The 72089-nt window shown below is 41.7% G+C and overlaps 1 gene segment (V, D, J or C); it reads left to right on the top strand.

The window, feature by feature from the left end:
• Positions 1–34185: 34185 nt before the first annotated feature.
• On the top strand, positions 34186–62211 carry LOC104847239 (immunoglobulin kappa variable 4-1-like; the record flags this gene model as incomplete). The annotated part of the segment is given in 2 exon segments: positions 34186–34406; positions 53068–62211. Coding segments are annotated over 2 exon segments (291 nt in total), but the record flags the coding sequence as incomplete, so codon positions are not given.
• Positions 62212–72089: the final 9878 nt, after the last annotated feature.

Below are 72089 nucleotides of genomic sequence, written 5' to 3'. Positions count from 1 at the left end.
ACTGTGGACCTAACCCAGTATTAAACTGGGGTCCTTCATACTTAAAAATTTCCCTTACAAGACGAAATATTCCTCTCTTACTTTTTCCTTCCATGGATCCTGTTTTCCAACAAAGCTTTCCTGGTCAATGTCAATGAAGGTGTTTTCTTGCTCTAAGCTGTCATTTGACTGCCCTTCTCTCCTCTCCATTTCCGTCAGTGACACTCATTCTTTCAAAGGTGAGACTCTAACTCATTAACCCTTTTACTCTAGAAACATGTGACAGCTTTCCCATGTTCTTTTTTCATTAGTTCTCAATTCCTCTTTACATTAATCCCTTGGGTGGGCAAGTTTAATTTAGTGACTGAAGGAAATCATGGTTCTTTCCTGTTGTTAGCTGCCACCTTGTGACTCCATGACTCATGACAATTCAATGAACAATATTATTGTTGTGATCCACAGGGTTTTCACTGGCTGATTTCTCAGAAGTAGAAGACCAGGCCTTTCTTCCTAGTTTGTACTAATCTGCAAGATGTGTAGAGGAAGTGTGGTAAATGAGGTCTGTAGGTCCCTGGTCCGGTTTACGCTGACAACCCAAATAGTGTTCCCACTCAGTGTAGATGAGAACCTGACTGGCCCTGCAGCTAGGGAGACTTTCTTTCCTCAGAGACAGCAGAGATTCTGGCACCTACTCAGCAGGATCTGCCCTCTGGAACCTAAAACGTCGGACACACGAGGATAATCCAGAAATGCTGTGTAATCAGGGAGAGAAGGAAGATCAAACCAATGGTCTATAACTGGGACAAGGGGGCAGGCCTGGTTGGCTTGTAGCATTTATTTCATATCTCATTTCAAAATGTAGGCCTATCTGAATAGGAGGATCACTCTGAAGAGAAAACTCCATGTCTGGGAGATGAGGCTTCTGGGGCAGATAGAGGAAGTGTGTGTGTTCAGGACTGTGGAGGAAGGAAGCAGCTGGTGCAGTGAAGAATCACAGACCTCCAGCCCTGGGAGGAGGCTCCTGTTCCAGGCTGAAGCAGTGTGAGAGGGTAGCCATAATGTTGCTAACAGCAATAACCTGCCTCATCGTCAGCCTGGAAGCTGCTGATGGTGAGAGTGAAGTCTGCCCGAGACCTACCGCCAGGACACCCGTCAGGGATCTCGGATGCCTAGTGGGATGCAAAGGAGATAAACAGCTTAGGAGCCTGTGCTGCTTCCTGCCGATACCAGGCTAAAATGCTGCTAACACTTTGGCTGGACTTGTACTGATGGTGACCTTTCCTCCTGGAGACACAGTCAAGGAGACTGGAGTCTGTGTTACCATGATGTCCCCACTGACACTGCGATCAGAGAGGACAATTAGTATACATACATGCACACACTTTTTCCTAGGCACATTAAAATACACCATTTTAAATGTGCGTTTCAGTGGAATACGTGTCACACATCATTAACCCATTATTTACCACTACGTCCTGAAATCATTTTTCAGCTCTACAAAGAAACTTCTCTAAAGGGATTGAAGCACTTTTCATTTCTCACCAGAGACCCAGAGCAAAGGAACATGAGGACAGGAGCCTGGAACACCATCTTGCTGCCTTCACCTGCCTGATAAAGATCAGCTCACATTGCAAAGTCCCCATTTATAAAATATGAGCAGCCAGACTTGGCCTGGAGGGTTTATGCAAAGCCATCATTGAATATGGAAGCAAAGTACATGGGCAATTTGTGGTGAAACTAAGCAATGTAAATCAAGATCCAATAACGAGAAAACACAAAGTAGTCAACTTAGAAGCTCTAATATCAACTAAGAACCTCTAAAACTACAAACATGAGATTCTCCTAAGAAGAGTTTCTATTTGAAATAACAGAAAAAAGAAAATGAAATGGGTTCAATGATGGGCTAGTTTTCTGAGATCTACAATCCAGGTGAAATAATACAAAATGCTAGAAAGATATAAAAGAAAAAACAGATGACAATGGAGAACTTTTGGATCACTTTTTGATAAAAATTTATGACCAGAAAATGTCTGAATTCTAAAGCCACGTTGTATCCTGAAGGACAGTTTAAGGTCACTACATACACTAAAGATTTAATTCTAGCGTATGTAAGATCCAAGGAAATGGAAGACAGGCCCAGAAATTACCTGTGTGAGGAGTCCTGAGGGACCTTATGTTGTGCTAGAGCCAAGGGAGGAGGACTATAATCCCTAAGTCAGAGTGTGAAGCAAAGAAAGTGAACCTATCCTTCCCACAGCTCCTAGAAAATGATCAAAGGGCTTTAGGGCCATTGTGGAAATGGACAGGAAAAAATAAGCAAGATTTCCTTGGGAAGTTGTGTCTGAAAGTCAACTTTCCAAGGAGTTTTATTCCAGGCGTGTATGCCCTAGGTGATTTTGAAACTCTCCAACCTTGAAATTTGTTTCAGAAAGCCCAATAGATAGGTCCAACAAGTGGAAGCTGCTCTGGAAGAGGGCACACCCATCATAAATCCTCAGGACACCTCACAAATAATTTTTCAAAGACTGATACCACCAAGAAGTCAGAGATCCTTAACAGCCAAGAAAATAAGATAACTCGGATATGAATATGAGGGTAATACAACTGAAATAACAGGGAACAAAAGGCATTCTCTTCATGCTTCAGATTTGGGAGCTGTGTGAGTTTATCTAAAGAAATAAATGATAAACTTTATATAGCATGCAAGGCACAAAAACTAAAAGCAGGGTACTACAGATCTGAAAAAAAATTTCCAGAAATTAGATACAGAATTCATGTCTGTCAGTTTGTCATACTGTGGGGGCTTGCCTATTGCTGTGATGCTGGTAGCTATGCTGTCGATATACAAATACGAGGAGGGTCACCACAGTGGACAGATTTCAGCTGAGCTTCCAGACTAAGACAAACTAGGAAGAAGGACCTGGTGGTCTGCTTCTGAAAGAATTAGCCAGTGAAAGCCTTATTAATAGCAGCAGAACAATGTCTGTTACAGTGCCAGAAGATGAGCCCCTCAGGCTGGAAGGCACTCAAAAGACGACTGGGGAAGAGCTGCCTCCTGAGAGCTGACCTTAATAACACGCATGGAGTCAACCTTTCGGGACGTTGGTGTGGCGATGTGGCATGACTGAAAATGAGAAGAAACAGCTGAAAACATCCAATAATAATTGAAATGTGGAACGTATGAAGTACGAGTCTTAGAAAATGAGAAATTGTCAAAAATGAAATAGAATGCATAAAGATCAATATCCTAGGCATTAGTCAGCTGAAATGGACTGGTATTGGTCATTTTGAGTCGGAAAATCGTATGGTCTACTATGCCGGGAATGACAACTTCAAGGCAATGGCGTTGCACTCTTCATCAAGAAGAACATTTCAAAATTCATCCTGATGTACAAGGCTGACAGTGACAGAATAATATCTACAGCCCCACAAGTAAGATCAGTTAATACAAGTATTATTCAAATTTACCCACCAACCACTAAGGCCAAAGATGAAGAAACAGAAGATTTTTACCAAGTTCTGGGGTCTGAAATTGATTGAATATGCAATCAGGATGGTGATTGGAATGACAAAGTTGGAAATAAAGAAGGATCAGTATATGGAAAATATGGCCTTGGTGGCAGAAAGAATTGTGGAGATCGCATAATTTGGGGAGTATGAAGAGATACGGCCTTGGTTTGGTGACTACATAGAAGTCTTTCAATAAGTGAAACAGGACATAACTGGAGGGGGATGTGAAACCAGCAGAGTTTTTAAAAATGATGTTTCATGCTGACAGAAATGATGCTAAAGTGAGGGGAACATGGATAACTCAGAAAAGAGAGGTGAGAAATGCCAAGATGCCCTTGGAGGGATGGGGATATAGGAGCAGAGGGCCTGGCCTCAGATAGGAGGGCTGTCTGCTCATCTACAGTAATAGGAAGGAAGGAAGGAAGGCAGCACATGAGGTGTAGACGCCTGTGGATCAGAAGATGCAAAGATGCATGAGAGGAGCTAGTGGAAGCTCTTTCAAGACACAGGAAATGAGGTCATTTGCTGAAATGTGGGATGAGAAGTAGGTGTTAAAACCTGAAGAGAAAAGAAAAGAGAAAGAGTTGAGATTGAACCAACCAAGTAAAGGAAGGAACAGAGTGAGGCAGGATTAAGGGCTGTCCTGAGGTAGTGTGCATAAATTTACAATGAGAGAATCAGAATAATTATGTGTTTTTCTCCAGCCACATTAGGAACATGGATGCAGGTGTGGAGGGTGGAATTTTTTCCAGGGTTTAGGTTTTGCAAAATGAATGTGATGAAATAAGGGAGGGGCCATGGCGTTCTTGGTTTGGGTGAGGGCGTTATTATAAAGGAGAAGCTTGGAATTTACAGTGGGTATCAATTAAATTGAAAAAAAAAAAATTTTTTTTTTTATGAGTTGAATATCACCTTAGTGGCAGCTAACAACAAGAAGTAGGGAAATGGGAATATGAGGGGTCCAGAGAAAGCCAAAACAAATTTGTTAAAAACTTCTTCTAAGAAAAAGGTAAAATTCTGTCTTATAAAATACAAAAAAGAAAAAGGAGACACTCCATTTTTTAAGTTTTCTTATAATTGAAGGACCTTATTTTCTGTTACTCAGTTTTATACTAGGAATTTTTTTTTTTTTTAACTTATTTAGGATAATATAAATTGCATTGCTTTTATACAAAAGGCAAGCAGGGATGTAGTTAGTATTTTTTCGTTCCTGAGATGTTTTCTCTGACATAAACTTGAGTGGGGAAACAGGGACAGGAATGCCCAGGGGATAGTGGCTCTAGCCTTTGGCCTAGAGAGGAGGTGCTGTTCCTGGGCAGCAGTAAAGGCCTTTGGGAGTCAGGGTTGGTACAGGTTAGAGAGGGTCGGATGGGACTGCAAATGGCCGCCTAGTGACGCCCAGAGTGAAGGCTAAGAGCAGATTTAAAGGAAGCAAACAGGAAGGGCTGGAGGCCTGCTCTCTTTTGGAGCCAGAGAAGGCTTAGTTGCCGATTTTCTGACTACTTCATGACAACTTTTTTGCGTGATCAAAACAAATAAACAACAGCAAGCTCTGTGAGAGTTCCTAGTAAGTGAGACCTTCCCCCACCTCTGCCCTGGTAAGAGGTTTATATCTGGGGTCACATAGTTATGAGAAGATATCTTGATTCTCGAACACAGCAGATTGTTCTACTATCTTTGATCTGCTGGTGAGGATGATGATGAGTGAAGTTGGCCTCAGACCACTACCACTGAAGCGGGCAGGCACCCCATCAACGCGGGTGGAAGTGAAGTCAGTGAGGGCCTTTGGGGTCTGTCCAGGTTAAGTGGCCTCTCAGGTCAGTGTAGAGAAGACTCTGACTGGCCCTTCAGCTGATGGAAGCTCTTCCAGAGAAACTTGAGAAGCCTGTGTCACCGCCATCTGCTGGCAGGAACCTGCAATGACAGGCACACGGATTGATGCAGAGATTCTGTGCAATCAGCGATACAAGAAACAATGAAGCCAAAATAGTCCAACTGTGATAGGTGGACAGGTCTCTGTTGCTGTAGCATTTATTTCAGGTCAATCCATTTCTTCGAGGCTCTTTCTCTTTTTTGCTGACCCTCTGCTTTATGACACATGATCTCCTGCAGGGACTGGTCCCTCCTGATAATATATCCAAAGTAAGAGCGATGAAGTCTCACCTTCAAGGCTGAAGACTTCCAGGCCCACCGAGGCCATCCATAACTGGAAGGAAACTCTTGAAGAGTTGTCATTCAGTCACAACTTTACAAGGAAATCCTGCTTGTTTTTTTATCTCTCCATTTCCACAAACGATTCTAGAGCCCTCTTATCAAGTCCTACCCACTGTGGGCATGATAGGTCCCACTTTCTCTTTGGTTCACACTTCCTTTGTGATGTAGCCCTCCTGGACCCTAGCTCGATATAGGTTCCCTGAGGGCTTGCAATACGAGTAATTCGAGTAGTTGGGAGCCTGTCTTCCATTTCTCTGGCCCTTCCATAGCCCTGGAATCCAATCACAAGTGCTTCCAGTGTCTTTTAGGTATCCTTTTTTTCAGGATACAAGTATCATCGGAGCTCAGACATTTTCTAGCTATAAATTTTATCAAACATTGAGGCAAAAATTTCTCATATTTTTCCCTTTTCTTGTGTTTTTTTTTTTCCAGCATTTTTTATTGTTTCAGAAAACTGTTGATTTGAGGAAACTAGTCAACATTTATATAACCTAAAATGATTTAAAATTTTTTTAAGTTAAAATTGAAGCTATTCATTAGGTTATAGGTGTTTCAAGCAGTTGTGAAGGGCTGCTAACCTGAAGATTGACAGTTTGAACACACGGAGTGGCACCCTGGAAGAAAAGCCTGTCAGTCTGCTTCTATAAAGAACACAGACAAGAAAACCCTATGGAGCAGCTCTACTTAGTAACACATGTGGTTGTCATGAGTTGGAATCCGTTGGACTGCAAGTTTTTTTTTTTTTTTTTTTTTAGATATTAGAGCTTCTATGACCCTGTTTTATCTTTTCTACTCATAAAATTATACTATATGTGATATATTTGGCCCTTGAAGTAAATTGGCTAGTTTCACAACCGATCGCCCATGTAATTTGCTTTCAAGTTACTGACTGCTTTGCATAGGCCCCTCCAACACCAGGCTGGCTGCTCAGATACTATAAACAAGGCCTTTGCTATGGGAGCTGATCTGCATCAGGCAGGAGGGGCAGCACGATGGTGCCATAAACTCTAGTCCTCATGTCCCTGTTGCTCTGGGCCTCTGGTGAGAAATGAAAAGTGTTTCAATCTCTCTAGAGTAGTATCTTTCTAGCGTTGAAAAATGACTTTAACATATAGTGGGAAATGAGAGTTATTTGCAAAATGGAAACAATTATTTGCTGATTTATAATATGACTAGATGCTTTGGCATAAATGGTATATTTTAATGTATGTGTGAAAAAGTGTCCGTAAAAATGTATACATGGTAACTGTCCCCTCTGATTGCAGGTGCCAGTGGGGACATTGTGCTGACCCAGTCTCCAACCTCTCTGGCTAAGTCTCAAGGAGAAACAGTCACCATCAACGGCAAGGCCAGCCAGAGTGTGAGCAGCTACTTGAACTGGTACCAGCAGAAGCCAGGACAGGCTCCTAAGCTGCTGATCTATGCTGCATCAAGCCGGGCATCTGGGGTCCCTGACCGGTTCAGTGGCAGTGGGTCAGGGACAGACTTCACTTTCACCATCAGCAACTTCCAGCCTGAAGACGCCGCAGTTTATTACTGTCAGCAAGATTATAGTTATCAAGCTCCCACAGTGTTTTAGCCTCGAACAAAAACCTCCTCCCAAGGGCTAAAGGCCAGTGAGTCTTCAGTGCACCAGCTGCTTCCTTTCTGCTCAGCCCTGAAAGTGCACGCCTCCTCTCTCTGCCTCAAAGACCACATTTCCTGAATAATTCCTTGGAGCATGTGCAGGTTTCAGGAGAAAATTAAGGGATGTGGCTTCTTCTGGATCTCCTTTTGTGGGAAATTATAGAAAAAAGAAAGCTCTAAAAATCTCTCATAGGCTTTGTCAGGAGTTTTCATATCACAGGAACTTGCTTGTTTCACAAGGATAGATCACATGACTGATTTGGGGAAACATCCAGTGTGTTTTACCCCCTGAAAGATCAGTTAATTCTCTCTTCCCTGTGCTTCCTTACCTCTGAAATATTCTCATTTTAATTCTTAGATTTCCTGGACTTTTTTCTTTGTTATCAATCACCCCTCACAACTCTGGACCTAACCCAGTATTAAACTGGGGCCCTTCATACTTAAAATCTCCCTTACAGGACGAAATATTCCTATCTTACTTTTTCCTTCCATGGATCCTGTTTTCAAGCAAAGCTTTCCCGGTCAATGTCAATGAAGGTGTTTTCTTGCTCTAAGCTGCCATTTGACTGCCCTTTTCTCCACTCCATTTCCGTCAGTGACACTCATTCTTTCAAAGGTGAGACTCTAACTCATTAACCCTTTTACTCTAGAAACATGTGACAGCTTTCCCATGTTCTTTTTCATTAGTTGTCAATTCCTCTTTACATTAATCCCTTGGGTGCCCAAATTTAATTTAGTGACTGAAGGAAATCACGGTCCTTTCCTGTTGTTAGCTGCCATCTTGTGACTCCATGACTCATGACAATTCAATGAACAATATTATTGTTGTGATCCACACAGGGTTTTCACTGGCTGATTTCTCAGAAGTAGGTGACCAGGCTTTCTTTCTACTCTGTATTAATCTGCAAGTGCTACAGAAACCTGTCCAGCATCACAAGATGTGTAGAGGAAGTGTGGTAAACGAGGCCTGTAGGTCCCTGCTCCAGTTTATGCTAAAAACCCAAATAGTGTTCCCACTCAGGGTAGATGAGAACCTGACTGGCCCTGCAGCTAGGGAGACTTTCTTTCCTCAGAGACAGCAGAGATTCTGGCACCTACTCAGCAGGATCTGCTCCCTCTGGAACCTAAAATGTCAGGTACACGAGGATAATCTAGAGATGCTCTGTAATCAGGGAGAGAAGGAAGATGAAACCAATGGTCTCTAACTGGGACAAGTGAACAGGCCTGGATGGCTTGTAACATTTATTTCATATCCCAGTTCAAAATGTAGGCCTATCTGAATAGGAGGATCACTATGAAGAGAAAACTCCATGTCTAGGAGATGAGCCTTCTGGAGCAGATAGAGGAAGTGTGCATGTTCAGGACTGTGGAGGAAAGAAGCAGCTGGTGCAGTGAAGACTCACAGACCTCCAGCCCTGGGAGGAAGCTTGTGTTCCAGGCTGAAGCACTGTGAGAGGGTAGCCATAATTTTGCTCACAGCAATAACCTGCCTCATCGTCAGCCTGGAAGCTACTGATGGTGAGAGTGAAGTCTGCCCCAGACCCACTGCCACGACGCCAGTCAGGTATCTCGGATGCCTACTGGGATGCAAAAGAGATAAGCAGCTAAGGAGCCTGTGCTGCTTCCTGCCGGTACCAGGCTAAAATGCTGCTCACAGTCTGACTGGACTTGTACTGATGGTGACCTTTCCTCCTGGAGACACAGTCAAGGAGACAGGAGTCTGTGTTACCATGATGTCCCCACTGACACCTGTGATCAGAGAGGACAATTACTATACATACATATACACACTTTTTCCTAGGCACATTAAAATACACCGTATTAAATGTGCATTTCAGTGGAATACATGTCACACATCATTAACCCATTATTTACCACTGCGTCCTGAAATCATTTTTCAGCTCTACAAAGAAACTTCTCTAAAGGGATCGAAGCACTTTTCAACTCTCACCAGAGACCCAGAGCAACAGGAATAGGAGGACAGGAGCCTGTAACACCATCTTGCTGCCTTCACTTGCCTGTTAAAGATCAGCTCACATTGCAAAGTCCCCATTTATAAAATATGAGCAGCCAGACTTGGCCTGGAGGGTTTATGCAAAGCCATCATTGAATATGGAAGCAAAGTACATGGGCAATTTGTTGTGAAACTAAGCAATGTAAATCAAGATCCAATAACGAGAAAACACAAAGTAGTCAACTTAGAAGCTCTAATATCAACTAAGAACCTCTAAAACTACAAACATGAGATTCTCCTCAAAAGTGTTTCTATTTGAAATAAGGAAAAAAAAAAAAAAATGAAATGGGTTCAATGATGTGCTAGTTTCTTGAGATCTACAATCCAGGTGAAATAATACAAAATGCTAGAAAGATATAAAAGAAAGAACAGACGACAATGGAGAACTTTTGGATCACTTTTTGATAAAAATTTATGACCCGAAAATGTCTGATTTCTAAAGCCACGTTGTATCCTGAGGGACAGTTTAAGGTCACTACATACACTAAAGATTTTATTCTAGTGTATGTAAGATCCAAGGAAATGGAAGACAGGCCCAGAAATTACCTGTGTGGGGAGTCCTGAGGGACCTTATGTTGTGCTAGAGCCAAGGGAGGAGGACTATAACCCCAAAGTCAGTGTGAAGCAAAGAAAGTGAACCTATCCTTCCCACAGCTCCTAGAAAACGATCAAAGGGCTTTAGGGCCATTGTGGAAATGGACAGGAAAAAATAAGCAAGATTTCCTTGGGAAGTTGTGTCTGAAAGTCAACTTTCCAAGGAGTTTCACTCCAGGCGTGTATGGCCTAGGTGATTTTGAAACTCTCCAACCTTGAAATTTGTTTCAGAAAGCCCAATAGATAGGTCCAACAAGTGGAAGCTGCTCTGGAAGAGGGCACACCCATCATAAATCCTCAGGACACCTCACAAATAATTTTTCAAAGACTGATACCACCAAGAAGTCAGAGATCCTTAACAGCCAAGAAAATAAGATAACTCGGATATGAATATGAGGGTAATACAACTGAAATAACAGGGAACAAAAGGCATTCTCTTCATGCTTCAGATTTGGGAGCTGTGTGAGTTTATCTAAAGAAATAAATGATAAACTTTATATAGCATGCAAGGCACAAAAACTAAAAGCAGGGTACTACAGATATGAAAAAAAATTTCCAGAAATTAGATACAGAATTCATGTCTGTCAGTTTGTCATACTGTGGGGGCTTGCGTATTGCTGTGATGCTGGTAGCTATGCTGCTGATATACAAATACGAGGAGGGTCACCACAGTGGACAGATTTCCGCTAAGCTTCCAGACTAAGACAAACTAGGAAGAAGGACCTGGTGGTCTCCTTCTGAAAGAATCAGCCAGTGAAAGCCTTATTAATAGCAGCAGAACAATGTCTGTTACAGTGCCAGAAGATGAGCCCCTCAGGCTGGAAGGCACTCAAAAGACGACTGGGGAAGAGCTGCCTCCTGAGGGTTGACCTTAATGACACTCATGGAGTCAACCTTTCGGGACATTGGTGTGGTGGTGTGGCATGACTGAAAATGAGAAGAAACAGCTGAACATCCATTAATGATGGAAATGTGGAATGTATGAAGTACGACTCTTAGAAAATGAGAGATTGTCAAAAGTGAAATAGAATGCATAAAGATCAATACCCTAGGCATTAGTCAGCTGAAATGGACTGGTATTGTCATTTTGAGTCGGAAAATCGTATGGCCTACTATGCCGGGAATGACAACCTGAAGGGAATGGCATTGCGCTTTTCATCAAGAAGAATATTTCAAAATCTATCCTGAAGTACAAGGCTGACAGTGACAGAATAACATCTACAGGCCTACCAGTAAGACCAGTTAATGCGAGTAATATTCAAATTTACCCACCAAACACTAAGGCCAGAGACGAAGACATAAAAGATTTTTACCAAGTTCTGTGGACTGAAATTGATTGAATATGCAATCAGGATGGTGTTTGGAATGAGAAAGTTGGAAATAAAGAAGGATCAGTATATGGAAAATATGGCCTTGGTGATAGAAAGCACTGCAGAGATTGCAAAATTTGGGGAGTATGAAAAGAGACAGCCTCGGTGTGGTGACTACATAGAAGCCTTTCAATGAGTGAAACAGGACATAGCTGGAGGGGATGTGAAATCAGCAGAGTTTTTAAAAATGATGTTTCATGCTGACAGAAATGAAGCTAATGTGAGGGGAACACGGATAACTCAGAAAAGAGAGGTGAGAAATGCCAGAATGCCCTTGGAGGGACACGGTATAGGAGCAGAGGGCCTGGCCTCAGGTAGGAGGACTGTCTGCTCATCTACAGTAACAGGAAGGAAGGAAGGAAGGCAGCACATGGGGGTGTAGACGCCTGTGGATCAGAAGATGCATGAGAGGAGCTAGTGGAAGCTTGTCCAAGACTCGGGAAATAAGGTCATTTGCTGAAAGGTAGGACGAGAAGTAGGTGTTGAAACTTGAAGAGAAAAGAAAAGACAAAGGGTGGAGACTGAATGAACCAGGTAAATGAAGAATGATTGTGAGGCAGGATTAAGGCTTCTCCTGAGGTAGTGTGCATAAATTTACAATGAAAGAATGAGAATAATTACGTGTTTTTCTCCAGCCACATTATGAACATGGATGCAGGTGTGTGGAGGGTGGAGTTTTTTCCAGGGCTTAGGTTTTGCAAGATGAATGTGATGAAATAAGGGAGAGGCCGTGGCGTCCTTGGTTTGGGTGAGGGCATTTTTATAAAGGAGAAGCTTGGAATATGAACTCAATGGCAGCTAGCAACAAGAAACAGGAAAATGGGAATATGAGGGGTGCAGAGAAAGCCAAAATAGATTTGTTAAAAACTTCTTTTAAGAAAAAGGTAAAATTCTGTCTTATACAAAAAAAAAAGGAGACACTCTGTTTTTTAATTTTTCTTATGATTGAAGGACTTTATTTTCTGTTCCTCAGTTTTATACTAGGAATTTTTTTTTTTTAATGTATTTGGGATAATATAACTTGCATTGCTTTTATACAAAAGGCAAGCAGGGATCTAGTATTTTTCATTCCTGAGATGTTTTCTCTGACATAAACTTGAGTGGGGAAATAGGGACAGGAATGCTCCAGGGATAGTGGCTCTAGCCTTTGGCTTAGAGAGGAGGTGCTGTTCCAGGACAGCAATAAAGGCCTTTGGGAGTCAGGGTTGACTCAGGTTAGAGAGTGTCAGATGGCACTGCAAATGCCCTCCTAGTGACGCCCAGGGTGAGAGCTGAAAGCAGATTTGAAGGACGTGAGCAGGAAGGGCAGGAGGCTTGCTCTCTTTTGGAGCCAGAGAAGGCCCAGGTGCCGATTTTCTGACTACTTCATGCCAACTTTTTTGTGTGATCAAAACAAATAAGCCAGAGCAATCTCTGTGACAGTGTCTAGTAAGTGGGACCCTTCCCCTACTTCTGCCCTGGTAAGAGGTTTATATCTGGGGTCACATTATTTTGAGAGGATATCTTGATTTTGGAACGCAGTAATTTGTTGTACTATCTTTGATCCGATGGTGCTGATAGCAAGAGCGAAGTTGGCCTCAGATCCACTGCCAGTGAAGCGGGTGGACACACTCTCAACGTTGGTGGAAGTGTGGTAAATGAGGACCCTAGGAGTCTTCCCAGTTAAGTGGTGTCTCAGGTCATTGCAGAGAAGACTCTGACTGGTCCTTCAGCTGATGGAGACTCTCTCCCTGGGAGACAGCCAGGGGTTCTGGTGCCTGTGTCTTCGCCATCTGCTGGCAGAAACCTGTAATGACAGGCACAGGGGTATGATGCAGAGATGCTGGGCAATCAGGGATAGAAGAAACAACCAAACCAAAAGAATCTATATCTGCGATTGGTGGACGGGACTGTGTTGCTGTAGCACTTATTTCATATCTTATTTTAAAATTGTAGATGGAAATGGAAGGATTACTCTGGAGAGAAAACTCTGTCTCTAAGTTTGCAAATATCCTCTCCCCTGGAACAGAGCAGAGCAGGAGCCTGAGGTTCTGGGTGGTGTCACCATTCTGCAGCTTCTCTCTCGTGTGATGTTGCTCAGGTTCCTCCCTCCAGAAAAGGCTCCACTATGAGGCTCAGGTCAGCAGGGCTGAGCCCAGGTGGGGTGCAGGCAAGGAGACCTTTACTCCAAGACCAGGGCGTATGATGGTAACATCTTAGAGCCCAGGGTTGTGGTAGAAAATCTTATAGGGCACTCTCTTCTAACTTCCTTTTTAAATATGGCAGTCATGGACACCTTTCACCTTGTGTTCTCTGTCCAAAACTAAGGTTTTTCTAGAGATGTGGAGCAAATGTTTCATGCTAGAACTCTTACAGAGAAAGTTAGCAGTTCAAATCCACCCATGAGGCCTTGGAAGAAAGGACTGACAGTCTTCTTTTACAAGATTAAAAACTGTTTGCAGTCGAGGAGATTCTGACTTATGGTGACCCCACTTGTGTCCTAGTAATGCTGTGACCACAGTGTTTTCAAAGGCTGATTCTTCAGAAGTAGATTCCCAGGGATTTTGTTTGTTTGTTTGTTTGCTTTTTTCTGTTTTTGAGGTGACTTTTGATAGCCTAGGAGCTAAGGATGTTAACCGTTGAATATATGTTTTATTAATTAATTCTTTTTTTGGTTGTTTCATGTGTGAGGGTAAACTTTGTCCTTCTCTTTGCATCTAGCCTACAAGGGGAAGTCTTTCTTCCACTGACTTTTAAAATTTTGGTAATTCCATTTCTAATTTCTAGATATTCAATTGGTTGTTTTCAGATCTGAAGTGTCCCTGTTTTAGTTTCCTGTAGTTCATCACTTATTTCTTTAAAAAAAAAAACTCCTATAATGCCCAAATCTGAAGTGTGAATAGAACTCCTTTTTTTTTTGTTACTTCTATTGTATCACATTTGTATTCATAACCTGTTGTTGTTGGTGTTAAGTTAGGTTCCATCAAATCTGTTCCAGCTCATAGTGACCATAAGTACAACAGAACAAAACACTCCCTGGTCCTACGCCATTCTCAAAATCTTTACTATCTTCAAGCCCTTTTTTGAAGCCATTGTGTCAATCCATCTCATTTAGGGTGCTCACTCCTCTATGCCAAGAAATTTGCAAGACAGTTACCTGACCTACCGACTGGAAGAGGTCCACATTTATGCCTATTCGCAAGAAAGTTGATCCAGCAGAATGAGGAAATTATCAAACAATATCGTTAATATCACACACAAGCAAAATGTTGCTGAAGATCATTCAAAAGCAGCTGCGGCAGTAGTGTATCGACAGGTAACAGCCAGAAACTCAGGCTGGATTCAGAAGAGGATGTGGAACCAGGGATGTCAGTGCTGAGGTCAGGTGGGCCCTGGCTGAAAGGAGAGAACACCAGAAAGATGTTTACCTGTGTTTTATTGACTGTGCAAAAGCACTTGACTGTGTGGATAATGACAAGTATGGATAACACTGCGAAGAATGAGAATTCCAGAACACTTAATTGCGGTCATCAGGAACCTGTACATAGATCAAGAGGCAGTTGTTAGGACAGAACAATGGGATACTGAGTGGTTTAAAGTCAGGAAAGTTGTGTGTCAGGGTTGTGTTCTTTCACCATACCTATTCAATCTGTATGCTGAGCAATAATCTGAGAAGCTGAACTATATGAAGAAAAACATGGCCTCAGGGCTGGAGGAACACTCATTAACAACGTGTGTTACGCAGATGACTCAACCTTGCTTGCTGAAAGTGAAGAGGGCTTCAAGCACTTACTGATGAAGATCAAAGACCACAGCCTTCAGTATGGATTACACCTCAACATGAAGAAAACAAAAATCCTCACAACTAGACCAATAAGCCACGTCATGATAAACAGAGAGAAGACTGAAGTTGTCAAGGATTTCATTTTACTTGGATCCCCAATCAACACCCACGGAAGCAGCTGTCAAGAAATCAAAAGATGTGTTGCATTGCGCGACTCTGCTGCAAAGGACCTCTTTAAAGTGTTGAAAACAAAGATATCGCCTTGAAGACAAAGGTGCGCCTGACCCAAACCGTGGTATTTTCAATTGCATTACATGCATCTGAAAGCTGGACATGAAAAAGGAAGAAGGAAGACCAAAGAAGAATTGATGCCTTTGATTTGTGGCGTTGCTGAAGAATATTGAATAGTTCATGGACTACCAAAAAAAAAAAAAGAACGAAAAAAACTGTCTTGGGAGAAGTACAACTAGAATGCCCCTCAGAAGCAAGGATGGTGAGACTGTGTCTTACATACTTTGGACATGTTGTCAGGAGGGATCAGTCCCTGGACAAGGACATCATGGTTGGTAAAAGTACAGGGTCAGTGGGAAAGAGGAAGGCCCTCAACAAGATGGATTGACACAGCGGCTTCAACAATGGGCTCAAGCATAACAATGATTATAAGGATGGCGCAGGATTGGGCGCTGTTTTCGCTCTGTGCTACATAGGGTCACTATAAGTTGCAACTGACTTGACGGCACCTAACGACAACAACTACATTCATTGGCCAGCTTTTGCATGCATATGAGGTGATTGAAAATACCATGGCTTGGTCAGGTTAATGTTCGTCCTCCTAGTGATCAAAAAAAAAAAATTATCGTCCAGTTCATTTCGACTCACAGAACAGGGTAGAACTGCCCCATAGGGTTTCCACAGAACTCCTGGTAGATTCAAACTGCCGACCTTTTGGTTAGCAGCCATAGCTCCTAGTGACATTTTTGCTTTTCAACACTTTAAAGAGGTCTTTTGCAGCTAATTTGTCCAAATCAATACGTTCTTTGATTTCGTGACTGCTGCTTCCACGAGCATTGATTGCAGATTCAATTAAAACGAAATCCTTGACTATTCAATAGTTTCTCCATTTAATATAATGTTCCTTACTGGTGCAGTTGTGAAGATTTTTGTTTTCTTTATGTGAGTTGTAGTCCATTCTGAAAGCTGTAGTTTTTGATCTTCATCAGTAAGTGCTTCAAATCCTCTGTGCTTTTAGCAAGCAAGGCTATACTAGTTATGTTTTGTCCTTGGATGTCAAGAGTCTCTGACTTCTTGGTGATGTTGGCCCTTGAAAAATTATTTGTGAGGCTTCCTGAAGATTTATGATGGGCGTGCCCTCTTCCAGAGGGGCTTCCATTTGTTGGCCCTACCAGTTGGACTACCTTAAAACAACTTCAAGATTGAAGAGTTCCAGGCACACCAAGGCCATGCATACCTGGAATGAAACTCCTTCAAGTGTTCGTGTTTAATCACAACTTCAAAATGAAATCCTGTATTTTTTTTTTCCTGTGGGTTTTAGTGGGTACCTCCACAATGAATCTAGAGCATTATTATCAGTTCCTAGCCATGGTGGGCATGATAGATTCTACTTTCTCTTTGGTTCACGCTTACTTTGAGATTGGAGCTCTCCTGGACCCTTTACTTAATAGGGTCCCTGAAGACTCTTCACAAGGGTAAATTCTGAACCTGTTTTCCATTTCTCTGGCATAGTCCTGGCATTCCAGGCATAGCCCTGGAATCCCATCTCAAGTGTTTGCAGTGCCTTTCAAGTATCCTTCAGGATAAAAGTATCTTTAGAGCTCATTTTCTAAGTATAATTTTTTATGAAAAATTGAGGCAGAAATTTTCCGTATTCTTCCATTTCTCTTGCCATTTTTTTTCAGGATTTTTTGTTATTTCTCAAAACTGTTGACTTGAGGAAACTAGTCTATCATTTGTGGGATCTTAACCCGTTTAAAGCTGTTTCTGAGTTAGAACAGAAACCATTCTTTAGATCACAGTGCGTTAAGCAGTTTGTGATGGGCTGCCAACCTGAAGGTTAGCAGTTGGAACCCAACTAGTGGTACCATAGAAGAAAAGTCTGACGGTCTGCTTCTGTAAAGAACACAGGCAAGAAAACCCTATGGAGCAATTCTATGATGTACCACTTGGGGTCTCCGAAAGTTGGAATACAATGAGTTGCAACAGGATTTTTTATTTGTGTAAGTTGATATTAGAGCTTCTAAGTCACTACTGGGTCTTTTCTAGTCATAGAATTACACTTCCTGTGATAATATTTTTGGCTCTTAATGTCTATTGGTTGGTTTTACAAATCACTGCCATGAAATTTGCATTCACTTCACTGAATGCTTTGCATAGGCCCCTCCACACCCGGACTGGCTGCTCAGGGATTATAAATAGGGCCTTTGCAATGTGACCTTATCTGCATCAGACAGGCAGGGGCAGCAAGATGGAGCCACAGGCTCTAGTCCTCATGTCCCTGTTGCTCGGGGCCTCTGGTGAGAAATTAAAAGTTCTTTAATCCCTCTAAAATAGTTTCTTTGTAGAGCTGAAAAATGGTTTTAAGACATAGTGGGAAACGATTGCTATTTGCAAAATGAAACCAATTACATGCTGATATGTAATATCACTAAATGTTGTGGTATAAATAGTACCTTTTAATGTGTGTGTATATATGTCTGAATAGTAATTGTCCACTGTGATTACAGGTGCGACTGGGGACATTGTGCTGACCTAATCTCCAGCCTCTCTGGCTAAGTCTCAAGGAGAAACGGTCACCATCAACTGCAAGGCCAGCCAGAGTGTGAGCAGCTACTTAGTCTGGTACCAGCAGAAACTAGGACAGGCTCCTAAGCAACTCATCTCTGGGGCATCTAACCGGGATCCTGGGGTCCCTGACCGGTTCAGTGGCAGTAGGTCTGGGACAGACTTCACTCTCACCACCACTAACTTCCAGGCTGAAGACGCCGCAGTTTACTACTGTATGCAAGGTTATAATAATCCACCTACAGTGCTTCAGCCTCGAACACAAACCTCCTCCCGAGGGCTACAGGCCAGTGAGCCTTGACTGCACCAGCTGCTTCCTTTCTGCTCAGCCCTGAACGTGCAGGCTTCCTCTCTCTGCCCCAAAGGCCACATCTCCTGACGAATTCCTTACAGTATTTGTAGGTTCCAGGGGAAAATTAAGGGATGTGGCTTCTTCTGGATCCCGTTTTATGGTAAAATATAGAAAAAAGAATGCTGTAAAAGTGCCTTGTGGGCTTTTTCAGGACTTTTCATATCACAGGAAGCTCCTTGTTTCACATGGATAGATCACATGACTGATTCGGGAAAGGGTCCAGTGAGTTTTCTACCCTGAAAGATCAGTTCTCTCTTCCTTGTGCCTTCTTGACTCTAGAAAGTTCTCATTTTAATTCCTTATTTTCCTGGACTTTTTCCTTTTTCTACAATCAACCCTCACAAGTCTGCACCTAACCCAATATTAAACCTGGGTCCTTCATATTTAAAATCTTCCTCACAGAAAGCAGCTTTTTTCCTTCCATGGATCCTGTTTTCCAGCCCAGCCATCCTGGTCAATGTCAATGCAGGTGTTTTCCTGCTCTAAGCTTCTATTTTACCGCCCTTTTCTCCTCTCTCCATGTCTTTCAGTGGCATTCATTCTTTCAAAGGCCAGTCTCTAAGTCATTAACCCTATCACCCTAGAAACATGTGACAGCTTTCCCATGTTGTACTTTCATTAGTTTTCAATTCCTCTTTAAATTAATCCCTTTGGCACCCACGATTAATTTAGTGACTGAAGGAAATCATGGTTCTTTCTTCTTCTTAGTTGCCATCTTGTCAGCCCCTGAGCCATGACAACCCAATGAACAATAAGATCTGACTGTTGTCATCCATACGATTTTCACTGGCTGATTTTTCAGAATATGATCACCAGACCTTTCTCTCTGGTCTCTATTAGTCTGAAAGTGCTGCTGAAACCTGTTCAGCATCAGAACACCATGCATAGAGGAAGTGAGGTGAATGAGGCCTGTAGGTCCCTCCTCAGGTTTATGCAGACACCAGCCCAAGTAGTGTTTCCAGTCAGTGTAGACGAGAGTCTAACTGGCCCTGCAGCTAATGGAGACTTTCTCTCCTGGGAGACAGCAGAGATCCTGGCACCTAGTGAGCAGGATATGCCCGTTGGAACCTAAAATGACAGACACATGAGGACGATCCAGAAACAGTGTGCAATGAGGGATAGAAGGGAAACTAAACCAAATTGGCCTCTAATTGGGACAAGTGGACAGGTCTGTGTGGTGTGTAACATTTATTTCATAACTCTTTTCAAATTGTAGACCTATCTGAATAGGAGGCTCACTCTGGAGAGAAAACTCCATGTCTAGGTTTTTTCTCACCTGGAACACAGAAGAGCAGGAGCCTAGCATTTAGGTGGTGCCCATCCTGCAGCTTCTCTTTGTGTGATGTTGCTCAGATTCCATCCCCAAGAAACTCCATTTCATAGCTTTTTTTTTTTTCTTTTTCAACTTGGTTGTGTTAACCCTGGTTGCACAGTGGTTAAGAGCTATGGTTGCTAATGAAAACGTTAGCAGTTTGAATCTACTGGCCGCACCTTGGAAACTTTATGGGCCAGTTTTACTCTGTCCTATATGTCACTGTGTGTTGGAATCAACTCGATGGGAAAGGGTTTCGTTTTCTTGTTGTCGCTGCTGAGAACACACACAAGAAAGCACACACTAATTCAACAGTTTCTATATTTGCAGCCTTTTATGAGGTTCAGTTCAGCAGGTGTGAGCTCAGTTTGGAGTGTGCCAAGCGACCATTTATGTAAAGAACCAAGAAGTCTAATGTTGAAGTTCATAGATCAAAGGACTGTGGTTCAAAAACTTCTAAAGTGCAGGCTTCTTACATTTTGAATAGGGCAGTACTATTTGAATATGGCAGATACGGGTTTTTTGGATTCTCTGATGACAATAGTTATATTTTAGTTTTCCTGCCATAATTGCTGATGTTGCTGAGTGGTGCAGACAGTTCGTGCTCAGCTACTAACCTAAAGCTTGGCAGTTGGGACCCACCCAGTGGAGCCACAGAAGAAAGGCTTAGTGGTCTGCTTCCATGAAGATTGAAGCACAGAAAAGTCTATGGAGCTCAGGGCTGCTCTGTAACTCATGTGGTTGCTGGGAATTGGAATCAAGTCAATGGTAATGGGTTTGATTTTGGTTGATTACACTTTCTGGGAATAGAAATATATTCTTGAAGAGAACTTATTGAAACTGTTCATGAGAAATTGGTACTAATGCTCAATCAGGGAGTCAAAAATGTTTGCAAACAGAGTGGTAGCAGAGGCTTCCAACAGCCAATGTGCCATCACTGGTGTCCAGTGGTGGTGGACCCAGTCCATCTGTGGTGGTGGTGGGATCACATACAACTTCTTTCTCTGATTTATCGTGAACTATGCTTTTGCCAGCTCATTTCATGTACATTTTCTACACCATGTTCTGTAGACTTTCAGTCAAATCTGCATGTCACCCAGTAATCATTTCGTTTTCTGCTTAGTTTAGATTTGGTTGGTTTCTCTTGTTTGCAGTCAAAATTCCTGACTGATAAGAATATATTTCAATATTTGACAGAATTAAATCTTCATCAATGAATATTACTGTTTATACTAACCATTTTACATTGCTGATTTTTGGATTTGCCCAAAAAAAAAAAAAAAAGTCAGTATATTGCTCATTTCTGTTGTTGTTCGGTGCTGTACAGTCAGTTCCAACTCTTAGCGACCGTATGAACAACACAATGAAACACTGCCCAGTCCTAGGCCATCTTCGTAATTCTTGTTATGCTTGAGACCATTGTTGCAGTCACTGAGTCAGTCCATCACATTGAGGGTCTTCCTCTTTTTTGTTGACCCTCTACGTTACCAAGCATAATGTCCTTCTGCAGCGACCAATCCCTCCTGATAACATACCCAAAGTATGTGAGATGAAGTTTCTCCACCTTCCCTCCTAAAGATCACTCTGGCTGTACTTCTTCCAAGACAAATTTGTTTCTTCTGGAAGTCCACAGTATGTTCAATATTCTTCGCCAACACAATAATTCAAAGGCGTTAATTCTTCTTTGGTCTTCCTTATTCATTGCCCAACTTTCACATGCATAGGAGGCGATTGAAAACATCATGGCTTGGTTCACATGCACCTTAGCCTTTAAAGTGAAGTCTTTGCTTTTTAAGATTTTAGAGAAGTGTTTTGCAGCCAATGTTCCCAGTGCAATGCATCCTTTGATTTCTTGAATGTTGCTTCCATAGGCTTTGATTAGGGATCCAAGGACAATGAAATCCATGACAATTTCAGTATTTTCTCTTTTATCATGGTGTTACTTATTGGCCCAGTTGTGAGGATTTTTGTTTTCTTTACGTTGAGGTGTAATCCACACAGAAGCCTGTGGTCCTTGATCTTCTTCAGTAAATGCTTCAAGTCTTCTTCATTTTCAGCAAACAAGTTTGTGTCATCTGCATCATGCAGGTTGCTAAAGAGTCTTTCTCCAACCCTGATTCCTCATTCTCTTCATATAATCCATCTTCTCAAATTATATGCTCAGCATAGAGACTGAATAAGTATGGTGAAAGGGTACAACTGTGACACACACATGTTTTTTACTTTAAACCATGCAGCACCTCCTTATTCTCTTTGAATGACTGCCTGTTGACTTATGTACAGGTCTCATGCTCACATTTAGGTATTCTGCAATTCCCACACTTCACAATGTTACCCATAATTTGTTACAAACCACACAGTTCAATGCCTTTGCATAGTCAATAAAACACAGGTAAATATCCTTCTGGTATTACCTGCTTTTAGCCAGGATCCATCTGACATTAGCAATGATATCCCTTCTTCCAGGTTGTTTTCTGAATCTGGCTTGCATTTCTGGCAGTTCCCTGCCAATACACTGCTGTAGCCACTTTTGAATGAATATTGTTCAATGATTTCCACATCCAGCTGGATTACATTTCCTGGGAATAGGCATAAATATGGACACAGTTTTAAAATTCTGACCTTTAGAAAGAAAAACATTTCTGTCATTCTGTATCATTCTAGTAGTTTATGGAGTAAATGTTGTCCTACAACTTTTAGTTTGTTTTTTATTTTTAAAACCCAGCTTATTCCCAGAAATCATTTTTCTCAACACGAAGTAATTGGGGAAATTCAACGCTTGCAGAATTAGCATCTTGTGCCTCCTATACATTTACAAAAGTCTTTCTGGAAGCTCAAAAACCAGCATCTTCACAAATTCTTCTCAGGCACACCCCCCACCCCAGGACATATAATATAGAATGATATTTTAAGTATCTTAATTCTAGGGGAAGTGTAAGTGGTAAAATGAGAATCAGGGGGTTGGGAAAGTGGGAAAATACTAATGGCTAAATATCACCAAATACTATCCTGATGAAATACACAAAGAGGCTACTTAACCTCCACATGTATTCAACTTATGATGCCACTGTCTGTGTCAAGTGTCTGCCTGCCATGCTGACTAAATTTAACTGACGAATGGACACAGGCAGGAGGATTAGGATGAGCTCTCAGTCAGCTCTCCTGGCATCTGACCTAGTTGCTCAGAGGCACCTGGACCTCCTCCATCCTCCCTGCTGGCTCTGCCATGTCAAGACTGGTGCAGCTGACCGGCCACGAACAGGCAGTGTCTGAGGTGTAGCAGAGGCACTCATGGTCCAGAGTCCTCAGCTGGAAACCCATTCCCCTGAGGTCTCCAACATCTTCCTCTTAGCAGCCTCAGAGAATCTGCTGGAACTGCTCCCCACACAGGCCACACATTTGGGCAGCTGGGCCACCCCAAGCAGAGAGGTTTGTGTGCAGGGCTGGTCGACTGTGGGAGGAACTTGTGTACTTTGCTGGCAGTAATAAACTGCAACATCCTCAGCCTCCACCCTGCTGATTTTCAGAGTGAAATCTGTTCCTGACCCCCTGGGACCCGAGAGAACAGGCTTGATGCCCTGTACATTAGGAGCTGTGGAGGCTGGCCCGGCTTCTGCTGGTTCTAGTTCAGACAGGTGTAACCATCACTATGTTGGAGGCTCTGACTTGGATTGTAGGAGATGGTGGCTGGCTCTCTGAGCATGACTGGTAGAGAGACTGGACTGTGAGTCACCACAACATCCCCACTGGAAATAAAAATTGTGAGAGAGAAGAGAAAGGTCACTACCACTATTAAAAATGATTTTCAAGATTCCCTTTCACAATTTATTTCAGGCTAATTAATTGTGTGTGTGTGTGTGAGTGTATGAGTCTGTGTGTGTGAAATTTTTGTTCATACCCCAAACGAGACAATTAAAAAAAAAAAAAAAAGCCTGAGAATGTCAGGCATAAAAGAACTTCTTTCTATGCTAAAATCTTCACCAGAGAGCAGGTCCCTCTTACTCTTGCGTTCTCTTCTGTTTCACAGATCTGAACACCACATGACTCTCCTAGCGGCTGTGACATAGGCCTCTAACTTGAGAACAGAACGCACACAGGAACCTGTGGTGCCCCCAGTGCTGACCCTCTCCACCTCCTTCTCCTTTCCCATCCCCCCTCTGTCCTCACCAGGGATCCAGAGCATTAACAGCCCCAGGAGCTGAGCAGGAAACCTCATTTTGAGAAGTTGAACGGATAAATCCTGATCAGAAAAGGCAGATTAGAGCTGACCTTTTATCTCAGACTTGGCCAGGGAAGGTCCTCCCTGGGGAACAATATGCAAATCCCTTGGTGGGTGCAGCAGTGTGGAGAGAACCAAGGGGAGGGTGGACCTCTCCTGTGAGCAAATAACAAAGAGTCTTCTGTGTTTGGAGGAAAACCAACAGAAATAAAGCTAGTACTGCCTGCAATAGTGGTCACTTTGGAGTGTAAAAGACTGTATTCATGTCAAGGACACAAGGCACATGGCCCTGACACTGTAAGAAAACATCAGAGACCCTGAAAATGGACACACGGGTGTCTAGGGCCATCCTGCATGGTTCTCTCTCAGCTAATCTAAAAAAGATATTATTCCCTACACCCACCATGCTGATCCACACTGTGTGTGCAAATAATGAGTTGGACTTGAGATCATTCAAGTTTGTCTGGTATCCAATAGATAAGTGGAAACTCTGGTGAAGAGTAAGACAGTACACAATAGTGGGGAAGGCAGCAGAAATTGTACAAGAGAAGGTCATGGTAGCTCCATAGATGCATCCAGACTCCCTAAGGGACCGAATTGCTGGGCTGAGGGCTGAGGGCACTGTGATCTCGGGGAATATCTAGCTCAATTGCCATAACATAGTTTGTAAAGAACATGTTCTACATTCTACTTTGGTGAGTAGTGTCTGGGGTCTTAAAAGCCTGTGAGGAGCCATCTAGGATATTCCACTTGTCTCACCCCTTTGGGACTAAGGAATAATGAAGAAATCTAAAGATACAAGGAAAAGATTAGTCCAAATGACTAATGGACCACATCTACCACGGCTTTCACCAGACTAAGTCCAGTACAATGAGACGGTGTCCTGCTACCACCACTGACTGCTGTGACAGAGATCACAATAGAGGGTCCCATAAAGAGTTGGATAAAAACGTAGAAAAAAATTTCAACTCAAAAAGAAAGACCAGACCTGCTGGCCTGACAGAGACTGGAGAAACCTTAAGAGTCTGGCCCCCGAAACACTTTCAGCTCAGTAATGAATTCACTTCTGAATTTACCCTTCAGCCAAAGATTGAACAGACCCAGGGAACAAAACAAGGCTAAAGGAGTGCACCGGCCCTGGGACAGGAATTGAAAGGCAGGAGAGAATAGGAAAGATGGTAATAGGGAACAAAAGGGTTGAGAAGGGACAGTGTTGTCATGTCATGGGGTGGTCAACTAATGTCATAGAACACTGTGTGTACTAAATGTTTCATGAAAAAGTAGCTTATTCCGTAAATCTTCATCTAAAGTACAATTAAAAACAAACAAACAAGCAATAAAAAACAGATTCCTAGTAAAAACTATTGTCTAGTATCTGCTGATACCAGGTTAATTGTTTAAGAATATTTGAATCCAGTGCTACAACTTTCTTTCGCTGGGGCCCAGTGAAGGCAACTCCTAAAGAGCCTCAAGTCAATAGAGCTTGATAGGGAAGAAAAAATTTGTCTCTTATACATAGTTAGCTGATAGCCCAGTTTCAGGCAAGGGGAAAAGAGGAAGGAATTTTTATGCCTCAGGTAGTGAATATGATATTCCTGGTAACCGCTTGTTAAACTTGATGAATATTCCATCTTATTTCTCTTTCTGTATATGTATATATGAAGTTATTGTTGTTAGGTGCTGGAAGTCGGTTCTGATTTATGGCAAACCTGTGGACACCACAAGGAGTCAGTGCCCAGTCCTGCAGCAGCCTTAGAATCATTGCTATCTTTGAGCCCATTGTTGCAGCCACTGTGTCAAGCCATCTTGTTCTAAGCATGAAGCCCTTCTCCAGGGACTGGTCCTTCCTGATAACATATCCAAAGTACATGAGATGAATTCTTGTCATTCTGGCTTCTAAGGAGCATTCTGGCTCTAATTCTTCCAAGACAGATTTGTTTGTTCTTCTGGAAGTTCATGACATAGGGAATATCTTTTTCCACAGCATAATTCAAAGGCATCAATTTTTTCTTCAGTCTTCCTTATTGATTGTCCAGCTTTCACATGAAAATGAGGCAACTGAAAATGCCATGGTTTGGGTCAGGTGCACTATAGTTCTCAAAGTGACATCTTTGCTTTTTAAAACTTCAAAGAGTTCTTTTGCAGGAGATTTGCCCAATGAAATAAGTTGTTTGATTTCCTGACTGCTCCTTTGATGAGCGTTGTTTGTGGACTCAAGTAAAATGAAATCCTTGACGATGTCAATCTTTTCTCCACTTATCATGATGATGATGATTGATCCATTTGTGAGGATTTTTGTTGTCCTCATGTTGAAGTGCAATCAAAACTGAAGGCTGTACTCTTTGATCTTCATCCGTAAGTGGCTTCAAGCCTTTTCTTTCTACAAGCATGGTTGTGTCCTCTGCACATTGTAGGTTGTTAATGAGTCTTCCTCCAATCCTGAATCTGTGTTCTTCTTCATATAGTCCAGCTTTTCAAACTATTTGCTCAGCATACAGATTGAATAAGTATGGTGAAAAGATACTACCCTGATGTATATCCTTTCTGATTTTAAACCATGCAGTATCTCTTTGCTCTGTTCCAATGACTGCCTCTTGCTCTATGTACAATTGTCTCATGTGCACAATTAAGTGTTCTGAAATTCCATTATGAAGGATTGTTTGATTTCTTAACATATTGAACTAAAATATCCAGAAATTGAAAAATCTTGTCAAAAATAATTCTTGCTTAGAAAATGGCTTTGAAATGTTCTTATGTTACCTGTGCACAGACAGTATAATATTCTTAATTCTAAAAGAATCACTGTCTCCTGTAAGTTAGGAAACCATACTCTGGCTTGGACAACAAAACTGACCAACAGTCAAAGATGGTCACCCCCCACCAGACACAAATAACAAGGGCTGGTAAAGGAATGTTAGAAATAACCTCCATTCGTTCCTGTGGGGAGCAGCAGATCTCACTAATTCTCTCATCTTGATCACACTCAAAGGAATGTTGAAACTTGTATAAATAGGTCACATAGTAGATTATCTACTGTAGTTTGGTGTACATTGAAATGGAAGCTAGGGTGGCAGTTTGGTGTACACTGAATTCGTGTACATTGATTTGGAAGCTAGGGTGTGATTTGTAGGACTTGGGAAAAAGCTGTGGGGGTGGAACGCTTTGAGCCTGTTATCCTTGTGTCAGTGTTTATGGGGCGGAGAGTGTGATATTCCCACAGATTCTGTAGACTTTGTTCTGTAGACTTTGTTACCCAAATAGCCCAAACCCTCACAGATTTACACAACACGTCCATTTCCCACCTGGACCCAAATGGAGGTTCTTTCTGATAAAAGGTGAGATTTTTCCTTTGGTAAGACTTGAGATTAAGCCCCCAGGAGAAGGAGCTTTCCACCTGCAGGTGGACATGAATGGATTCCTTAGCTCCAAGGCATTACAAATAACAATTTGCTTCTATTTACATACAGCAAATTGTCACGCACTAGGGAATACATTCATGGATAAATATTCTGACTGCAGGGAGCTCAGGACAGCTCTGTGAATATGTTTACCTTCTGAGTTTAGATGTTCTCTCTAAACTCTGTGAAAAACAAGGATGTTAACATGCCAGACTTTTCTGGAGGCTCAAGACCCTATTCTCCATCTTCCTAATCTGAGTCTGTTTCCAAACGTCTGAATTCTTTTTCTTTTTTTTTTCCTAGAATACATGGAAAGATCCGGTAGAGACACACAACTGAGTCTTAAGATAGGTGGGGGAAACATTTGCTGATTCCTTCAGTTGATCCCCAGCTCACTGCAAAGGGGACATTCATTCCATTGACTGTCTTGGCATTCTCTGCCTTGGAAGTTACCTCATCTGAGATCCCCTCTCAGGACTCACCCCTGAGGAAAGGGGCCTCTGTCTTCAAAACATGGCCTCCTTAGAAGTCACAACTTGCCTGCAAGTTTGATGGTGATGTCTGTCTGTTTGTCTGACCTTGTAAGAAGGCCTGTTTCACCTTAGAGATGGAGAGTGGAGGACCCAAGAAAACCTTGGGTGCCAAAAGGGAATTCTAGTCTTTTTAAATTGTTGCTGAAACTACCTTTGGCATGAGGATTTGTATGGATATACCAAGATGACAAAGACAATGTTATTTTTGTAATAGTTTTATTTTGGATAGTATGGTTTACCTACAGAAAAAAAAGGAGAATATAGACTGAGACTTCTCCAATTCCATGATTCTTCTTTCATATTAAACAGTTTCAAGCATTTAAAAACCTGCTTATATGAATTATAAAAAGGAGATTTTAAGACCATCTAGGAAAATCAAAAACCAGTTAAATTACTTAAAATGATTTCTGAAGTCAGTTGATTCTGCCTTAACCACTTTGTCTCATCGCCTATTAGCAAACATTGAAAACTGAAAGCAAGAGTCAAGGGCTCAATGAACTATTTAGTAGCCATTCTTTGTCTTATAATTATAATAGAATCTCTTCGTTAGGAAGTGGCAACAGTAACTTTCAGCTTTAAGAAGGAAGCATTCTCTCAGCAGTAAACTTCAGCCCTATCTTGGACTTCTTGTCAGGAACCAAGGATAACCCAAAGCTACTGCTCTTTGAAACATAAACTAGTCATCCTTCAGTATGTCATGGATTGGACTCTGTCCCCCCAAAAATGTGTGTATCAACTTGTTAGGCCATGATTCCCAGTAGTGTGTGGTTGTCTCCCATTTTGTGATTGTAATTTCATGTTGAGAGGATTAGGATGGGTGTGTAACACCACCCTTATTCTGGTCACTCCCCTGATCCAAGATAAAGGGAATTTCCCTGGGGTGTGGCATGAACCACCATTTATCTCTCAAGAGAGAAAAAGAAAGGGTAGGAAGTAGAGAGTTGGGGACTTGAGACCACCAAGGAAGCAGCACCAGGAGCAAGACTGCTTCCTTTGGACCTTGGGTATGTCAGCCTGAGAAACTCCTACACCAGGGGAAGATTGATGACAAGGACTATTCCTCCAGAGCCAATAAAGAGAAAAAGCCTTCTCCTGGAGCCAACACACTGAGTTTGGACTTGAAACCTACTAGACTGTGAGAGAATAAATTTCTCTTTGTTAAAGTCATCTACTGGTGGTATTTCTGTTACAGCAGCACTAGATGACTCAGAGCACTTCTAGAAATTTGTATGTTGACCCCTCTACAACAGCTCTTGCAAAGGGGAGAATGGAGGGTCAGTAATAAATCGAATATAATCTAATCAATTTGAATCAAATCAAATTGAATTAAATAGGATAGAAGGAAATAAGACAACAAGATAAAAATGAAACCAAATCAAACAAATTTGAGCTCCCTAGAATAGTCAGGGGATAAAACCATAAAAATGAACAGAAATTTAGAGGCTATAAGAACTAGATAGAGACTTGCTTGGGCAGATCTCACTCTTCTTTCATATTCTTTTTCTTGGAAATTAGGAACCTCCTCCTTTGGTTCTCTCATAGGCGAATATCTTGGCAGCCCTGGGTGAAATTTGAAAATGATTCTGAGAATTAATCTTCATCGTCCATCCCAGAAAGCACCAGCAGTATTAATTTAAGGCAAAGTAAAGGTTCAAGTAGTCCCTGGGTGGCACAGTTTGCACTCACCCACTAATCGAAACATTGATGACTCAACCCCCCCCCCCCAGCGGTGCCACCAAAGAAAGGCCAGGAAATCAGTTTCCATAAAGATTACAGGAAAGGAAACCCTGCGGAGCTCACTTCTGCTGTGACACACATGGGGTAACCATTATTTGGAAGGACTATGAAGACAATGGGTTTGGTATTTTTTTTTATTATTATTACTGGTTTTAAAAAGGGAAAACTTGTTGATTATATGAAAAAAATTATAGCAAAGATTTGCTTTTCAATAGTATTTCTGAGTAGCAAAAGAGCAACAACTTTTGTTTCTGGCTTGATACTAAAGTTACAAGATTCAGTAAAACTGATTTACCTTGAATTCAAACTATACAACTAATATTGGTAGTAACACCAGCTCTTCTACCCTCAGAATTTGTAGGCAAAAAAAAAGATAGTGGAAAACCTCTTAGGAAAGTTGCCCGAGATTAACATTTGCAGGGAAACAGAAGGGGAGGAGAGGAAAAAGGAGACAGAGAAAGAGAGAGAAGAAGAATTTGACTCAATGACAGTGATTTTGGTTTAGATTTTTTGGTTTTATAACGTTAACACTTTAATGATTTAAACAAATACAAAAAACATTTTGTACTGCAAGCTGAAACAGGAGAAACATGTCAAGAATATGACCTGAGTGCCCCCTAGTGTGCTGTTGACATAGGACCAAAAACCAAACTTGTGGTGGAGTGGAAACAGACTCATAGTGACCCTACAGGACAGAGCAGAATCACCCCATAAGGTTTTCAAGGAACACCTGGTGGATTCAAACTGCCAAATTTTTGGTTAGCAGCCAAACTCTTAACCACTACACCACCAGGGTTTCCTAAATACAAAAGAAGTACAGAATCTACACTCTCCAATGTTTGGCCCTCCTAACAAGGAACCCTGGTTTTGCAGTGGTTAAAGTGCTTGATGGTAAGGTAACCAAAAGGTCTTTGGTTTGAACCCACCAACCGCTCTGCAGGAGAAAGATGGGGCAGTCCTCTTCTGTGAAAGATTTACAGCCTTGGAAACTCTATGGAGCATTTCAACTCTGTCCTAGAGGGCCACTATGAGTCAGGATCAACTCAAGGGCAGTGAGTTAACTAGAGCACCTGCTTCCATAAAGAAACCCTATGGGGTAGTTCTACTCTGTCCAAAAAGGTTTCTATGACTCGGAATTGACTCAACAGCAGGAAGTTATTAAACTAGAGCTCAGGAGTCCATGGGTGGTGCAAGCAGTTCAAACACTTGGCTGCTAAGCAAAAGGCTGGAAGTTTGAGTCTCCAAGAGGCTTATCAGCAGAAAGGCAAGTTGGCCTGATTCAGACCAGTCAGCACTGAAAACCCTATGTAGCACAGCTCTACTCTTACACACATGGGGTCACCATGAGTCCCAGCTGACAGCACATTACCTGGTTAAGCAGAGCACAAACCCAGAGTTCATGTGAAGATGAGCTGCAAGATGAGCTACGGGGTCTGAAAATGACCTGGAGGCTTTTCCTGGGTTTCCAGGCAACATGTTGGCTGAGGTCTGGTGGCTAATGTCTCCTAGTTGAACGTGATCTTAAGCTTTTATTTCTGAGATCTGTCCTCTGTAGCTGGCACAAAATGACAAGAAGTATTGTCCCCACTATAAATGTCATACGCCCTATTGACAAGGTGTAAGGGGGAATCTGCATTCCATCTCTGCATCTTTACCATGTGCCTTTTTTCTTAAAGGAAAAAAGCAACTGGTATGCCTCTTTGAGTTCTGGACCTTCATTCCACCCCCAGGTATACTGGTGTGGCCCATACACCAGGTATATGGAGTTGGCGAGCATTGAGAGGGGCTCAGAGTAGTAAAGGCTCTGTAGCAGGTCCAGGATGTAGTGCGGCCAGTTAGGATGTAGGAGACTGAACAAGGCTATCAACCATCCTGACATAACTGACACTTAGAGGACACTCTTCAAACAACAGCAGGAAACACTTTTCTTTTGAAACACTTGATAAAATAGGCCACATTATGGCCTATAACAACTCTCGATAAAATACAATGACTTCATATCATGGGAATTATGGCCCTTCAGCTGCTGGAGACTCTCTCCCAGTGAGAGAGCCAGGGGTTCTGGACACCGTGTCATCGCCACCTGCTGGCAGGAACCTGCAATGACAGGCACATGGGATGATGCAGAGAAGCTGTGCAATCAGGGATGCAAGAAACAACCAAACCAAAATAATCTCTATCTGCGATAGGTGGACAGGCCTGTGTTGCTGGTAGCATTTATTTCATATCTCATTTTAAAATTGTAGCTCTGAATGGAAGGATTACTCTGAAGAGAAAACTCCATCTCTGGGTTTGCAAATATCCTCTTCCCTAGAACAGAGCAGAGCAGGGGCCGGAGGTTCCGGATGGTGTCACCATCCTGCAGCTTCTCTCTCCTGTGATGTTGTTCAGGTTCCATTCTCCAGAAAAGGCTCCGTTTATGAGGCTCAGGTCAGCAGGGTGAGCCCAGGGTAGGGTGGTGGTGAGGGGACATTTACGGCAAGAGCCAGGGAGTGTGATGGTGAAAGTTTCAGAGCACAGGGTTGTGGGAAAAAATCTATAGGTGCTCTTTTCTGACTTACTCTTTGAATATGGTAGTGATGGGCACCTTTGATCTTGGATTATCTTCCCCAAATGAAGATTTAACTAGCGATGTGGAGCTAATGTTTTGTGCTTGACCACTACTTAAAGGTTAGCAGTTCAAATCCACCCCTGGGGCCTTGGAAGAAAGGCCTAGCAATGCACTTCTGTAAGATGAAAAGCCATTTGCTGTTGACTTGATTCTGACTCACGGTGACCCCACGTGCGTCAATGGTATGATTTTCAATGATTCATTTCTCAGAGGTAGATCACCAGGTTTTTTGTTTATTTTATTTTATTTAGTTTTGATGCTACTGTTTTTGGACTAGAAGCTGAGCACATTAAGTGTTAAATATAATTTTTAATGAGTTAATAATTTTTTGATTGTTTCATGTGTGATGGTAAATCTTGCCCTTGTTATTCCATCTAGCCTACAAGTGGAAGTCTGTCTTCCACTCAGTTTCAAAATTTTTTAGTTACTCTATTTCCAAATTGTAGAAATTCAACTTATTCATCTTCAGTTCTGAAGTGTCCTCATTTTTTATTTCCGTACCTTGCATGCAATGTTTAGTTCGTCATTTGTTTCTTTGAATAAACTCGCATAATGCCAAATGTGAAGTATGATCAGAATCCTTTTGTTCCCTGTTATTTCTGTTGTATCACATTCATATTCATATCATGTTGCTGTTCTGCATCATCACACTGGGTCCAACTGATAGTGACCCTCTGTGTACAACAAACCAAAACACCCCCTGGTGCTGAGCTGCCCTCACAGCCTTTGCTGTGTTTGAGCCCAGTGTTGCAGCCACTGTGTCAACCCATTTCTTTGAGGCTCTTTCTCTTTTTGCTGACCCTCTACTTATGAGGCATGATCTCCTGCAGGGAATGGTCCCTCCTGATAATACATCCGAAGTAAGAGAAATGAAGTCTCACCTTCAAGGCTGAAGAGCTCCAGGTCCACTGAGGCCATCCATACCTGGAAAGAAACTCTTTGAAGAGTTGGCATTCAATCACAACTTTACAATGAAATCCTGCTTGTTTTTTCTTCTCATTTCCACAAATGATTCTAGAGCCCTCTTTTCAAATCCTACCCACTGTGGGCCTGAAAAGTTCCACTTTCTCTTTGGTTCACATTTCCTTTGTGATCTAAGCCCTCTGGATGCTAGCTCAATATAGGCTCCCTGAGGACGTTCATTTCGAGTAAATTTGGGGCCTGTCTTCCATTTCTCTGGCCCCTCCATAAGCCCTGGAATCCAATCTCAAGTACATGCAGTGTCTTTTCGGTATCCTTCAGGATACAAGTATCTTCAGAGCTCAGACATTTTCTAGCTATAAATTTTTATGTAGCAATGAGGCAAAAATTTCCCATATTCTCCCCTCTCCTTCTATTTTTTTCCAGTTTTTTTTTATTGTGTTCCGAAACTGTTGTTGTAAGGAAACTAGGCCAACATTTATGTAACCTGAACTGATTTAAAATTGTTTTTAAGTTAAAATTGTAGCTCTTCATTAGATTTTAGGTGCTGCAAGCAGTTGTGACGGGCGGCTAACCTAAAGGTTGGCAGTTTGAACACACTCAGGCTACCCTGGAAGAAAAGCCTGTCAGTCTGCTTCTATAAAGAATACAGGCAAGAAAACCCTATGGAGCACCTCTGGTGCATAACACATGTGGTTGTCATGAGTTGGAATCCACTGGACTGCAAGTTTTTTTTTTTTTTTAAGATATTAGAGCTCCTATGAACCTGCTTTGTCTTTTATAGTCATAAAATTATACTTTGTGATATATTTGGCACTTGAAGTACGTTGGCTAGTTTCACAACCTATCGCCCATGTAATTTGCTTTCAATTCACTAACTGCTTTGCATAGGCCCCTCCAACACCAGGCTGGCTGCTCAGATACTATAAACAGGGCCTTTGCTATGGGAGCTGATCTGCATCAGGCAGGCAGGGGCAGCAAGATGGTGCCATACACTCTGGTCCTCACGTCCCTGTTGCTCTGGGCCTCTGGTGAGAAATTAAAACTGTTTCAATCTCTCCAGAGTAGTATCTTTCTAGAGTAGGAAAATGATTTTAACATATAGTGGGAAATGACAGTTATTTGTAAAATGGAACCAATAACTTGCTGACTTGTAATATCACTAGATGTTGTGGTATATTTTAATCTGTGTGTGAAAAAGTGTGTGTGTATATGTATACATGGTAATTGTCTACTCTGATTGCAGGTGCCAGTGGGGACATTGTGGTGACCCAGTCTCCAGCCTCTCTGGCTAAGTCTCAAGGAGAAACGGTCACCATCAACTGCAAGGCCAGCCAGAGTGTGAGCAGCTACTTAGCCTGGTACCAGCAGAAACCAGGACAGGCTCCTAAGCAGCTCATCTATGCTGCATCCAGCCGGGCATCTGGGGTCCCTGACCGGTTCAGTGGCAGTGGGTCAGGGACAGACTTCACTTTCACCATCAGCAACTTCCAGCCTGAAGACGCCGCAGTTTATTACTGTCAGCTGTATTATTATAGTGCTAACACCCACAGTGCTTCAGCCTCGAACAAAAACCTCCTCCCGAGGGCTACAGCCTAGTGACTCTTCACTGCACCAGCTGCTTCCTTTCTGCTCAGCCCTCAACATGCACTCTTCCTCTGTCTGCCCCAAGGAACACATCTCCTGAGGAATTCCTTGGAGTATTTGCAGGTTCCAAGGGAAAATTAAGGGATGTGGATTCTTCTGGACCCCATTTTGTGGTAAATTATAGAAAAAAGAAAACTCTAAAAATCTCTTGTAAGTTTTGTCAGGAGTTTTCATATCACAAGAATCTGCTTGTTTCACAAGGATAGATCACATGGCTAATTTGGGGAGGCGTCTGGTGAGTTTTTGCTCCTGATGGATCAGTTAGTTCTCTCTTCCCTGTGCTTCCTTGCCTCTGAAATGTTCTCTTTTTAATTCTTAGATTTCCTGGACTTATTACTTTCCATGCAATCACTACTCACAACTCTGGACCTAACCAAGTATTAAACTTGGGCCCTTCATACTTAACATCTCCCTCAGAGGACAAAATAATGCTCTTTTATTTTTTCCTTCCATGGATCCTGTTTTCCCACAAAGCTTTCCTGGTCAATGTCAATGAGGGTGTTTTCTTGGTCTAAGCTCCCATTTTACTGCCTTTTTCTCCTCTCTCCATTTCCTTCAGTGACACTCATTCGTTCAAAGGCCAGACTCTAGCTCATTAACCCTATTACTCTAGAAACATGTGACAGCTTTCCCATGTTTTTTTCATTAGTTGTCAATTCCTCTTTACTTTAATCCCTTGGGTGCCCAAGTTTAATTTAGTAACTGAGGGAAATCATGGTTCTTTCCTGTTGTTAGTTGCCATCTTGTGACTCCATGACTCATGACAATTCAATGAACAATATTATTGTTGTGATCCACAGGGTTTTCACTGGCTGATTTCTCAGAGGTAGATCACCACACTTTCTTTCTAGTCTGCATTAATCTGCAAGTGCTACAGAAACCTGTCCAGCATCACAACAAGATGTGTAGAGGAAGTGTGGTAAACGAGGCCCGTCGGTCCCTGCTCTGGTTTATGCTCACAACCCAAGTAGTGTTTCCAGTCAGTGTAGATGGGACCCTGACTGACCCTACAGCTAGGGAGACTGTACCTCCTCAGAGACAGCAGAGATTCTGGCACCTACTCAGCAGGATCTGCCCTCTGGAACCTAAAATATCAGACACACGAGGATAATCCAGAGACGCTGTGTAATCAGGGAGAGAAGGAAGGTCAAACCAATGGTCTCTAACTGGGACAAGTGGACAGGCCTGGTTGGCTTGTACCATTTATTTCATATCTCGTTTCAAAATGTAGGCCTATCTGAATAGGTGGATCACCCGGGAGAGAAAACTCCAAGTCTAGGAGATGAGGCTTCTGGGGCAGATAAAGGAAGTGTGCACATTCAGGACTACGGAGGAAGGAAGCAGCTGGTGCAGTGAAGACTCACAGACCTCCAGCCCTGGGAGGAGGCCTGTGTTCCAGGCTGAAGCACTGTGAGAAGGCAGCCATAATGTTGCTAACAACAATAATCTGCCACATCCTCAGCCTGGAGGCTCCTGATGGTGAGAGTGAAGTCTGCCCCAGACCCACTGCCACGACGCCGGTCAAGGATCTCAGATGCCTAGTGGGATGCAACGGAGATAAGCAGCTTAGGAGCCTGTGCTGCTTCCTGCCGGCACCAGGCTAAAACGCTGCTAACACTCTGGCTGGGCTTGTACTGATGGTGACCTTTCCTTCTGGAGACACAGTCAAGGAGACAGGAGACTGTGTTACCATGATGTCCCCACTGGCACCTGCGATCAAAGACAACAATTAGTATACATGCATACACACACTTTTTCCTAGGCATATTAAAATACACCATTTTGAATGTGTATTTCAGTGGAATACATATCACACATAATTAACCCATTATTTACGACGACGTCCTAAAATCATTTTTCAGCTCTACAAAGAAACTTCTCTAAAGGGAATTGAAGCACTTTTCAACTCTCACCAGAGACCCAGAGCAACAGGAATATAAGGACAGAAGCCTGTAACACCATCTTGCTGCCTTCACCTGCCTGATAAAGATCAGTTCACCTTGCAAAGCCTCTCTTTATAAAATATGAGCAGCCAGACTGGGCTTGGAGGGACTATGCAAAGCCATCATTGAACATGGAAGCAAAGTACAGGGACAGTGGGTTGTGAAACTAACCAGTGTAAATCAAGAGCCAATGACTAGAAAAGACAAAATAGTCAACTTAGAACCTCTAATATCAACTAAGAAGCTCTAAAACTACAAGCATTAGCTTCTCTGAAGAAGAGTTTCTATTTGAAATAAGGAAAAAAAAAATTGAAATGGGTTCAAGGTCCATAAATGATGGGCTAGTTTCCTGAGATCTACAATCCTGGTGAAATAATACAAAATGCTCGAAATATATAAAAGAAAGACTAGATGACAGTGGAGAACTTTTGGCTCACTTTTTGAAAAAAATTTATGGCCAGAAAATGTCTGAGCTCTATAGCCACTTTTTATCCTGAAGGACAGTTTAAGGTCACTGCATACACTAAAGATTTAATTCTAGGGTATGTAAGATCCAGGGAAATGGAAGACAGGCCCAGAAATTACCCATCTGGGGAGTCCTGAGAGACCCTATGTTGCACTAGAGCCAAGGGGGAGGGCTGTAACCCCAAAGTCAGTGTGAAGCAAAGAAAGTGAACCTTTCCTTCCCACAGCTCCTAGGAAATGATCGAAGGGCTCTAGGGTCATTGTGGAAATGGACAGGAAAAAAAAAAGCAAGATTTCCTTGGGAAGTTGTGTCTGAAAGTCAACCTTCCAAGGAATTGCACTCCAGGTGTGTATGCCCTAGGTGGTTCTGGAACTCTCCAACCTGGAAATTAGTTTAAGAGAGCCCAGTAGATCGGTCCAACAAGTGGAAGTTGCTCTGGAAGAGGGCACACCCATCGTAAATCCTCAGGAAAACTCACAAATAATTTTTCAAAGACTGATACCTCCAAGAAGTCAGAGATCCTTAACATGCAAGAACATGAGATAACTGGGATATGAAAATGAAGGTGATGCAACTGAAATAACAGAGAACAAAAGGCATCCTCTTCACGCTTTAGATTTGGGAGCTGTGTGAGTTTATTTAGACAAATAAATGATAAACTTTATATATCATACAAGGCACAAAAACTAAAAGCAGGCTACTCCATTTCTGAAAAAAAAATTCCAGAAATTAGATACAGAATTCATGTCGGTCAGGTTGTCATACTGTGGGGGCTTGCGTATTGCTGTGATGCTGGTAGCTATGCTGCTGATATACAAATACCAGGAGGGTCACCACAGTGGACAGATTTCAGCTGAGCTTCCAGACCAAGACAAACTAGGAAGAAGGACCTGGTGGTCTGCTTCTGAAAGAATCAGCCAGGGAAAGCCTTATTAATAGCAGGAGAACAATGTCTGTTACAGTGCCAGAAGATGAGGCCCTCAGGCTGGAAGGCACTCAAAAGATGACTGGGGAAGAGCTGCCTCCTTAGAGTTGACTTTATTGACACGCATGGAGTCAAGCTTTCGGGACACTGGTGTGGTGATGTGGCATGAGTCAAAATGAGAAGAAACAGCTGAAAACATCCAATAATAATTGAAATGTGGAATGTATGAAGTAAGAGTCTTAGAAAAAGAGAAATTGTCAAACTTGAAATAGATCAATATCCAAGATATTAGTCAGCTGAAATGGACTGGTATTGGTCGTTTTGAGTCGGAAAATCATATGGCCTACTATGCAGGGAAGGAGAACTTGAAGGGAATGGCATTGCACTTATCATCAAGAAGAACATTTCAAAATCTATCCTGAAGTACAAGGCTCACAGTGATAGAATAACATCTACAGGCCCACAAATATTACCAGTTAATACAAGTAGTATTCAAATTTACCCACCAACCACGAAGGCCAAAGACGAAGAAATAGAAGACTTTTACCAAGTTCTGTGGCCTGAAATTGATTCAATATGCAATCAGGATGGTGATTGGAATGAGAAAGTTGGCAATAAAGAACGATCAGCACATGCAAAATATGGCCTTGGTGGTAGAAAGAATTGTGGAGATTGCATAATTTGGGGAGTATGAAAAGAGATGGTCTCGGTTTGGTGACTACATAGAAGTCTTTCAATGAGTGAAACAGGACATAACTGGAGGGGGATGTGAAATCAGCAGAGTTTTTATAAATGATGTTTCATGCTGACAGAAATGATGCTAAAGTGAGGGGAACATGCATAGTTCAGAAAAGAGAGGTGATGAATGCCAAGATGGCCTTGGAAGGCACGGGGGTTTAGGAGCAGAGGGCCTGGCCTCAGGTAGGAGGACTGTCTGCTCATCTACAGTAATAGGAAGGAAGGAAGGCAGCACATGAGGGTGTAGACGCCTGTGGGTCAGAAGATGCGTGAGAGGAGCTAGTGGAAGCTCGTCCAAGACACAGGAAATGAGGTCATTTGCTGAAAGGCAGGATGAGAAGTAGGTGTTGAAACTTGAAGAGAAAAGAAAAGACAAAGGGTGGAGACTGAATGAACCAGGTAAATGAGGTAGGATTGCGAGGCAGGACTAAGAGCTGTCCTGAGGTAGTGTGCATAAATATGTGGTGAGATTAAACAGAATAATTATGTCTTTTTCTCCAGGCACATTACGAATATGGATGCAGGAGTGTGGAGGGTGGAGTTTTTTCCAGGGTTTAGGTTTTCCAAGATGAATGTGATGGAATAAGGGAGGGGCCATGGCATTCTTCGTTTGGGTGAGGGCATTATTATAAAGAAGATTGGAATTTAGAGTGGTTTTATGAATTGAATGTGAACTCAATGGCAGCTATACACAAGAAGTAGGGAAATGGGAATATGAGGGTGCAGAGAAAGCCAAAACAGATTTATTCAAATAATCTTTTAAGAAAAAGGTAAAATTCTGTCTTAGGAAATACAAAAAAAAAAAAAAAGGAGACACTAGGTTTTTTAATTTTTCTTATGATTGAAGGACCTTGTTTTCTGTTCCTCAGTTTTATACTAGGAACTTTTTTTTTTTTTTAATGTATTTGGGATAATATAACTTGCATTGCTTTTATACAAAAGGCAAGCAGGGATCTAGTATTTTCATTCCGGAGATGTTTTCTCTGACATAAACTTGAGTGGGGAAACAGGGACAGGAATGCTCAGGTGTTAGTGGCTCTAGCCTTTGCCCTAGAGAGGAGGTGCTGTTCCAGCGCAGCAGTTAAAGGCGCCTGGGAGTCAGGGTTGACACGGGTTAGAGACGGTCAGATGGGACTGCAAATGGCCACCTAGTGACGCCCAGGGTGAGGGCTGAGAGCAGATTTGAAGGAAGTGAGCAGGAAGGGCAGGAGGCCTGCTCTCTTTTGGAGCCAGAGAAGGCCTAGTTGCCGATTTTCTGACTTACTTCATGCCAACTTTTTTGTATGAGCAAAACGAATAAACCACAGCAATCCCTGTGACAGCGTCTGGTAAGTGGGACCCTCCCCCACACCTCTGCCCTGGTAAGAGGTTTATATCTGGGGTCACATTTTTATGAGAGGACATCTTGATTTTGGAACACAGCAGTTTGTTGTACTATCTTTGATCCGATGGTGCTGATAGCAAGAGTGAAGTTGGCCTCAGATCCACTGCCAGTGAAGCGGGTGGACACACTATCAACGTTGGTGGAAGTGTGGTAAATGAAGACCCTAGGAGTCTTGCTAGACTCTGACTGGCCCTTCAGCTGATGGAGACTCTCTCCCAGGGAGACAGCCAGGGGTTCTGGTGCCTGTGTTTTCGCCATCTGCTGGCAGAAACCTGTAATGACAGGCACAGGGCTATGATGCAGAGATGCTGGGCAATCAGGGATAGAAGAAATAACCAAAACAAAATAATCTATATCTGCGATAGGTGGACGGGACTGTGTTGCTGCAGCACTTATTTCATATCTCATTTTAAAATTGTAGATGGAAATGGAAGGATTACTCTGGAGAGAAAACTCCGTCTCTAGGATTCCACACATCCTCTCCCCTGGAACAGAGCAGAGGAGGAGCCTGAGGGTCTGGATGGTGTCACCATCCTGCAGCTTTTCTCTCGTGTGATGTTGCTCAGGTTCCACCCTCCAGAAAAGGCTCCACTATGAGGCTCAGGTCCGCAGGGCTGAGCCCAGGTGGGGTGCTAGCAAGGAGACCTTTACGCCAAGACACAGGGAGTATGATGGTGACGTCTTAGAGCACAAGGTTGTGGTAGAAAATCTTGTAGGGTGCTCCCTTCTAACTTCCTTTTTAAATATGGCAGTCATGGCCACCTTTCACCTTGTGTTCTCTGCCCAAAACTAAGATTTATCTAGAGATGTGGAGCAACTGTTTCAAGCTGGAACTCTTACAGAGAAAATTAGCAGTTCGAATCCACCCATGAGGCCTTGGTAGAAAGGCCTGACAGTCTTCTTTTATAAGATTAAAAATTGTCTGCAGTTGAGTAGATTCTGACTTATGGTGACCCCACCTGTGTCCGAGTAGTAGTGTGACCACAGTGTTTTCAAAGGCTGATTCTTCAGAAGTCGATTGCCAGGCATTTTGTTGGCTCGTGTGTTTGTTTTTTTCTGTTTTTGAGATCACTTTTGATAGCCTAGGAGCTGAGGATGTTAACCGTTATATGTAAGTTTTATTAATTAATTCTTTTTTTGGTTATCTCATGTGTGAGGGTAAACTTTGTCCTTGTTATTGCATCTAGCCTACAAGTGGAAGTCTTTCTTCCACTGACTTTTAACTTTTAAAACTTTGGTATTTCCATTTCTAATTTCTAGAAATTCAATTGGTTGTTTTTCAGATCTGAAGTGTCCCTGTTTTAGTTTCCTGTAGTTCCTCATTTATTTCTTTACAAAAAACTCCTATAATGCCCAAATCTGAAGTGTGAATAGAACTCCTTTTTTTTTTTTGTTACTTCTGTTGCATCACATTTGTATTCATATCCTGTTGCGGTTGTTGTTAGGTGCCATAAGTACAACAGGACAAAGCACTCCCTGGTCCTACGCCATTCTCAAAATCTTTGCTATCTTCAAGCCCGTTTTTGTAGCCATTGTGTCAATCCATCTCATTTAGGGTCTTCCTATTTTTGCTGACCCTCTGCTTTACCAAGAATGACGTCCTTCTCCAGGAACTGGTCCTTCCTAAAAAAATGTCCAAAGTAAGAGAGATGAAGTCTTGCCATTCTGAAGGATACTTAAAAGTCACTGAAAACCCTTGAGATACTATTCAAGGACTGTGCCTGGAGTGCCAAGGCTATGCCAGAGAAATGGAAGACAGGCCCAGAATTCACACTTGTGGAAAGTCCTCAGGGACCCTATTGAGCTAGGGCCCAGGAGACCTGGAATCATTGGCCAAGGCCATTCTGGCTAAAAAACAGATAGGTTCATTCTTCTGTTTGTTCATGGTATACTCAACACCATAATTTAAAAACATCAATTCTTCTTTGGTCTTTCTTATTCATTGGTGTTCAACCATTTCAAGAGGTAGTGTATGATCAGGAACCAGTGGTGCTAAAGGAAGAAGTCCAAGCTGCACTGAAGGCATTGGTGAAAAGCAAGGCTTCAGGAGTTGCAGAATATCAATTGAGATGTTTCAACAAATGAATGCAGTGCTGGAAGTGCTCACTCCTCTCTGCCAAGAAATTTGCAAGACAGCTACCTGACCTACTGCCTGGAAGAGAGCCACATTTATGCCTATTCCCAAGGAAGTTGATCCAACAGAATGAGGAAATCATCAAAAAATGTCATTAATATCACACACAAGCAAAATGTTGCTGAAGATCATTCAAAAGCAGCTGCGGCAGTAGTATATCGACAGGCAACTGCCAGAAACTCAGGCTGCATTCAGAAGAGGATGTGGAACCAGGGATGTCATTGCTGAGGTCAGGTGGGTCCTCGCTGAAAGCAGAGAGCACCAGAAAGATGTTTACCTGTGTTTTATTGACTGTGCAAAAGAATTTGACTGTGTGGATAATGACAAATTATGGATAACACTGCAAAGACTGAGAATTCCGTAACACTTAATTGCGGTCATCAGGAACCTGTACATAGATCAAGAGGCAGTTGTTCGGACAGAACAAGGGGATACTGAGTGGTTTAAAGTCAGGAAAGTTGGGTGTCAGGGTTGTATTCTTTCACCATTCCTATTCAATCTGTATGCTGAGCAATAATCTGAGAAGCTGGACTATATGAAGAAAACCATGGCCTCAGGGTTGGAGGAAGACTCATGAACAACCTGTGTTATTCAGATGACACAATCTTGCTTGCTGAAAGTGAAGAGGACTTCAAGCACTGACTGATGAAGATCAAAGAACACAGCCTTCAGTATGGATTACACCTCAACATAAAGAAAACAAAAATCCTCACAACTAGACCGATGAGCCACATCATGATAAAAAGAGAGTAGACAGAAGTTGTCAAGGATTTCATTTTACTTGGATCCACAATCAACACCCATGAAAGCAGCTGTCAAGAAATCAAAAGATGCATTGCATTGTGCAACTCTGATGCAAAGGACCTCTTTAAAGTGTTGAAAACAAAGATGTCTCCTTGAAGACGAAGGTGTGCCTGACCCAAGCTGTGGTATTTTCAATCGAATCACATGCATGTGAAAGCTGGACATGAAAAAGCAAGACCAAAGAGGAATTGATGCCTTTGGTTTGTGGCATTGCTGAAGAATTTTGAATTGTTCATGGACTGCCAAAAGAATGAACAAACCTGTCTTGGAAGAAGTACACCTACAATGCTCCTTAGAGGAAAGGATGGTGAGATTGTGCCTTACACAATTTGGGCATGTCATCAGGAGGGATCAGTCCCTGGACAAGGACATCATGGTTGGTAAATTACAGGGTCAGTAGAAAAGAGGAAGGCCCTCACCAAGATGGATTGACACAGCGGCTTCAACAATGGTCTCAAGCATAACAATGATTATAAGGATGGCGCAGGACTGGACGCTGTTTTTGTTCTGTGCTACATAGGGTCGCTATGAGTTGGAAGCAGCTTATTGGCAGCTAACAACAACAACTACATTCATTGGCCAGCTTTTGCATGTGTATGAGGCAATTGAAAATACCATGGCTTGGTCAGGCTAACCTTAGTCCTCCTAGTGACCAAAAAAAAAAATTACTGTCCAGTTCATTTCGACTCATACCAACCCTATGGAACAGAGCAGAACTGCCCCACAGGGTTTCCACAGAACGCCTGGTAGAGTCAAACTGCTGACCTTTTGGTTAACTGCCATAGCTCCTAGTGACTTGTTTGCTTTTCAACACTTTAAAGAGATCTTTTGCAGCTAATTTGTCCAAATCAATACGTTCTTTGATTTCGTGACTGCTGCTTCCACGAGCATTGATTGCAGATTCAATTAAAATGAAATCCTTGACAACATAAATATTTTCTCCATTTAATATAATGTTCCTTACTGGTGCAGTTGTGAAGATATTTGTTTCCTTTATGTGAGGTGTAATTCATTCTGAAGGCTGTAGTTTTTGATCTTCATCAGTAAGTGCTTCAAATCCTCTGTGCTTTTAGCAAGCAAGGCTATACTAGTTATGTTTTGTCCTTGGATGTCAAGAGTCTCTGACTTCTTGGTGATATTGGCCCTTGAAATATTATTTGTGAGGTTTTCTGAAGATTTATGATGGGCGTGCCCTCTTCCAGAGGGGCTTCCGTTTGTTGACCCTACCAGTTGGACTACCTTGAAACAACTTCAAGATTGAAGAGTTCCAGGCGCACCAAGGCCACGCATACCTGGAATGAAACCCCTTGAAGTGTTCATGTTTAATCACAACTTCAAAATGAAATCCTATATATATATATATAATTTTTTTTTCCTGTCTATTTCCACAATGAATCTAGAGCCTTATTATCACTTCCTAGCCATGGTGGGCATGATAGATTCTACTTTTTCTTTGGTTCACACTTACTTTGAGATTTGAGCTCTCCTGGACCCTACTTAATAGGGTCCTTGAGGACTCTCCACAAGGGTAAATTCTGGACCTGTCTTCCATTTCTCTGGCATAGTCCTGGCATTCCAGGCATAGTCCTGGAAACCTATCTCAAGTGTTTGCAGTGTCTTTCAAGCATCCTTCAGGATAAAAGTATCTTTGGAGCTCATATTCTAGGTATAATTTTTTTAGAAAAATTGAGGCAGGAATTTTCCATATTCTTCCATTTCTCTTGCCATTTTTTTCCATCATTTTTTATTATTTCTCAAAACTGTCGACTTGAGGAAACTAGTCCATCATTTATGGAATCTTAACCCATTTAAAGCTGTTTCTGAGTTAGAACAGAAGCCATTCTTTTGATCACGGTGCTTCAAGCAGTTTGTGATGGGCTGCCAACCTGAAGGTTAGCAGTTGGAACAGAACTAGTGCTACCATAGAAGGAAAGTCTCACGGTCTGCTTCTGTAAAGAATAAGGGCAAGAAAACCCTATGGAGCAATTCTACACGGTACCACATGGGGTCTCCGTAAGTTGAAATACACTGAGTTGCAACAGGATTTTTTGTTTGTGTCAGTTGATATTAGAACTTCTAAGTCACTGCTGGGTATTTTCTAGTCATAGAATTATACTTCCTGTGATAATATTTTTGGCTCTTAATGTCTATTGGTTGGTTTTACAAATCACTGCCATGAAATTTGCATTCACTTCACTTAATGCTTTGTATAGGCTCCTCCACACCCAGACTGGCTGCTCAGATATTATAAATGGGGCCTTTGCAATGTGACCTTATCTGCATCAGACAGGCAGGGGCAGCAAGATGGTGCCACAGGCTCTAGTCCTCATGTCCCTGTTGCTCTGGGCCTCTGCTGAGAAATTAAAAGTGCTTCAATCCCTCTAAAATAGTTTCTCTGTAGAGCTGAAACATTGTTTTAAGACATAGTGGGAAATGATTACTATTTTCAGAATGAAACCAATTATGTGCTGATATGTAATATCACTAAATGTTGGGGTATAAATAGTATCTTTTAATGTGTGTATGAAAAAGTGTGTGTATATGTCTGAATATTCATTGTCCACTGTGATTACAGGTGCCAATGGGAACATTGTGCTGACCCAGTCTCCAGACTTTCTAGCTAAGTCTCAAGGAGAAACGGTCACCATCAACTGCAAGGCCAGCCAGAGTGTGAGCAGCTACTTAGCCTGGTACCAGCAGAAGCCAGGACAGGCTCCTAAGCGAGTCATCTCTGGGGCATCTAACCGGGATCCTGGGGTCCCTGACCGGTTCAGTGGCAGTGGGTCAGGGACAGACTTCACTTTCACCATCAGCAACTTCCAGGCTGAAGACGCCGCAGTTTATTACTGTATGCAAGGTTATAATAATCCACCCACTGTGCTTCAGCCTTGAAAACAAACCTCCTCCCGAGGGCTACAGGCCAGTAACTCTTCACTGCGCCAGCTGCTTCCTTTCTGCTCAGCCCTGAACACGCACGCTTCCTCTGTCTGCCCCAAAGGCCACATCTCCTGACGAATTCCTTACAGTATTTGCAGGTTCCAGGGGAAAATTAAGGGATGTGGCTTCTTCTGGATCCTCTTTTGTGGAAAAATACACAAAAAGAATGCTGTAAAAATCCCTTGCAGGCTTTTTCAGGTGTTTTCATATCACAGGAACCTCCTTGTTTCACATGGATAGGTCACAAGACTGATTCGGAAAAGGGTCCAGTGAGTTTTCCACCCTGAAGGATCAGTTCTGTCTTCCTTGTGCCTTCTTGACTCTAGAAAGTTCTCATTTTAATTCCTTATTTTCCTGGACTTTTTAGTTTTTCTGCAATCAACCCTCACAAGTCAGCACCTAACCCGATATTATACCTGGATCCTTCATATTTAAAATCTCCTTCACAGAAGGTAATCTTCCTCTCTTACTTTTTTCCTTCCATGGATCCTGTTTTCAGGGAAGCCATCCTGGACAATGTCAATGAAGATGTTTTCCTGCTCTAAGCTCCCATTTTACTGCCCTTTTCTCCTCTCTCCATGTCTTTCAGTGGCACTCATTCTTTCAAAGGCCGGTCTCTAACTCATTAACCTTATCACCCTAGAAACATGTGACAGCTTTCCCATGTTCTATTTTCATTAGTTGTCAATTCCTCTTTAAATTAATCCCTTGGGCACCCAGGATTAATATAGTGACTGAAGGAAATCATGGTTCTTTCTTGTTGTTAGTTGCCATCTAATCAGCCCCTGAGTCATGACTGCCCAAGGAAAAAGAAGATCTGACTGTTGTCAGCCAAAGGGTTTTCACTGGCTGATTTTTCAGAAGCAGATCACCAGGCCTTTCTCTCTAGTCTCTATTAGTCTGAAAGTGCTGCTGAAACCTGTTCAGCAACAAAACAACATGTATAGAGGAAGTGAGGTAAATGAGGCCTGTAGGTCCCTCCTCAGGTTTATGCAGATGCCAGCCTAAGTAGTGTTTCCAGTCAGTGTAGACGAGACTCCGAGTGGCCCTGCAGCTAATGGAGACTTTCTCTCCTGGGAGACAGCAGAGGTTCTGGCACCTAGTGAGCAGGATCTGCCCGCTGGGACCTAAAAAGACAGGCATCCGAGGATGATCCAGAGATACTGTGCTATCAGGGATAGAAGGAAAATCAAACCAAAATGGTCTCTAACTGGGAGAAGTGGACAGGCCTGTGTGGCTTGCAACATTTATTTCATATCTCTTTTCAAATCGTAGACCTATCTGAATAGGAGGATCACTCTGGAGAGAAAATTCCCTGTCTAGGTTTTGTCTCACCTGGAACATAGTAGAGCAGGAGCCTAGCATCTGTGTGGTGCCCATCCTGCAGCTTCTCTTTGTGTGATGTTGCTCAGATTCCACCCCCCAAGAAATTTTCTTTCATGGCTTTATTTTTTTTTTTTTTCAATTTTTTATTTGGTTGTAGGAGCCCTGGTTGCACAGTGGCTAAGAGCTATGTTTGCTAACCAAAAGGTCAGCAGTTCGAATCTACTGGCTGCACCTTGGAAACTCCATGGGGCAGTTCTGCTCTGTTCTATATGTCACTATGGGTTCGAATTGACTCAATGGAAAAGAGTTTCATTTTTTTTGTTGTTGTTCTTATTGCTGTTGAGAATACACACAAGAAAGCACACACTGGTTCAACAGTTTCTATCCTTCATAGCTTTTTATGAGGTTCAGGTCAGCAGGCATGAGCCCAGGCTGGGGTGTGGTAAAGGGACATTTATGCAAAGAGCCTTGGAGTGTAATGGTGAACTTCTTAAATCAGAGGATTGTGGTTAATAAACTTGTAAATGGCATATTTCTTATTTTTGAATAGGGCAGTACTATTTGAATATGGCATATACTCTTTTTGTGGATTCTCTGATGAAAATAGTTATATTTTAGTTTTCCTCTTACATTTGCTGTAGGTCCCTGAATGGTGCAAATAGTTTGTGCTCAGCTACTAACCTAAAGGTTGGCAGTTGCAGCCCACCCAGTGGAGACCCAGAAGAAAGGCTTAGTGGTCTGCTTCCATGAAGATTATAGCACAGAAACGTCTATGGAGCTCAGGGCTGCTCTGTAACACATGTGGTTGCCAGGAATTGTAATCAAGTCAATGGTAATGGGTTTGATTTTGGTTGATTACACTTTCTGCGAATGGAAATATATTCTTGAAAAGCACTTATTGAAACTGCTCATGAGGAAATGGTACTAATGCTCAATTCACAGAGTCAAAAATGTTTGCAAACAGAATGGTAGCAGAGGCTTCCAATATCCAATGTTCCATTGCTGGTGTCCAGTGGTGGTGGAGCCACTCCATCAGCGCTGGTGGTGGGTCACATACAACCTCTTTCTCTGCTTTACCGTGGACTGTGCTTTTGCCAGCTGGTTTCATGTACATTTTCTACACCACGGTCTGTAGAGTTTCAGTCAAATCTGCATGTCACCCAGTAATCATTTCCTTTTCTTCTTAGTTTAGACTTGGTTGGTTTCTCTTGTTTGCAGTCAAAATCCCTGACTGATAAGAACATATTTGAATATTTGACAGAGTTAGATTTTCACCAAAATTTTTCCCCCTTGAATATTCATTTTTATACTAACCATTTTACATTTCTAATTTTTGGAGTTGCAAAAAAAGAAATTTCATTAGTATTTTGCTCATTTTTATTGTTGTTATTGTTAGGTGCTGTCCAGTCACTTCTGACCCTTAGCGACCCTATAAACAACATGATGAAACACTGCCCAGGCCCGGGCGATCCTCACAATTTTTGTTATTTGAGCCCATTGTTGCAAACACTGAGTCAATCCATCTCATTGAGGGTCTTTCTCTTTTTTCGTTGACCCTCTACTTTACTAAACATAATGTCCTTCTGCAGGAACTGATCCCTCCTGATAACTTATCCAACATATGTGAGAGAAAGTTTCATCATTCTCCCTCCTAAGGATCACTCTGGCTGTACTTCTTCCAAGGCGAATTTGTTCCTTCTTCTGGATGTCCATGGTATGTTCAATACTCTTCGCCAACATAATAATTCAAAGACATCAATTCTTCTTGAGTCTTCCTTATTCCTTGCTCAACTTTCACATGCAAAAGAAGTGATTGAAAATATCACGGCTTGGTTCAGGTGTGTCTTAGTCTTTAAAGTGACATCTTTGCTTTTTAACACTTTAAAGAGGCATTTTGCAGCGAAATTGCCCAGTGCAATGCATCCTTTGATTTCTTGAATGCTGTTTCTGTGGGCATTGATTGTGGATCCAAGGAAAAAGAAATCCATGACAATTTCAGTATTTTCTCCATTTATCATGATGTTACTTATTGGCCCAGTAGTGAGGGTTTTTCTTTTCTTTATGTTGAAGTGTAATCCATTCTGAAGGCTGTGGTCCTTCATCTTCATCAGTAAATGCTTCAAGTTCCCTTCATTTTCAGCAAACAAGTTTGTGTCATGTGCATCATGCAGGTTGCTAATGAGTGTTCCTCCAATCCTGATTCCTCATTCTTCTTCATATAATCCAGCTTCTCAAATTATTTGCTCAGCATATAGACTGCATAAGCATGGTGAAAGGATACAACCATGACACAGGCATTTTTTGTCTGTAAATAATGCCAAAAAAAAAAAAAAAAAAAAAACGGTACCATCCCGTCAATTCTGACTCATAGTGACCCTATACGACAGAGGAGAACTGCCCCATAGAGTTTCCAAGGAGCGCCTGGTGGATTTGAACTGCCAATCCTTTGGTTAGCAGCCATAGCACTTAACCACTACGCCACCATATTTTCTGTAAACCATGCAGTATTTCCTTATTTTGTTTGAATGACTGCCTCTCGATTTATGTGCAGCTTCCTCATGAGTATATTTAGGTGTTCTGGAATTCCCATTCTTCCCAATTGTTATCCATAATTTGTTACAAACCACACAGTCGAATGCCTTTGCATAATCGATAAAACACAGGTAAACAACTTTCTGGTTTTATTTGCTTTCAGCCAAGATCCATCAGACATTAGCAATGATATACCTTGTTTCACATTGTTTTCTGAATCTGGCTTGCATTTCTGGCAGTTCCTTGTCAATATACTGCTGTAGCCACTTTTGAATGAATATTGTTCGATAATTTCTACATCTGGTTGGATTACCTTTCATGGGAATAGGCATAAATATGGAAATTTTCTGGTCAGTTGGCCACGTACCTGTCTTTCAAGTTTCTTGGCATAGATGACTGAGAACTTCCTGAGCTACGTCTGTTTGTTGAAACACCTCAATTGGTATTGGGTCAATTCTGAGAGCCTTGTTTTCCCCCAATGCTTTCAGTGCAGCTTCAACTTCTTCCTTCAGTTCCTGATCATATGTTACCTCCTGAAATGTTTGAACGTTGACCTCTTCTTTTTGGTATAGTTACTCCGTGTATTCCTTCCATCTTCTTTTGATGCTTCATGTGTTGACCAGTATTGTCCTCATAGAATCCCTCAATATTGCAACTTGAGACTTGAATTTTTTCTTCAGTTCTTTCAGCCTGAGAAATGCTGAGTATGTGCTTCCCTTTTGATTTTCTATCTCCAGATCTTTGTACATGTCATCATAATACCTTACTTGGTCTTCTCGAGCTGCCCTTCAAAAACTTTTGTTTAGCTCTTTTACTGCATCATTTTTTCCTTTTGCTTTAGCTCCTTGACATTCAAGAGCAAATCTCAGAGTCTCTTCTGACATCCATTTAGGTCTTTCCTTTCCCTCCTGTCTTCTTCATGACCTCTTGTTTCCTTCATGTATGAAGTCCTTGATGTCATTCAACAACTCGGCTGGTTTTTGATCATTAGTGTTCAACGTGTCAACTCTGTTCCTGAGATGGTCTCTAAATTCAGCTGGGATATATTCAGGGTTGTACTTTGGCTCTCAAGTACTTGTTCTAATTTTCTTCAGTTTTGACTTGAACTTGCATATGAGTAATTAATGGTCTAATTTGCACTCAGCCCCTGTCCTTGTTCTGACTTATGATATTGAGCTTTTCCATCATCTCTTTTCACAGGTGTAGTTGATTTGATTTCTGTGTATTCCATCTTGTGGGGTCCATGTGTATAGTCACCATTTATATTGGTGGAAAAAGGTATTTGCAATGAAGAAGTCTTTGGCCTTGCAATATTCAGTCATGCAATCTCTGGCATCATTTCTATCACCAAGGCCATAATTTCCAAATACTGATCCTTCATTTTTTCTCCCCAACTTTTGCATTCCCATCACCAGTAATTATCAGTGCATCCTGATTGTATATACGATCAATTTCAGACTGCAGAAATTGGTAAAAATCTTGTATTTCTTCATCTTTAACCTTAGTAGTTTCTTGGTAACTTTGCAATAGTCGTATTAACTGGTCTTCCTTTAGATGTCTGGATGCTAGTCTATCCCTGACAGCATTGTACTTTGTATTTTTTTTTTTGATGATGAATGCAATGCCATTCCGCTTCAAGTTATCGTTCCCTGCATAGCAGACCATATGATTTTCTGATTCAAAATTACCAGTGCCAGTCCATTTCAGTAGACTAATGACTAAAATATTGATGTTTATGCATTCTATTGCATTTTTGACAATGTTCATTTTCCTAGACCCATATTTTGTACATTACACTTTTAGATTTTAATGGATGTATTGAGCTGTTTCTTCTCATCTTGAGTCATGCCACATCAGCACATGAATGTCCTGAAAACTTGACTCCTTGTATTTCATTAAGGTCAACTCTACTGTAAGGAAGCAGCTCTTCTCCAGTCCTCCTTTTAGTGTATTTCAACCTAAAGGACTCATCTTCTGGCACTATTTAACAGATATTGTCCTGTTGCTATTAATAAGATTTCACTGGCTAATTCTTTCAGAAGTAGACCACCAGGTCCTTTTTTTACTCTGCCTTAGTCTGGAAGCTCAGCTGAAACCTGTCCACTGTGGTGACCCTGCTGGTATTATTATATGGGCAGCATAGCTTTCAGCATCAAAGCAACACCCAAGTCCCCACAGGATGACAAACTGACAGAAGTGTATTCTACATCTAATTTCTAGAAAATTTTTTTTTTCAGATCTCTAGTACCCCTGCTTATAGTGTTCCTTGCCTTGCATGGAACGTAAAGGTTATCATTTATTTCTTTATAAAAACTCGCTTAACTCCCAAATCTAAAGTGTAAGGAGAACTCCTTTTGTTCTCTGTTATTTCACATTCATCACGTTCATATTCATATCCTAGTCATCTTATGTTCTTGGATATCAAGAAAGTCTGACTTCTTGGTGGTATCAGTCTTTAAAAAATTATTTGTGAAGCGTTCCGTGTATATATAATGGGCGTGCCCTCTTACACAGCAGTTTCCATTTGTGGGTTCTATCAGTTGTGCTATCTTAAACTAATTTCAAGGTTGTAGACATCCAGACACACAGAGACCATACACACTTGGAGTTAAACTCCCTTGAGTATTGACTTTCAGATGCAACTTTCCAAGGAAATCCTGCTTATTTTTTCTGTCCGTGTAGTTTGCTTCCCTGTTCAATGATGTCTTCGTATAGACCCTCCAGGCCCAGTCTGGCTGCTCAGATTATATAAATGGGGGCCTTGCAACGCGTGCTGATTTTTATCAGGCAGGTAGATGCAGCGAGATGGTGTTACACGCTCCTGTCCTCATGTCCCTGTTGCACTGGGTCTCTGGTGAGAAATGAAAAGTGCCTCAATTCCTTGAGAAAAGTATCTTTCTAGAGTTGAAGAATGATATTAAGACATAGTGGGAAAGGATGGCTATTTCCAAAATTGACTCAGTTATGTGTGAAATGTATTCCACTAAAATGCACATTTAAAAAGGTATATTTTAATGTGCCTATGAAAAAGTGCATGTATACATGTATGTATGGTAATTGTCCTCTCTGATTGCCGGTGTCAGTGGAGACATCGTGATAACCCAGCCTTCTGTCTCCCTGTTTGTCCAGGAGAAATGGTCACCATCAGAGCAAGTCCAGCCAGAGTCTTAGCAACGCCTTAGCCTCGTGCAAGCAGAAACCAGGATAGTCTCCTAAGCTTCTTATCTCTTTGGCATCCAACTGGACATCTGAGATCACTGACAGGTTTAGTGGCATTAGGTCTGGGACAGACTTCACTCTCAGCATCAGCAGCCTCCAGGCTGAGGATGAGGCAGATTATTGCTGTTAGCAACATTATAGCTACCCTCTCACAGTGCTTCAGCCTGGAACACAAGCCTCCTCACCAGGGCTGCAGGCCTGTGACTCTTCAATGCACCTGCTGCTTCCTTCCCACACAGTCCTGAACATGCACACTTCCTCTGTCTGCCCCACACGCCTCATCTCCTCACTAATTCCTTGGGCTCTTGATGCAAGTAAGAGCCACGGACTTTTCTAAACTCCTTTTTCTGGGACATTACTGTAGAAAAATGCTGTAAACATTTCTTATAGCCTTTGTCATGTCAGGGATTTTCATAGTACAGAAACCTGCATGTTTCATATGGCTAGATCACAAGACTCATCTGGAGAAGCACTCAGTGAGTTTAACACCCTGAGAGATGAGTTCTCTCTTCCCTGTGCTATCTTGACTGTAGAATATTCCCAATTTAATTCCTTCTTTCCCTGGCTTTTTCCTTTCTCTGTAATTACCCCTTAACTCTTGACTTTCCCAAGACTAAATCTTTAACCCTTCATATTCTGGACCTCCCCCGTAGAAGGTAGTATTCCTCTCTTTCTTTTTCCTTCAACTGGTCCCCTTTTTTGGCCAGACCTTTCTGGTCAATGCAACTGATGGTGTTTTTTTGTTCTACCTCCTTTTTTATTGACCTTCCTCTTCTCCATTTCTTTCAGTGGTATTCATTCTTTCAAAAGCTAGTGTCTAATTCATCAAAGCTACCACTCTATAAATATGTGATATTATTCCCACATCTTTTTTCATTAACTGACAACTTTGGGTTCACCCCCTGGGCAACCCAGTCTAATTTGTTGACTGGAGGAAATCATGGTCCTTTTTTGTTGTTAGCTGCTATGGTTCCTACAACAATGGTGATTTCATGCAGAATGGGATCGGGTCATGGTGATTCATAGGGTTGTCACTGGCTCATTTTTCTATGTTGATTTCCAGGCCTTTCTTCCTAGCTGGTCTTAGTCTGGAAGTTTCCCTAAAATCTGTTCAACCTCATAGCAATATGCAAGCCTCCACTGACAGAGGAGTAATGCCTGTGTTTGAGGACCAATGGCTAGGCATCAAACCCAGGTCTCCTGCATGGAGGCAAGAATTCTACCACTGAACCATCGCTGCCATCCAAGGTTCTTTGTTCAGCTATAGCTGAATTCTTCTGACAACATTTAATTAACATTCTCATCTCAGTGTAATAATACAAAAACTCCAGGTATTCTAGTGTTACTTCTGTATCTCCTTCTGAAATACATGTATTGATAAAATTTGGCATCAGAGTCATCTCAAAAAAACTTGATCAGTATACTGTGAACATTCTTATGTATATTACAGCACCTTTTCTCTAACAATGAGAAATATTTTCAAAGAATGGATGTTAAAGTTTCCATGTCATTTATTCACTCAAGATATATAAATTGAGAGCTTACTATCTGTCAGACTCAGATACATTGCTTTCATCCTAGATGAGGAAGAGGGAAAATTAACACATAGATAAGAAAAAATTTACTAAGTAATTTTGTAACTGGCATGAAGAAAAATAAAGAGGGGGAAGGAATAAGAGCTTGTTGGTGTAAAATGTTGTCTTTGTTATCTTGTGCTGTTATAACAGAAATATCACAAGGGGATGGGTTTACTGAAGTGAAGTTTATTCTCTCACAGCCTAGGAGGCTAGAAGTCCGAATTAAGAATCCCACCTCTATTAGGAGGCTTTCTAGCTCTGTCGACTCTGGAGAAAGGTCTTTGTCTTCAACCTTCCTCTGGTCTAGGAGCTTCTCAGCACAGGGACACCCAGTCCAAAGAACGAGCTCTCCTCCTGGCTCTTCACTCTTGGTGGTAGAAGTCTCTAGTCTCTGCTCAAGTCTCTCTGTTATATTTCAAAAGAGATCAAGTCAAGCTAAACCTAATCCTGTAGTTTTATCCTTGCCTCATTAATGTAACTGCCTCTAATCCTGCCTCATTAACATCATAGATGTAGGATTTATAACACATAGAAGAATCCCATCAGATCAAAAAATCTTGGACAACCAGACAATACTGGAAATTATGGCCTAGCCAAGTTGACATACATCTTTGTGGGACACCCTTCAGTCCACAACAGATGAGTAGCAATTTCAATAAGGATGATGCATCAGTTAGCTCTTGCCATCCACATAAATCATCCACAAAACCCAGTGGCTAAAAGCAATAAGCATTTTTATTGCTTTCATGTTTCCTGGTGAGTTGGACCAATAAAGAGTTCTGTTGATATGGACCAGTCTTGAGTGATCTTGTCTGGAAAGTTCATGCATTTACAGTTAGTTATCTGGCAGGTCACCTGGGTGCTAGCTCATCTAGAAAGGCTCAGGTAACTTTCACATGTCTGTAGTTGGCTGACTGTCAGATGTGGCTATTGAGGTGACTTGGTCACATTTCTCTCAACACTTGGCAGACTGAAACTAGTTTGTTGTGATAGCAATTGGCAGAATTCCAAGAGAGTAAGTAAAAACACATAAGTACCGTTGAAGTCTAGGTTCAATACTGGCACAGTGTCTCTTTTGCTGCATGTTATCTATCAACACAATTCACACAACCAACTCTTATTGAAGGAGAGGGCAAATAGCACTTATCCCCTAATAGGAGCAGCTACAAAGTCATATCACCAGTAGTATGGAAAGAGGAAGGGATAAAGAATTGGGGTGTTTTTGCAATTGTTCGACAATAGATGGTGATGGAAGGCTGCACTGAGAAGGAATGAACTGATCAAAGTCTCAATGTTGGTGAGAAAATGAGTCATAGAAATATCTCCAGGCAAAAGTGTTGTAGTTAGAGGAAATCACACATTTCTGAGGCAGAAATGTAACCAGCATGTTGGGAAAGAGGGAAGGAAGCCAGTGTTGGTGAAGCAGCATTGTGAAGGGTAGTGTGGGTGATAAGGACAAAACAATAATGAAGGGGCTCTTTTTGTAGGATTTGTAAGCTACATTAAGGATTTTCTTTTCATTTTAAAGGATGTGATAATGACTGGAATAGTTCTCAAAAGAGGACATGATTTGTTTTGTAGTTTAACAGGAACTCTTTGGAGGACAAGGGCAGGAGAAGTATCAGTTAGCTGGCCATTACCATCATGCAGGTAGAAAGGACAATTGCTTCAGTGATGGTTGTAGCAGTGGAGGGGATGAGGAGTGGCATATTTTGAAAATAGATATACAATATTGTAATCTGACAAGGGTGAGTCCTGCTCCCTGTGACCCTTCAATTCAGTTGAGAGACACCAGGTCTTTGAGAAAGATAACCTAGACTTTACTGCAAGCCAGCCAAGCAAGGAGTTCAGAGACCAAATCTCAAATCAAGCTCCCTAAACCTGGGGATTCTAGGGCAACTGTATGGTTATGCAGAGCTCATGAAATTTCTGAGAATATGCTGGCAATTTCAGGAACTAGACACCATCTATCAGAGTGCATTTGGGGTGCAATATGGCAGCAGGAAGGAAAACTTTGTGGCTAATTGCCTATGTCTGAATGGAGGGGGTGAGGCAGTGGGTGCTGAAGTGGCCTTGAGAAGAGGACCATTATACAGAATGCTTCCTCAGGAGCTCACAGACCTGGGTATGATGGGAGCAGGGAGAACAGTTTAACCCTGTCAGTTACGGTATCCTGAAGATTTTGTCAAAGAGCATAAGAAGTCTCGAGGTGACTTCAAGATTTTGCTCTGAGTAAGTAGAAGGGCAGAGTTGACAATTTTTCAGATAGGAGAGACCTTGGGAGGAGTGGATTTGGCTAGGAAAATCAGGAATTTTAGGTTTGAGTTGTGTACTAGACCTCCACATGTGAGTGTCAAGTAGAAAATTGGACTTGAATTTGGAGTTCAACAGAGAGATATGGACTGAAGAATTAAATCTAATAAGCAATGAAAGGAGTATTTCATAGATGGAGGGCAAAAGATGCCCAGGGTCTGAGATTTCAGGCAAGGGAGACAAGGAGGAACCAGCAAAGGAGTCGGAGAAGGAGCAGTGTGGACGGAAAACAAAAAGTGTGATGCCTGGGAGCTCAGTGAGGAGACTGTATTAAGGAGGAAGTTGTCGTCAATGTGTTTAATGTCACTGAGGTATTTGTTAAGAGGACTCAAAAGTGGCCACTGGATTGGTCAGTGTGGAAGTCTTCAGTGGCTTTGAGTAGAGCAGTTTCTATGAGAAAAAGGTGGGGTTAACTACTTCAATGGAGGGAGCCCAAGGGAGTATGAAAAGAGACAGTCTGGGTTTGGTGACTACATACAATTGTTTCAATGAGCTTTAAGGTAAAGGAGAAGAGTGAAAGAGGACTTAACTGGAGGGAGATGTGAAATCAAAAGATTTTTTGAAAAAATACTGTTTCATGCTGATAGGAATGATGCTAAAGTGAGGGGAACATGGATAGTTTAGAAAAGAGAGGTGAAGAATTCCAAGAGATACCCTTGGAAGGGACAGCAGTATAGGACCAGAAGGCCTGGCCTCAGGTAGGAGGGCTATCTGCTTATCTACAGTAATAGGAAGGAAGGAGGGAAGGAAGGAAGGAAGTAAAGCAGCACATGGGGGCGTAGACGCCTGTGGATCAGAAGATGCATGAGAGAAGCTAGTGGAAGCTCTTCCAAAAAACAATGAGCTCATTTGCTGAAAGGTAGGATGAGAAGTCGGTGCTACAACTTGAAGAAAAAAGAGAAAGGCTGGAGACTGAACCAACCAGGTAAATGAAGTACCATTGTGAGGCGGGATTAAGGGCTGTCCTGAGGTAGGGTGCATAAATTTACAATGAGAGAATCAGAATAATTATGTGTTTTTCTCCAGCCACATTAGGGCCATGGAGGCAGGTATGTGGAGGGTGGAGTTTCCAGGGTTTAGGTTTTGCGAGATGAATGTGATGAAATAAGAGAGGGGCCATGGCGTTCTTGGTTTGGCTGAGGGCATTATTATAAAGGAGAAGCTTGGAATTTTAAATATAAAATCGACTCGACAGCAGCTAACAACAAGAAGTAGGGAAATGGGAATGTGAGGGGTGCAGACACAGCCAAAATAGATTTTTTAAAAACCTCTTTTCAGAAAAAGGTAAAATTCTGACTCATAAAATACAAGAAACAGCAGACAGAGCATTTTTCTTTTTCTTTTTTTCATGGAAGGAACTTATTTTCTCTTCCTCACTTCAATATTTGGATTTGTTGTTGTTGCTGTGAAAATGTATTTGGGAGGACATAACCTGCATTGCTTTTACACAAGCGTAAACAGGACTCTAGTACTTTCTTAGCCCTGAGATGTTTTCTCTGACATGAACTTCAGTGGGGACCCAAACACAGGAATGCGCAGGGGATAGTGGCTCTAGCCTTTGGCCTAGAGAGGAGGTGCTGTTCCGGGGCAGCAGTAAAGGCATTTGGGAGTCAGGGTTGACGCAGGTTAGAGAGGGTCGGATGGGACTGCAAATGACCACGTAGTGATGCCCAGGGTGAGGGCTGAAAGGAAATTTGAAGGAAGTGAGAGGAAAGGGCAGGAGGCCTGCTCTCTTTTGGAGCCAAAGGAGGCCCAGCTGCCGATTTTCTGACTACTTCTTGTCAACTTTTTTGCGTGATCAAAACAAATAAACCACAGCAATCTCTGTGACAGTGTCTAGGAAGTGAGACCTTCCCCCACCTCTGCCCTGGTAAGAGGTTTATATCTGGGGTCACATTATTTTGAGAGGATATCTTGATTTTGGAACACAGCAGTTTGTTCTACTATCTTCGATGTGATGGTGCTGATGGTGAGAGTGAAGTTGGCCTCAGACCACTGCCACTGAAGCAGGCGGGCACCCCACCAATGCGGGTGGAAGCGAAGTCAATCAGGGCCTTAGGGGTCTGTCTAGGTTAAGTGGCCTCACAGGTCACTGTAGAAAAGACTCTGACTGGCTCTTCAGCTGATACTGTCCCGCAGGGAGACACCTGTGGCTCAGGAGACTGTGTCACCGCCATCTGCTGGCAACAACCTGCACTTACAGGCACACGGGATGATGCAGAGATTCTGTGCAACCAGGGGTAGAAGAAACAGTGAAGCCAAAACAGTCTAACTGTGATAGGTGGACAGGCCTGCGTTGCTGCAGCATTTATTTCATAACTCATTTTAAAATTGTACCTCTGAATGGAAGCATTACTCTGAAGACAAAACTCCATCTATAGGTTTGCAAATATCTTCTCCCCAAGGGCAGAGCAGAGGAGGAGCCTGAGGGTTTGGATGGTGTCATCATTCTGCAGCTTCTCTCTTGTGTGATGTTGCTCAGGTTCCACCATCCAGAAAAGGTTCCATTTATGAGGTTCAGGTCAGCAGGGCTGAGCCCAGGGTGGGGTGGTGGTAAGGGGACATTTATCCCAAGAGACAGGGAATATGAAGGTGAAGCCCTAGAGGACAGGATTGTGGGAAAAAATTTTGTAGGGTGTTCTCTTCTGATTTACTTTTCGTACATGGCAGTTATGGCCACCTATTATCTTGAATTCTCTGCCCAAAACTAAGGTTTATCTAGTGATGTGGCGCCAATGTTTTATGCTGGGCTACTTACAGGAAAGTTAGAGGTTCAAATCTACCTGTGGGGCCTTGGAAGAAAGGCCTGGCAATCATCTTTTGTAAGATTAAAAACTGTTTGAGGTTCAGTTGATTTTGACTTATAGTGACCCCACATGTGTCAGAGTATTACTGTGACCCATAGTGTTTTTAATTTTTAGAGGTAGATTGCCAGGTTATTTTTTTTTTTTTTCCTTTGAGGTCACTTTTGGTAGACTAGGAGCTGAGGATATTAACTGTTACATGCTATTTTTAATTAATTTTTTTTTTTTTTGGTTGTTTCACATGTAAGGGTAAACCTTGTCCTTGTCATTCTATCTAGCCTGCAAGTAGGAGTCTCTCTTCCACTGAGATTTAAAATTTTTGTAATTGTGTATCTAATTTCTAGAAATTCAGTTGGTTCTTTTTCACATGTGAAGTGTCCCCTTTTTAGTTTCCTGTAGTTTGTCATTTATTTATTAAAAAAAAAAAACTCATGTAATGCCCAAATCTGAAGTATGTGTAAAACTCCTTTTGTTCTCTGTTATTTGTGTTGCATCACATTTGTACTCATATCCTATTGCTGTTGTGGTTAGGTGCCACCAAATAGGTTCCAACTCATAGTGACCACATGAACAACAGAATGAAACACTCCCTGGTCCTACGCCATTGTCACAATCTTTGCTATCCTAAGCCCATTGTTGAAGCCACTGTGTCAGTCCATCTTATTTAGGGTCTTCCTCTTTTTTTTTTGCTGACCCTCTGTTGTACCAAGCGTGATGTCCTTCTTCTAGGACTGGTCCTTCCTGATAATGTGTTTAAAGTAAGAAAGATGAAGTCTCACCATCCTGGCATCTAAGGAGCATTCTGGCTGTAATTCTTCCAAGACGGATTGTTTCCTTCTTCTGGCAGTTTGTGGTATATTCAACACCATAATTAAAAAGCATCACTTCTTCTTTGGTCTTCCTTATTCATTGGCCATCTTTTGCATGTGTATGAGGCAATTGAAAATACCATGATTTGGGCAGCCTAATATTAGTTAGTGACCATAAATAAATAAATAAATAAGAACAACCCATTGCCGTCCAGTTGATTCTGACTTACAGCGACCTTATAGGACAGAGTAGAACTGCCACATAGGGTTTCCAAGGAGTGACTAGTGGATTCAAACTGCCAACCTTTTGGCTAGCAGCCATAGGTCCTACTGACATGTTTGCTTTTCAACACTTTAAAGAGGTCTTTTGCAGCTAATTTGTCCAATGTAATACATTGTTTGATTTCTTGACTGCTGCTTCCCTGGGCATTGAGTTTGGATCCAAAGAAAATGAAATCCTTGACAACTTCAATATTTTCTCCATTTAACATGATGTTACTTATTGGTGCAGTTGTGAGGATTTTTGTTTTCTTTATGTGAGTCGTAATCCATTCTGAAGGCTGTAGTTTTTGATCTTCATCAGTAAGTGCTTCAAATCTGTGCATTCAGCAAGGAAGGTTATACTAGTTATCTTTTGTTCTTGGATGTCAAGAATCTCTGACTTCTTGGTGATATTGGCTCTTGAAAAATTATATGTGAGGTTTCCTGAAGGTTTATGATGGGTGTGCCCTCTTCCAGAGGAGCTTCCATTTGTTGGCCCTACCAGTGCAACTACCTTAAAACAACTTCAAGACTGAAGAGTTCCAGGCACACCAAGGCCATGCATACCTGGAATGAAACCCCTTGAAGAGTTCATGTTCAATCACAATTTCATAAGGAAATCCTGTATTTTTTTTTTTTTCCTGTCCATTTCCACAATAATTCTAGAGCCATCTTATCAGTTCCTGGTAGTGGTGGACATGACAGATTCCACTTTCTGTTTGGCTCACACTTACTTTGAGATTTGAGCCCTCCTGGACCCTAGCTCAATAGGGTCTCCGGGGGCTTTCCACAAGGGTAAATTCTGGGCTTGTCTTCCATTTCTCTGGACCTGGTGTACCCCTGAAATCCTATCTCAAGTGTTAGAATTGTCTTTAAAGCATCCTTCAGGATAAAAGAGTCTTTAGAGCTCAGGCATTTTCTAGCTGTAATTTTTTATCAAAAATTGAAGCAGAAATTTTCCCTTTCATCCCTTTCCCTTGTTATTGTTTTTCCAGCATTTTTTATTATTTCACAAAACTGTTGTTTTGAGGAAACTAGTCCATCATTTATGGAACCTGAGCCCATTTAAAATTGTTTCTGAGTTAAAACAGAAGCTATTCTTTAGATCATGGGTGTTTCAGGCAGTTTGTGATCAGCTGCAAAAGATAGGCAGTTTGAATTCGCCTAGTGGTACCATGGAAGAAAAGCCTGGCGAGCTGCCTCTATAAAGAATACAGGCAAGAAAACCCTACGGAGCAGTTCTACTCTGTAACACTAGGGGTCTCCATGAGTTGAAATCGATAGGATTGCAACAAGTTTTTTTTGTTTGTTTCTTTAACTTGATATTAGAGCTTCTAAGTAACTTCTGTGTCTTTTCTGGTCATACAACTATACTTTCTGTGATAATATTTTTGGCTTTTAATGTATATTGGTTAGTTTCACAACTCAGTGCTCATGAAATTTGCCTTCCATTCACTGATTGCTTTGCATAGGCCCCTCCAACACCAGGCTGGCTGCTCAGACACAATAAACAGGGCCTTTACTATGGGGGCTGATCTGCATCAGGCAGGCAGGGGCAGCAAGATGGTGCCACAGACTCTGGTCCCCATGTCCCTGTTGCTCTGGGCCTCTGGTGAGAAGCTAAAAGTCCTTCCATCCTCTACAGTAGTACCTTTGTAGAGCTGAAAAATGATTTTAAGACATAGTGGGAAGTGATGGTTATTTCCAAAATGGAACCAATTACGTGCTGATATGCTGTGGGGCAGTTCTACTCGGTCCTATAGGGTCGCTATGAGTTGGATTGACTAGACGGCAGTGAGTTTTTTGGGTTATGCAAATGGTATATTTCAATGTGCCTATGAAAAAGTGTTTGTGTGTATATAAAAAAAGCATGGTAATTGTCTACTCTGATTGCAGGTCCCAGCAGGGACATTGTAATGACCCAGTCTCTGGCCTTTCTGGCTAAGTCTAAAGGAGAAACAGTCAAAATCAACTGCAAGTCCAACCAGAGTGTGAGCAATTTCTTAGCCTGGTACCAGCAGAAACCAGGACAGGCTCCTAGGCAGCTCATCTACGGGACGTCCAACTGGGCATCCGGGGCCCCTGACCAGATCAGTGGCAGTGGGTCTGGGACATCATCAACTTCCAGGCCAAAGATGCCGCAGTTTATTATTGTCTACAAAGTTATAACACTCCATGGACAGTGCTTCAGCCTCGAATACAAACCTCCTCCCAAAGGCTACAGGCCAGTGAGTCTTCACTGCACCAGCTGCTTCCTTTCTGCTCAGCCCTGAACATGCATGCTTCCTCTTTCTGCCCCAAAGGCTGCATCTTCTGATGAATTCCTTGGAGTATTTGTAGGACATCACAACATGCACAGAGAATGTGGCTTCTTCTGGGTCCCGTTTTGTGGTAAATTATAGAAGGAAAATGCTCTATAAATCTCGTATAGACTTTGTCAGGAATTTTCCTATCACAGGAACCTTCATGTTTCACAAGGATATATCACATGACTGATTTGGGGAAGGGCCCAGAGTGCTTTACACCCTGAAAGATCAGTTCTCTCTTCCCTGTGCCTTCCTGACTTTGGAACATTCCCATTTTATTTCCTGGTTTTCCTGAAATTTTTCCTTTCTCTGCAACCACCCCTCACAGCTCTGGACCTAACACAATATTAAACCTGGGTCCTTCATATTTAAAATCTCCTTCACAGAGGGTAGTATGCCTCTCTTACTTTTTCCTTTATTGGATCCTGTTTGGCAACCAAGCCTTCCTGGGCAATGTCAATGAAGGTGTTTTCCTGCTCTAAGTTCCCCTTTTACTGCCCTTTTCTCCTCTCTCCATGTCCTTCAGTGGCACTTATTCTTTCAAAGGCCAGTGTCTAATTCATTATCACTCTAGAAATATGTGACAGGTTTCCCATGCTCTTTTTTCGTTAGTTGTGAGTTCCTCTTCACATTTATCCCCAAGTTTAATTTAGCGACTGAAGGAAATCATGGTTCTTTCTTCTTTGTTAGTTGCCATCTTATGGGCCCCTGACTCATGATAACCCTATGTACAATCTGACTGTTGCGATCCATAGGGTTTTCACCGGCTGATTTTTCAGAAGTAGATCACCAGGCCTTTCTCTCTAATCTCTATTAGTCTGAAAGTGCTGCTGAAACCTGTTCAGCATCACGACAACTTGCATAGAGGAAGTGAGGTGAATGAGGCCTGTAGGTTCCTCCTCAGGTTTATGCAGAAGCCAACCCAAGTAGTGTTTCCAGTCAGTGTAGAGGAGACTCCAACTGGCCCTGCAGCTAATGGAGACTTTCTCTCCTGGGAGACAGCAGAGGTTCTGGCACTTAGTGAGCAGGATCTGCCTGCTGGAACATAAAAAGACAGGCATCCGAGGATGATCCAGAGATACTGTGCAACCAGGGATAGAAGGGAAATCAAACCAAAATGGTCTCTAACTGGGACAATTAGACAGGACTGTGTGGCTTGTAACATTTATTTCATATCTCATTTTAAAATGTAGACCTATCTGAACAGGAGGCTCACTCTGGAGAGAAAACTCCATGTCTAGGTTCCATCTCCCCTGCAACACAGCAGAGCAGGAACCTGAGCGTCTGGATGGTGCCCCTGTCCTGCAGCTTCTGTTTGTGTGATATTGCTCAGACCTCATCCCCCAGGAAAGACTCCTTCATAACTCTTTTTTATTTTCAAATTTTCATATTGTTGCTTTTTTGAAAATATATACAACAAAACATACACCAATTCATCAGTTTCTATCCTCTACAGCTTTTCATGAGGCTCAGGTCAGCAGGGCTGACCTGAGGGTGGGGTGTGGCAAGGAGACATTTATGCAAGAACCATGTAGTATAACAGTGAAATTCTTACAGAACACAGGGTTGTGGTTAAACATCTTGTAAGCTGCACTTTTTTGACTTTTCGAATATGGCACTATTATTTGAATATGGCAAATACTTTTTTCATGGCTTCTCTGATGTAAATAGCTATATTTTACTTTTCCTGTTATTACTTGCAGAAGGTCCCTGAGTTGTGCAAGTAGTTCGCACTTGGCTACTAACCTACCCAGTAGTGCTGTAGAAGAAAGGCTTAGTGGTCTGCTTCCATGAAGATTACAGCCCAGAAAACCCTATGGAGTTCAGTTCTGCTCTGTAACATGTGTGGTTGCCATGAGTCGGAATCAACTAAATGGCAGCTGGTTTGGTTTTGATTAGTTACAGTTTCTGAAAATGGAAATACATTCTTGAAGAGAACTTACTGAAATTATTCATGTACAATTTGTATTAATGCTCAATTCACGGAGTCAGAAATGTTTGCAAACAGAATGACAGCAGCAGAGGCCTCCAATATCCAATGTCCCGTGACTGGTGTCCAGTGGTGGTAGAGCCAGTAGGATTATCCACTATCCATCTGTGGTGGTGGGGTCATATACAACGTCTTCCTCTGGGTTGTCACGGACTGTGTTTATGCCAGCCGGTTTCCTGTACATTTTCTACACCATGTTCCCTAGACTTTCAGTCAAATCTGAAAGTTACCCAATAATCATTTCATTTTCTGCTTAATTTAGACTTAGTTGGTTTCCGTTGCTTGCAACCAAAAGCTCTGACTGATGAGAAGGTATTTCTGTTTTTGACAGTGTCAGATCTTCATCAAAGTTTCTTTCCCTTGAATTTTTATAGTTATACTAACCATTTTACATTTCTTGTTTTGGAAGTTGCAAAAAGATAATCCCATTAGCATACTGCTTGTTATCGTTGTTGCTGTTAGGTGCAATCGAATCAGTTCCAACTGTAGTGATCCTATGAACAATAGAATGAAACACTGCCTGGGCCATCCTCACAATTTTTGTTATGCTTGATGTCATTGTTGCAGCCACTGAGTCAATCCATCTTGTTGAGGGTCTTCCTCTTTTTTGTTGACTCTCTTCTTCACCGAGCATAATGTCCTTCTCCAGGTACTAATCACTCCTGATGATATGTCCGAAGTATAGGAGTCCAAGTCTCACCATCCTCATTTCCAAAGAGCATTCCGGCTGTACTTGTTCCAAGACAAATTTGTTCCTTCTTCTGGAAGTCCACGGTATGTTCAATATTCTTCGCCAACACCACAGTTCAAAGGTGTCAATTCTTCTTCTGTCTTCCTTATTCATTGTCCAGATTTCATGTGCATAGGAGGCACTTGAAAACACCATGGCTTGGTTCAGGTGCATCTTTGTCTTTAAATTCACATCTTTGCTTTTTAACACTTTAAAGAAGTCTTTTGCCGCCAATTTGCCCAGCTCAATGCATTGTTTGTGTTCTTGACTGCTCTGTCCATGGGCATCGATTGTGGACAAGTAAAATAAAGTCCTTGACAATTTCAATATTTTCTCCATTTATCATGATGTTACTTATTGGCCCATTCGTGAAGTTTTTTTTTTTTGTTTGTTTGTTTGTTTTTTTTAATGTTGAGGTGTAATTTGTACTGATGGCTATCAGTACAAATTACACCTCAGTATCTTCATCAGTAAATGCTTCAACTCCTCTTCACTTTCAGCCAGCAAGGTTGTGTCATCTGCATCATGCAGGTTGCTAATGAGTCTTCCTCCAATCCTGATTCCCCACTGTTCATCATGTAATCCAGCTCCTCATATTATTTGTTCAGCATATAGACTGAATGAGTATGGTGAAAGGATACAACCCTAACACATGCGTTTTCTGACTTTAAACCATGTAGTATCCCCTTATTCTGTTCAAAGGACTGCCTCTTGATCTATGTACTGGTTCCTCATGTGCACAACTAGGTGTTCCGGAGCTCCTATTCTTTGTGATGTTATCCATAATTTGTTATGACCCACACAGTCGAATGCCTTTGCATAGTCAATAAAACACAAGTAAACATTTTTCTAGTGTTCTCTGCTTTCAGCCAGGATCCATCTGGCATTAACAATGATATCCTTTGTTCCATGTCTTTTTCTGAACCTGGCTTGAATTTTTGGCAGTTCCTTTGGATGTACTGCTACAATTGCTTTTAAATGAACTTCAGCAAAAATTTACTTGCCCGTGACATTAATGATATTGTTTGATAATTTCCGCATTAGGTTTGATCACTTTTCTTTGGAATGGGTAGAAATATGAATCTCTTCCTGTCAGTTGGCCAGGTTGCCGTCTTCCAAATTTCTTGGCATAGACAAGTGAGCACTTGCAGCTCTGAATGTTTGCTGAAACATTTCAATTGGTATTCCGTCAATTCCTGGAGCCTTGTTTTTTTTTTTGCCAATTTCTTCATTGCCGCTTGAATTTCTTCCTTCAGTTCTTGATCATATGCTACCTCCTCAAATGGCTGAACATCGACCAATTATTTGTGCTACAGTGAGGCTGTGTATTCCTTCCATCTGCTTTTGACATTTCCTGCTTCATTCTAAGTTTGCGCATAGAATCCTTCACTATTGCAACTTAAGGTTTCAATTTTCCTCCAGTTCTTTCAGCTTGAGAAATGCTGAGCATGATCTTCCCTTTCGGTTTTCTAACTCCACGTCTTTGTACGTTTCATTTTAATACTTTATCTTCTTGAGCCGCCCTTTGGAATCGTCTGTTCAGTGCTTTTACTTCATCATTTCTTCCTTCTTCAGCTCTTCTACATTCACCAAAAGCAAGATTCAGAGTCTCTTCTGACATCCATTTTAGTATTTTCATTGTTTCCATCTTTTTAATGACCCCTTGCTTCCTTCGTATATAATGTCTTTCATGTCATTCCACAACTCTTCTTGTCTTCAGTCAAAAGTGTTCAATTCATCAAATTTATTTTTGAGATGGTCTCTAAATTCAGGTGGCTTGTACTCAGGTTCGTACTTGGCTGTCATGGACTTGTTCTAATTTTCTTCAGCTTCAACTTGAACTTGCATAGGAGCAATTGATGGTCTGTTCTGAATTCATCCCCTGGCCTTGTTCTGACTGATGGTACTGATGATACTGAGCTTTTCTGTTGTCTCTTTCCATGGACGTAGCCGATTTTATTCTGGCCAGGTCCATGTGTATAGTTGTCATTTATGCTGTTAAAAAAAAAGGTATTGCAATGAAGAAGTCATTGGCCTTGCGAAATTCTTTCGTGGAATCGCTGGCATCATTTATAACACCAAGGCTATATTTTTCAACTACTTATCCTTCCTCTTTGTTGCCAACTTTCACATCCCAGTCACCAGTAGTTACCAATGCATCCTGATGGCATGTTCAATGAATTTCAGACTGCAGAAGTTGGTAAAAACCTTCACTTTCTGCATCTTTGACCTTAGTGTTTTGTGTAAATTTGAATAATAGTCATATTAACTGGCCTTCCTTATAGGCATATGGGTATTAACCTATCACTGACAGAATTGTACTTCAGGATAGATCTTGAAACGGTCCTTTTGACGGTGAATGCAACGCCATTCCTCTTCAATTTGTCATTCCTAGCGTAGTACACTGTATGATTGTCCAAGTCAAAACAGCCAATACCAGTACATTACAGCTCACTAATACCTAAGACATCAATGTTGGTACGTTCCATTTCATTTTTGACAATTTCCAATTTTCCCAGATTCCTACTTCGTACGTTCCATGTTCTATTTATTAATGGATGTTTGCAGCTGTTTCTTCTCATTTTCAGTCATGCCACTTAAGCACATGAAGGTCTCAAAAACTTGACTCCATCCGCATCATTAAGGTCAACTGTACTTTCAGGAGGTGGCTCCTCCCCCGTTGTGCTTTCAGTATCTTCCATTAAATGGATACAATTTAAGTTGCTATATCTACATGGTGGATTGAAACATTTATCATCATGAACTGAACCTTTTTCCTAGAGCAAGATTTTATGTATTAAAGTACTTTAAAAAAATAAATAAATAAAGTACACATATACTGAATATTATTGTAGCTAATTTACTTTTGTTTTAGAGAACACGAGGGTAAAAGGGAAAGGAAGTGGATGATATTGAACAAAACAAATCAACAAAAAAACAAACACATAAAACAAATGCCTTCCCCTGCAGTCGATTCATATATGACAAAACAGGACTGTCCTATAGGGTTTCTAGGCTATAGAATGCTTTGCATGTAGTTATTGTCTTGCAATATTTTGAAGATATCATTCTACTGTTCTCTTGTCTTCACAGTTGCTACAGAGAAAGTCAGCTCTGTGTATAATGCTTGCTCCTCTTGTAACCTAAGGCCACTCGGGTTCTTGTCCTGTCTTACTGTCTTACTAGCCCACTGAAATAAGACAGACACTGATTGCAAGGGAAACAGAAAGGGGCAAGTTTACTGTCTGCGCATACAAAGAGTGTGTGGGGTCTGGTAACCACAAGGCCACGTGCTCGCTGACTAAGGGGGCTGCGGAGCTTTTTGTTTCTAACGGCTTCAGGGGTTGGGGTTGATACCTGGAATTTCCCGCCCTTAGTTCTCCCATGCCCATATTTGGGCGTTCGGATGTTAAATCATTTTCTGCTGGATGTACGTGTAGTGGGACCTCTCCCTTCTAAAAATGGAATTGGGTGAAATTATGGACTGGGAAATATTATCCCTTCTGGGGGTAATCGGGTCCGGGAAGGTGCGGGGGCAGTTGAAGGATGCGATTTCTTTTACCTGCGCATGTTTTAAGGTGTAGCTTCGGCCAGTTCAGTGGATGGATCCACTACCTGCTCCGACTTCCTGAAAAATGCTGCTCAAAACAAGCTTGTGGTTAGCAAGACAAAGAACGGGGGGAAGGAGTGTTGATTGGGGTTTTCACTCTGATGGTGATCTTTTTCCTCTGTTTGCTTCTAAGGTTCTTTTTTTTTTTTTTTTTTTGCTTTGATTTTCTGCAGTTCTCTGAGATTTGTCTACCTGTGCAATACTTTGTTTTTATTTAGTTTGGGATTTGCTGGACTTTTGAGTCTGCAAATTGGTGTCTTTTACTAGTTCTGGCAATTCTCAAACTTGATTTGTATAAATATTGAATCTGCCCACTAACTATCTTCTCGTTCAAATCTGTATTACGTGGTTTCACTGTTTCCATCATGTCTATATTTTGTCTCCATGTTATATTTTGGTTCATTTCTTCTGCTTTATTTTCTACTTCAGTATAGTTGAGATAATAAATCTCTTACCATTTTGAGTTACCTCTATTAAGATTTCATTATTAGATGTTCTGGAACTACTTTCTAGAAATTGTATTTGATTTTTTTTTTTTTTTTGTAATTTTTATTGTGCTTTAAGCGAAGGTTTACAAATCATGTCAGTCTCTCATACAAAAATTTATATATACCTTGCTATATACTCCTAGTTGTTCTCCCCCTAATGAGATAGCACACTCGTCTTTATCCTCTATTTCTTTGTGCATTCAGCCAGCTTCTGTCTCCCTCTGCTATCTCATCTTCCCTCCAGACAGGAGCTGCCCACATAGCCTCATGTGTCTACTAGATCCAAGCTCACTCTTCACCACTATCATTTTCTATCATATAACCTAGTCCAATCCCTGTCTGAAGAGTTGGCTTTGGGAATGGTTCCTTTCTTTGGCTAACATAAGGTCTGGGGACCACGAACTCCAGGGTCCTTCTAGTCTCAGTCAGAACATTAAGTCTGGCCATTTAACGAGAATTTGAGGTGTGCATCCCACTGCTCTCCTACTCCCTCAGGTGTTCTCTGTCAAGGCAGTCATTGGTTGTAGCTGGGCACCATCTAGTTCTTCTGCTCTCAGACTGATGAAGTCTCTGGTTTATGTGGTCCTTTCTGTCTCTTGGGCTCCTAATTAGCTTGTCTTTGGTGTTCTTCATTCTGCATTGCTCCAGGTGGCTTGAGACCAATTGATCCATCTTAGATGGCCTCTTGCAGCATTTAAGACCCCAGATGCCACTTTCCAAAGTGGGATGCAGAATGTTTTCTTAGTAGATTTTATTATGGCAATTGACCTAGATGTGCCCTGAAACCATGGTCCCCAAAACCCCACCCATGCTATGCTAGCCTTCAAAGTGTTCAGTTTATTCAGGAAACTTCTTTGCTTTTGGTTTAGTCTAGTTGTGCTGACCTCCCCTGTATTGTGTGTTGTGTTTCCCTTCACCTAAAGTACTTTTTGTCTACTATCTAATTAGTGAAAACCCCCTCCCTCCCCACCTCATAACCATCAAAGAATATTTTCTTCTCAGTTTAAACTATTTCTCGAGTTCTTACAATGGTGGTCTTATACAATATTTGTCCTTTTGCAACTGACTAATTTTACTCAGCATAATGCCTTCCAGAGTCCTCCATGTTATGAAATATTTCATGGATTCATCATTGTTCTTTATCATTGTGTGAATATACCGTAATTTATTTATCCATTCATCCATTGATGGGCAACTTGGTTGCTTCCATTTTTTGCTCTTGTAAACAGCACTGCAGTGAATATGGGTGTACATATATCTGTTCTTCTAAAGGCTCTTGTTTCTCTAGGATATATTCCAAAGAGTGGGATTTCTGGATCATATGGTAATTCTATTTCTAGCTTTTTAAGGAAGTACCAAATCGATTTCCAAAGTGATTGTACCGTTTTATATTCCCTCCAGCAGTGTATAAATGTTCCAGTCTCTCCGCAACCTCTCCAACATTTATTATTTTGTGTTTTCCGGATTAATGCCAGCCTTGTTGGAGTGAGATGGAATCTCATTGTAGTTTTGATTTGAATTTCTCTAATGGCTAATGATTGTGAACATTTCCTCATGTATCTGTTAGCTACCCGAACGTCTTCTTTTGTGAAGTGCCTGTTCCTATCCTTTGCCCATTTTTTAATTGGGTTAGTTGCCTTTTTGTAATTGAGTTTTTGCAGTATCATGTAGATTTTAGAGATCAGACGCTGATTGGAAAGGTCATAGATAATAGGTAATCTTCTTACTCTTTTGGTGATGTCTTTGGAAGAGCATAGTTGTTTGATTTTTAGGATGTCCCAGTTATCCAGTTTCTCTTCTGGTGTTTGAGCATTCTCACTAATGTTTTGTATACTGTTTATGCCATGTATTAGTGTTCCTAGCATTATCCTTATTTTTTCTTCCATGATCTTTATCATTTTAGATTTTATATTTAGGTCTTTGATCCATTTTGAGTTATTTTTTGTGCATGGTGTGAGGTATGGGTCTTGTTTCATTTTTTTGCAAGTGGCTATCCAGTTATGCCAGCACCATTTGTTAAACAGACTGTCTTTTCCCCGTTAAACTCACTTTGGGCTTTTGTCAAATATCAGCTGTTCATGTGTGGATGGGTTTATGTCTGGATTCTCAATTCTGTTTCATTGGTCTATGTACCTATTGTTGTACAACTGCCAGGCTGTTTTGACTACTGTGGCAGTATAATAGGTAGTGTGAG

This window comes from Loxodonta africana, chromosome 15 (assembly GCF_030014295.1).
Source record: "Loxodonta africana isolate mLoxAfr1 chromosome 15, mLoxAfr1.hap2, whole genome shotgun sequence".
NCBI classification, from domain to species: domain Eukaryota; kingdom Metazoa; phylum Chordata; class Mammalia; order Proboscidea; family Elephantidae; genus Loxodonta; species Loxodonta africana.
Note: the sequence above shows the minus strand (reverse complement) of the source record. Positions and strands in the feature narration are given on the sequence as shown.